The sequence below is a fragment of the Chiloscyllium punctatum genome, chromosome 19 (genome assembly GCF_047496795.1).
Source record: "Chiloscyllium punctatum isolate Juve2018m chromosome 19, sChiPun1.3, whole genome shotgun sequence".
Taxonomy (NCBI): domain Eukaryota; kingdom Metazoa; phylum Chordata; class Chondrichthyes; order Orectolobiformes; family Hemiscylliidae; genus Chiloscyllium; species Chiloscyllium punctatum.
Genome location: NC_092757.1, coordinates 18,208,252 through 18,280,340, shown reverse-complemented (window position 1 = coordinate 18,280,340; position 72,089 = coordinate 18,208,252).

Genomic DNA, 72,089 nt, shown 5'->3' with positions numbered 1-72,089 from the left:
CTCCCAACCAGTTTATTTCGAGCTCACATTCCCCTTAAATTCTTGGACCATTCTATCTGCCTAGTCAAGTTGTAAATGAAATAAGATTAGATTACTTACAGTGTGGAAACGAGCCCTTCGGCCCAAAAAGTCCACACACACCAATCCACCGAAGCGCAACCCACCCAGACCCATTCCCTTACATTTACCCCATTACCTAAGACTACGGGCAATTTATCATGGCCAATTCATTTGAATGGCACATCTTTGAACTGTGGGTGGAAACCGGAGCACTTGGAGGAAAGACATGCAGACACAGGGAAGAATATGCAAACTCCACACAGACAGTCGCCTGAGGCGGGAATTGAACGCTGGTTTCTAGCGCTAGGAGGAAGCAGTGCTAACCACTGTGCCACCCTGCGTCGCGACTGCTTCAACATTTTTCTCATCAAAATGTGCCACAGTTAAAACTGTCTTACCACAAAGCATCGGATCATTTTATTGATTTTGATGTCAACAAATACATTATCTTTCCAACTCAAATTGATTTCAGTATGTTGGGGCATAAGTTAAACGGACTGGTCGAATTTGAATTGGTTTTTGTTCCATGGCAACTCACATCACTATTAATTTCAATGTCAAATCTTACATTTTAACTTCTTTCAGACCACTTTGTGCCAGCTTCCAGTCTCTCTTAAAGGTAACATATACCTCTACACGCTCATAAGAATATCATTTATCTGCCCTGCATGGCTTTCCACAAATTTGATCAACTTAGTAAGTTCACATCATCGTCTTTTCTGTTCCAAAAAAGACCCATTTTGTCTTATTCTTCCTTTACCTAAATATGGTAAAAAAAAATGACTGCAGATGCTGGAAACCAGATTCTGGATTAGTGGTGCTGGAAGAGCACAGCAGTTCAGGCAGCATCCAAAGTGCAGCGAAATCGACGTTTCGGGCAAAAGCCCTTCATCAGGAACTGTTGAAAGGCTTTTTTCCCGAAACGTCGATTTCTATGCTCTTTGGATGCTGCCTGAACCCCATTTACATAAATACATCTTTCCAGTTATCATTCCAATTACTTACAATGTTACTGATATTCTTCGATAAAGTAATGCATTATGTGTGAGATGAAAGAATGCGATGTAATCACATTCCCATATGAAGTAGTAAACGTGCAACATTTCCAAGCTTTCTGATATCAAATGTGATGTACAAATCTCCTTTTTTCATGATTTGGGAAAGTGAGCAAGTGATTTTCATGGACTGAACAGCAGTAATTTAATGAAACTTTAATGACATTACTGAATGACCAAATATTTAGTTTTCTCCCTCGAGTTTAAATTCAACTGTTGATTTTTTTTCAATTCATTTTTATCAATATGCACTCATCATCGGTGACAAAACCAGAAATTGCTTGGAATGTTCAGTAGTTCTGGCAGTATCTGTTGTGAGAAAGCAGATTCAACATAGTGTAGAGGAATGGGTCTGGGTTGCTTCGTTTTATGCCAATAGTTGACGGTAAGATGCATTAGTTAGGGTTAAATGTGGAGTAATAGAGGTGGTGAATAGGTCAGGCCGGGTTACTCTTTGGAAGGTCAGCGTTGACGTGCTGTATGAATTGCCCTGTTGACCCACTGTAGAGATTCGACGGATGTATGATTTCTTCATAAAAAATAGCTGTAGGTGCCAGGTTCAAGAATATCTCTGAGCATGCTCAGGGCATATTGAAGTGGGAGGGTAAACAGCCAGCCGTCGTGGTCCACGTTGATACCAATGATATCGGTAAGAAGAGTGAAAGGTTGAAAGGTCCTGCAAAGAAGGTTCAGGGAATTAGGAGTAAGTTTAAAAGCAGGATCTCCAGGGTTGTAATCTTGGGATTACTTCCTGTGCCACCTGAAAGTGAGACAAAGAAGAGGAAGATAGTACAGTGGAATATGTGGCAAAGAGCTAGTTTGGGAGGATTGTTTCTGATTTTTGAATGATTCGAATTGCGTCCAGTGCACGTGGGAACAGTACAAACAGGAAAGTGTGCGCTTTAACTGGAGGGGCCCCAACATCCTGGAAGGGAGGCGTGTTCGTGCAGATTTAAGATGATGATACAGGAGGCTGGGAACCAAAGCAGCAGGTCAGAAACCGAGCAGAAAGTAAAGGTTAGTCGAATAAACAGGCAGAGCCAGTTTAATGTCCATGCTGAGGGAAGAAATCATAACAATTTAAAAACTCTGAAAGTGGTCTCATCATTAATCTGTAAACTGTAGAAAAAACTTTCCTATTTGTAAATGTATTTGGTTTTCAAATACTTCAAGATTTATTTTGCCTTCGCAAAAAATGTGATGTTGCTGCACAGGTTTGTTTTTTGATCCAGGTTTCCAGTTTCTCACGCTTCAGTTTCGCAGTCTGTTCATTGAGATAATACACTGTTATCCCATTCAACTCGTCAAGGTGCTGAAACACAGATACAATTTCCCAATTATGAAACAAAGGCCAATTTTTCGAAAGGACAAATAACAAAGAAAATTTACAGCTCAGGAACTGGCCTTTCGGCCCTCCAAGCCTAAGCCAATCCAAACGTACAATCTAAGCCTGTTGCCCAGTTCCTAAGCATCTGTATCCCTCTGCTCCCTCCTACTCATACCTCTGTCCAGACGCATCTTAAAGAATCTACCGTGCCTGCCTCTACGACCTCTGCTGGCATCATGTTCCAGACACCTACCACCCTCAGTGTGAAGCAATTGGCGTGTATATCCCCCTTAAACTTTTCAGCTCTCACCTTGAAAGGGTGACCTCTCGTTAGTGAATCCTTCACCCTGGGAAAAAAAAAGCTTATCTCCACCTATTCTGTCGATATCCTTCATGATTTTGTAAACCTCAAAAAGGTCCGCCGTCATCTCTTTTTTTTCTACTGAAAACAAACCTAACCTACTCAATCTCTCTTCGCAGCTAACACCCTCCATACCAGGCAGCATCCATGTGAACCTTCTCTGCAACCTCTCCGGTGGCTATTCCACTATCAAACTGATTTTCAGTTTTCAGAACTGCTGAATGGTGTTGTCTCTCTGAGGGAAATGGCAGACCAATCAATTTTTGGACACTTGGAATGATTCTCATGATCGGCAGTGTTTGAGACGATTTAGCAGAATTATTGCTACAGTGGACTCTTCTGTCAAGGGCATCAACAGGAGATTTTGTAGCAGTGACCATAGATTTAGGTAGGTTTGTTGCTTTCCCTGTGCGAGAATTAAGAACATCTCGAAACATTTCAAGAACATTGTTAAAGGGGAGATTGAGCAGTCAAAAGTTATAGTACATGTTTATAGGAATGATATTTTTAGGGAACAATTAAAGCAGTACAGAGAAAATTTAAGAGGTGAGGTCGAAGATTAGAAATATAAGCTTAGAAGTAGTAATTTCTGGTTTACTCCCAGTGCAAAACTGAACTGAAAGGGAGCAAAAGGTTAAAAGAGAAAAATCGATGGCTGAAGAGCTGCTGTGTTGTTGAAGAATTTAGATTTTTGGGAGATTGCAATCTATTTTAAAATAGAAAAGGCGTTATCAGAAAGGATTGGTCTTCTCTCAACTGGAAAGCAAACAATATCTTAGCAGGGAGATTTTCTCCTTCTCTGTATGGTTTTTTATATTGATAGAGAGGGCAAGGGAAATATTCAAAGTAGCAAATGTTAGGACGGATGGGGAAGTTATGAATGTGAGGAGAGCATGTCAGTTAGAAAAGAAAGACGAGACAGTGAAAAGTAAATAGTAATTTGAAGCACTAAATTTCATTTATTCTCATGCAAGGGGTCTCACAGGGAAGGCTGACGAACGCAGGGCATAATTAAGAACATGGATTTGGGACATCATATTTCTTATAGAAAGTTGGTTGAGAGATGTTCAAGTCGTGTGTCTAGTGCTGGGAAGGCAGAGCAGGTCAGACAGCATTTGAAGAGCAGGAAAATCGATGTTTCGGGCAAAAGCCCCTAATCAGGAAGGGGCTGATGAAGGACGTTTGCCTGAAACGTCAATTTTCCTGCTCCTCGGATGCTGCTTGACCAGCGGTACTTTTCCAGCACTACACTCTCGACTCTAATCTCCAGCATCTACCGTCCTCACTTTCGCGTGAGAGATGATCAAGACTGGCAATTCAACGTTCCAGGTGTAATTATCATAGAAAAGATAGAAAAAGGCATGCATTGGGCGGGGAGGAGGAGGATTGCCATATTTAATTAAAGAATAAATTATTGCTGTAACTTGGGAAGATATTTCTGAAAAATCATCCAGTTAAAGTATGTCGGTCGTATTAAACATAAGAAATTAAATATCACTTTGAAGAGATTGCACAAAATTCTCATAAGTGAAAAATTGTCCAGTGAAAATATATTTGTAGAAATTAAAAATAAGAAAGGAAATAGCACGTTGATTGTATTGTACCATACGTTCTCCAACAGTAAGAAAGAAATTGAGAAATAAACATGCAGGGAAATCTTGGATATATGTTAGCTTAATAAGGTTATAATAACAGCGGATTTTAATTTTCGAAATACTGACTGAGACTACCACAGTGTTAAAGAGTTGGATGGTGAACAATTTGTCCAATGTGTTCACGAAAATATTCTTCATCAACATGTAGATGATCCGAATAGAGAAGGAACAAAACCAGACCAACTTTTGTGCAATAGGCAGGGCAAGTGACTGAAGTAAACGTGAGGGAATATTTTGGGTATTCCAATCATAACTCTATTAGTTCCACAATGGTTATGGAAAAGAATAAGCATTTCATGATTTTCTTTTTAATTGGTGTATCATAAATTTTTATCGCATGGGACAAGGTCTTTCCAAGTTTGATTGGAATAGACCATTGACAGGTATAATGACGTCTGCCAAGTGGGAGGCGTCCAACAATATGACGACATGAGTTGAGAGGCATTATGTTCCTGTTCGTGTGAAGGGTAAGGCTGGTAAGGTTAAGGAACAATGGAAACCTACAGTTATTGAGTTATTCATTCAAGAATCAAAGAAAATAATATTTTAGATAAACACACTTCATTCAATTCAATAAAGTTAATCAATATAAAGAGTGTGGGGCATTATTTCGAGGGAAATCAGGAAAACAAAAAGGAGATATGAGATAGCATGGGCCGAAAAGTTTAAGGATAATCCAAAGAAATTGTGCAACTACATTAAGAGCAAGAGGGTAACCACGGAGGTGATAAGGCCTCTCAAATATCATGAAGGATATCGACGTGTTGAACCGAGGAGGTGGGGAATAAAATCATCCCATTCTTCGTGCATCTGACAGCAGCAAACAAACAGTATTGTCTGCACCTCTCATTCATCCAAATTGAACTCTCTCTGCTATTTATCAGCCTATTGCCCCATTTGATAAAGATCCTTTTGTAATTATAGAAAACCTTCTCCACTGTCCACTGTGCCACCAGTTTTGGTGTCATCCGCAAACTTACTAACTATGCCTTCCATATTCTCATGCAAAACATTTACACCAATGACAAACAATGAAAACCTCGAACCGACCTCTGTGGAATATTGCTGGGCACAAGCCTCCAGTCCAAAATGCAACCGCCCATTATTACTCTCTGTTTCCTGGCATTGCACCAATTGAAAGTTCTGGAGAAAAAAAAACACAGTTCTGGCAGTATCGGGGCAGAGAAAAAATGGAATTAACATTTTTTGAGTCCAATATGCCTTGTTCAGAACAGGTTCATATCAGATGCGATATGTTAAATCTGTGTCTCTGCCCAGATCCTGCGTCATCTGTTACATTTCTCCATCATTTTACATTTGCTTTTCAGAGTTCCACTATCTCTAATATCTTGCTTTATTGTTTGAATGGTCTAGATGTTGAACCCTGTTATATTTGGACAATATGCTCCATTCCTGTTCCCATTACTTGTGCCAGTGACACATGTGTTACACTGGATTCGGTTCCTTCTTTAACTTTTGAAAATAAATGCGTGGATCTTATCAAAGTTATTTTGCTTTAAAAGGCCTTTGAAATACAGCTACACTTGAAGAAAATAATTGGAATAGTGTATTAATTAGGACATTGTCTGTGCGTTTTATGACCGAAATTGTCTCCTTAGTCTCTGAACATTTTCAATACGTTTCTCTGAATAATTTCAGCAAAGATGGTTGCCATACAGCCCAACACCTCTGTATCAGCTCAGTATGAGTTGTATCCTCACTCTCAGTCTGCTGTAACTCCCTGTAACCCCACGCACTTTGTTATCTGTGTCTGTTTTTATTTCTGATTATCACATCCATTAATAAACAATATCAACATCCTGTATAAAATGTGATTAAATAGTCTATATTAAAAATATAATTCTGCTCATCACATTTAAAATTGTCATGTTCTATTCACATTGTCGTTCAGCATTCCATGTACAAAAGGGCACCTGTTCTCTTGCTCTGCATTACATTTCATTCCATTTGTCAGAAAGAAATACTCGTGACTGTGAGATATTACTGAACTTCCGTCAGGTCTCCGCAGTCACTGCCCCCAGTCCTTTCTGTTTCATAGCCATTATCATATTCAATCCGTCACTGACTCATAAATCCATGCCTTTTTTATACATATTTTTATTGAAGAAAAAAGAATTTATTAAAACATTTTTTACAAACTTACAAAAAACATAAACAAATATAATTACTAATATACCATTAAATATTAAATGCGTAATTACCAAAACACAACAAACACATCAAAAACAGAAAGAAAAATAGCACTCAACTAAGAACTAATCTCACCTACAAATAACCAAAGCATATAATAGAATATCTTAGATTACTCCAAAAAAAAAACCCCACAGGAATTAAATAATGAAGTACATGCTGAGAATGAATTAACATCAAGTCATAATAAAACCGGTATTCACAGGGGATTCCTCTCCCGGGGGGCCGCCGGACCAGCCAGATCCACTACCACACCTAGATAAAAGCCCCTGATAATATGGCCAAAATATTTATTCAGGAAGGGCTGCCATATTTATAGATTAATTCAGGTTTTTTCTGGTGCAACATATTCGTAAGGAAGTCAAGGGGAAAACAGGGCATGACTAACTTGTGCTAATTCGAAAGGCCTGGAGGGCCTTCAGCTACCCAATTTACCAAGATGTCTTTCCTTGCACAAAAGGAGAGAATGGAAATTAATTTTCTCCCCTGCACATCCAGGGAGGGCAGGTTCGAAAAGCCCAGGAAAAGCCCAGGAAAAGCGATACTAGATCTACTCCAATTTCTGCTCCCAAGATTTCTGTCAGCGCATTATAAGGTGAGGATTTTTTGTGAATTACCTTCGTCATGCCGCATTATCTTTCAAGCGTTAATTGTATGAGCGAAACGACCCATTGGCATGGCCTCCAATTTTACGAAATTGATTTTGTAACCTGAGAACGCACTGAATAAATTTAATACTTGGATCAGGTGGGGCATAGGTATCAAAGGATTATTAAGAAAAATGAGAATATCGTCTGCGTTCATGGTAATTTTATGTTTACCCGAACTAACCCTCAAAGCCATTACGTGAAAATCAGCCTGTATCGTTTCTGCTAGTGGTTCAATTATTAGCGTGAATAATAACGGTGAGAGAGGACATCCCTGACGACAGCTGCTACCCACACTGAAGCTATCCGAGCATAAACCATGAGTAATCACGGCTGCTTTGGGGTCATTGCACAATATCGAGACCCATTTGGCGAATACCTCTCTGACACCGAAATTTTCCAGTGTGTAAATCAGATATGACCAATCAACCCGATCGAATGCCTTCTCTATATCTAAAGATACTACTGTTCCCGGTATTCTTTCGTGATGACAGACTTGAATCACATTTAAAACCCTTCTAATATTATTAGATGATGTACGGCCCTTAATGAACCCTGTCTGATCCTCTATTATGATGTGTGGTAAAACCCTCTCCAGCCTTAATGCTAATGTTTTAGAAAGAATTTTAAAATCGAAATTTAGCAAAGGTATTGGTCTGTATCATGTGCAATCTTCTGGGGCTTTTCCTTTTTTTAAGGATAAGAGAAATACTTGCTTCTCTCATCGAAGACGGAAGGCAGCCCTGACTATATGAATATTTATATATGTCTATAAGTGGACCACGCAGTTCCCCTACAAAGTCTTTGTAGAATTCAGCCTAGAATCCATCTGGGCCAGGTGCTTTAACGCTCTGAAGCTGCCTGATTTCATCAAGTACTTACTAGGTTTTCAGGAGAGCATTCAAGACCGACACCCTTTTCGGGATTAAGTCCGGAAAGACCAGGTGTTTAGAAAAGGACTCCATCTTCTTAGCTCTGTCTTCACAATCCTGTGATTTATACAGATCAGAATAAAACTTTCTGAAGGCTGTCTTAATCCTTTTCCGGTCATGAGGCAAAGTAGCAGCACTTTTCCTAACGGACATGATCGCTTAAGGGGCTTTTTTTTATCATTGCAAAATATGCAAGTTATCTACCTGACTTATCGCTGTATTCTTATAGTCTTTGTTTTGCCAATAATATTTCCCTCTTTGCTGATTGGCTAAGTGCATTATTCAGAGCTGCCCTATGGCTGTAATTCTTTGTAATTTAGCAATAGAGGGCCGATCAACGTAGGTTGTCTCAGCTGCCTTCAAATGAGCCTCGAGTAGACGCTGTTGTTCTCCCGTTTTTTCTGGGTGGCCGAGTATGAAATGATGAGACCACGTGCAAAACTCTTAATGGCCTCCCACATCATCGACGTGTTACTGGCCGTGCCTGAGTTTTTTTTCCAAAAAGGTTTTGAATTCTTGAGAAATATTTGACGAATTTGCTATCCTTCATTAAGAAGGAAACCATATGCCAATGTAAGGGGATTGTCTCATAGTCCCTAGTATTAACTTCTATATATACTGCAGCATGATCAGAGATTATCATATTACCTACTTTGCAGGATAATATGGAGTTCAGAAAGGTCCAGGGATCAAGAAACATATCAATTCTAGTATGACACTTATGTGGGTCAGAGGAGAAAGTAAAGTCTCTGCCCTGTGGATGAAGGCACCTCCACACATCTACTAACCCTAGCTCCTTATTCAAATCGGCCAATTGTCTGGATCAAAGAGATATACCCGCAGTACTCTTGGGTGCCCTGTCTATCTCTGGGTCCATAGTACAACACAATTTCTTCCTATAACTGTGTGATGAGCCCCAAAAGCCAGCAATTTGGAGAATACTTCCATTATAAATTTGAACGGGTGTGCCAGGGAATAACAAGGATTCAAAATTCCATACTCCTCTCCATTTATGTGGACTCTAATCTGTATAAACTGTCCAGTTTCATCTTTTATCTGACATAAGATTTTTACAGTAAGGTTCTTCCGAATGAGAATGACCACTCCCCTACTTTTGGAAGTAAAAGATAAAAAGAAGGCCTGATCAAATACTCCTTGTTGTAATTTTAAATGCTCTTTATCCGCTAAGTGTGTCTCCTGTAAGAGAGCTATATCAACCCATTCATTTTTGTGGGTGGATAGTATTTTCTACCTTTTGATTGGTGAGTTACTCCCCTTGACCAGCGAATCAAAGGATTAACCATGATCGTCCAGGCAAGTCCGGGACCCCCGGGGAGGACCAACCGCACCCAAAACACACCAAGCTCAGACCGTAGAAAATTCTCTCAAGTAGAAATTCTTTAGCAGATTAACGACAATATAGTTAAAAGCTATTTCTAAATAAGAAAAATATAAAACACATTTAAAAGGAGATTTTCCCCCTTGTTCCCAGGGGGATCACTATCTGTGAATCACCCCACTGTATCCTCTCCCAACCAGCGCCCCGCCCTCGACCACATAATAGAGTAAATCAATTCACGTGAACCATAAAAGCAAAGTTAAAACTGAGTTCCCCACCCCCACGCCCACGAACACTTGAATACGTTTAGTACAGATAATGCAAAGTATAAACACATGAAACTATAAAGTTACAATCCCGGCAAGTAATAAATAACTAAGTATAATTCGAGAAGGAGAAAAACAATCCTGCTCTAAAAAGAAATGAGGAGTGACAGAGCAAACTCGTCCGCCCACACACCCCCACCCAGACACAGACACACACACACACGAATCAACTAAGCCACCCGGCCTGTAAAACATAAGAAAGTCACACAGTGGATAACAAATAAGCCCCCATTCAAACCCTCTGGCGGCGATATTAAACAATAAAGGGGATGAAAAGGGAAACAAAAGGTAAACCAGGTTGGTGGGGGTGGGGTTGGGGGCTGGAAATCAGCATCATTAGCCATACAGTTTAATTCTTACAGCCTATTTAAGAGAGCTCAAACATTCTTTGCCCTTCTCCGGTGATGCAAACTTATAAATGGATCCTTCACAGCTGTAGCGCAGCGTTGCTGTCTTACACAAGGAATATTGGATGTTTAAGTCTCTCAGACGCTTCTTCTCCTCATCAAATGCCCTCCTTTTGCGGACCACAGCTGGAGAAAAATCCTGAAATGGCATAATCCTAGAGCCCTTGTACACTATGGCCTGGGGATCCTTCCCCACGAGTCAGGAGGCTTCCAGGAGCACATGCTTCTCTCTCTAGCATTGGAACCAGAACAGGACCGGGCGGGGGTGCTGGTCCGACGCGGGCCTGCGGATTGCAACCCGGTGGGCCTACTCAGTCCACATCTGCCCTGGTCCAGACTCCACCTTTAATATTTCAGGGATTCATTGCTCCAAAAAAAACTGCCAGCTGACCTTACCACTTCATGTTCAGGAATGCCCAGCAACCGGATATATTTTCGATGACCCCGATTGTCGAGCTCGTCGATGTGCTCCTCCAAGGTCCAAACTCATTGTTCGAGAGACCGGACCCGGTTCACGGTCGATTCAGCCGCAGTCTCTCACGTCGCGGCCTTTAGTTCCACCCCTCCAACACGATGTTCTTGCTTTTCAATTTCTCGATCGTGCTGCAAGCGACTCCCACCTGCTCCTGGTGTCATCGATGAAGGCTTTGATCCTTTCTTGCAGCTTATTAATCACGGAGACCAGGCCCGCCTCTGTAGGTTAGTCCCCCAAGGCGGCCGTGGTCGTCTCTGCCACTGCTGCTGGAGAGGGTTAGAGAGCGAACTGCAGGCATTTTTTACCTTTAATCATTTTAAGCACAGCACCAAACTGTTCAAGCTTCGTGCAAAATGACTAAATTAGCTGGGTAAAAGTTATTTTAAATGGTTTAGTGGATGTGGTGGAGGCGTGTACCCAAGTTTGCCTGAGTCTTGGGCAGAGTACTACAGACTCACACTTGCTGGGTCGCCGCCATTTTGAATCTCTATTCATAATTTTGAATGAACAACGTTACTGTACAATGTTATGTACCAGGCCCGACCCGTCAAAACATTTTTAAGCACTTAGCCCAGACTGTAATGTTGCTATTTGTTGAAGTGGATAGTGGATATCCCCAGAGTGAATTATCTGGTCCGACTGCCTACTTTTCAACAAGCTGAATTTATTTACAAAAGTAAGGAATGAAACACAACGAACTGAAAATCCAGTACCTGAATAATTCATCCTATCTGGACGTGACAGGCTATCACAACTTAATGATGATGTTCCAAATTACGTGCAACAATCTGCATGAACAAAACCCTGAGCAGAAAGAGTAAAACTTACACACAATAAACTTTTCGGGTACGAAGTCAGAGGGCTGAAGGAGGAGGAAGGGGGTCCAGTTTCAACAATGTCCCTGACTCAACTAACACACGAACTGAACTGACCTGTGCAGCTGGAGAGCTGGCCACGTCCCCTTGATTACACCATTTTTTCCTAAAGATTTGAAAGCCTTCTTCCCGATGCACTATCTGTTAAGTAAAAACCAAAGGACCCCAATGAAGCATTCAAAAATGGGACATGTTGGAACCTTGGTTCGTTTAGAAAATCTCTGAAAACAACTCAAGGACATCATAACCTTTTCATGATCAGCTTTGTGACAGCTCCCTTGATACAAAACTGAATCATCAATATCTAAAGATGGCTTCAGTTTTCTAACCCCTCAAAAATAGTGGTTAGTACAATAAAATTCGTATGTATATTCATTTACTGTAAACATGCAAATATGCACAATAACATCTGGACTCAGTGTGTGGTTCTTCCATCACTGAGTGTCTTGATCTGTCATTTAAGTCTGTAAAATGCATTGGCAAACATTTTTTCAAGACCTGCCACGAGCACAATTTTGAAATTGAATCGCTATAACTGCAGGGTCCAGCTAAACAGTCTCGCATTTTTGTCCATAACTTTCTCCAAAAACTTCAATGGGTTATGGTCAGTGTACATTGTTGCCTCAAATGTGTTGTTGGTAAAATAAACATTGAAATGTTGTAGTGCCAACACAAAGCTCACAGTCTCTTTTTCAACTGTTGAATAATGTACGTTGAACTTCTTGGAGAAATACGCAATAGATCTTTCTGTCTTCTTGCTGTCTTGGTGCAGTAGTCCAGCACCGATACGCAGATCACTCACATTTAAAGGCACCTTGAATGGTTTTGCATAATCAGGTGTGTCTGATAGTGGGACAATGGTTTACATATATTTCATACTGTCAAATGCCTTCTAACCGTCCTCTGTCCACTGAATCTTCTTGCCTTTCATTAACAAGTGGAGCAGTCATGTTGCGAAAATGAGGCACAACCCTTCGATAAAATCCACACAATTCCACGAATTATGGTACTGTTCATTTTGTCAACATTATGGGAAATTCCCCAATTACCTTCACTTTTACATCCCATGTCACCGTTTATCGACGTCTAATAGCATGGCCCAGGAAGGTGAGTTTTGCTTTGGCAAATTGACCTTTCGCTATGTTTACCACCAAACCTGTCTTCTGAAGTAGATAGAGAAAGTCTGATATATGCTGTAAGTGTTCCTTCCATGAATGACTAAAAACCACTAGGTCATCAATGTACACCACACGTTGGATATTCTGGCAAATTATTGGTTAGTTCCTGAAACGTGGCCGGCACATGTTTCAAACAAAATTTAAGTTACTTCTCCTAAAGTTTCAACAGTCTTCCAAACGTGGAACTGGGTATACATCAATCTTTTTTTAACTGCATTGACTAATGATAGTCCACACATCACCGTTGGGTGCCATTTGGTTTTGGTACCATGACTATGGGTGAGTTCCAATCACTGTAACGCATGTTGATTATGTCATCTCAGAGCATGCATTCAATCTCTTTCTACCCCTGTGCCAACTTTAGAGGATTATGTCTGTAAGGATGTTGCTTAATCATAACAGCAACTCCTCTAGCTACATTACACACAGTTGGTTCGTACTTCCAAGTTAATGACTGCATATGTCCCCATGTGATAATAAGAACTCTTTCTGGTCATTTCAATTTTTGTCGGGAAGGTAACTGAATAATGTATCTCAATTTGAGCTAACTACCTCATTGTCCAATTTAATTTGAGGAATGTCCGATTCAGAAGCCTCTGAACTTGGTTCTTCCTTCTGTGTCACAATCATTAAAAGCTTCTCCTCTTGCTTTTGCCCCTATCAAAATATTTTTGAGTGTATTCACCTGACAAACGTCAAGACTGGAGATCTTATCAAGTAATTACCCTCACTCATTATCCTTTCTGCTTCATAAGGTCCACTTAACGTTGTTTTTCGAAGTAAGTTTTAAGACGATACGAAGATTTGTGGAGTTGTGGATAGTGAGGAGGGCTGTTGTCGGCTGCAAAGGGACTGAGATATGATGCAGATCTAGGCTGCGGAGTGGCAGATGGAGTTCAACCCTGTCAAGTGTGAGATTGTCCATTTTAGAAGGACAAATAAGAATGTGGAATACATGGTTAACAGTAGGGTTCATTGTAAGTTGGAGGAGCAGAGGGATCTTGGGGTCTATGTTCATAGCAATTTGAAACTTGCCACTCAGGTGGATCGAGCTTGTAATAAGGCCTATGGTACATTAGCGTTCATAGCAGAGGGATTGAATTCAAGAGTCATGAGGTGTTGTTGCAGCTGTACAGGACCTTGGTAAGACCACATTTGGAGTACTGCGTACAGTTCTGGTCGCCTCACTTTCGGAAAGATATGGAAAATTTGGAGAGGGTGCAGAGAAGATTGACCAGCATGTTGCCTGGAATGGAGAATAGGTCGTGCGAGGAGAGGTTGAGAGTGCTAGGCCTTTTCTCATTGGAACGGCGACGGATGAGGGGCGACCTGATAGAGGTTTATAAGATGATCAGGGGAATAGATAGAGTAGACAGTCAGAGACATTTTCCCCGGGTACAACAGAATGTTACAAGGCGACATAAATTTAAGGTGAAGGTTGGAAGGTATAGGGGGGATGTCAGGGGTACGTTCTTTACCCAGAGAGTGGTGGGGACATGGAATGTGCTGCCTGTGGGAGTAGCAGAGTCAGAATCATTGGTGACCATTAAGCGGCAATTGGATAGATACATGGATAGGTGCTTAATCTAGGACAAATGTTCAGCACAACATCGTGGGCCGAAGGGCCTGTTCTGTGCTGTATTGTTCTATGTTCTATGTCGTAAGATTCACCTATCTCTGGAAGTAACAGTAATGCCTTATCCCCGATAGCAAAATTGCAATTGTTTGATTTTCCTGCCCGCTTTCTGTTTTATTACATGCTGCAATACTTTAAACTGCTTTCTTGCCAATTCCCCAGCGCTATTTATCATTCCTTATAGTGTGACCTTTAAATGCTGATTTACTGTTTTCTCCTGAATCGATTTTAATGGTCCTCCCACTTAATGCCCATAAAGTAATGCAATTTGATCTGTTAATTTGGTGCATCCCTGATCACAAAAAAAAACACAAATGGAATTCACTGACGCTAATCATCTGGATAATCCTGGACATAAGCCCTCAACATGGTCTTTAATTTTTAATGTCACCTTTCTAGCGCTCTCTGTAATTTTGCATGGTACACAGTAGATTTGAATAGCTTCATTCCAAAGACATTATAGTGAATAATTTGAATGTGAAGTTTGAACCTTGATCTCACGGCATCTCTATTGGTAGTCCTTATCTTTTTTTTTAAATAGAGTAATTCCTCTGCAATTCTTTTAGTTGTTATATTGCATCTTGGGGTAGCCTCTGGAAATCTAGTCGATGCATCCAAAATTGTTATCAAATGCTGCTGCCCAATATTTTGGTTTGAAGTTGGAGAGCTGGCCAATCAATTAACATATTGTAAAAGGCTCCTCAAATGCAGGAATTGTTATGAAAGGTGCAGGCTTTATTTTCGCTGTGTTTTTCCAATTGCGTGACATGTATGACAAGTGTGCCAAAATTCAACTACATCATTTTGCAGTTCAGGCCAATAAAAATGTCTCTGTATTTAAGCCTGTGTTTTCCTCACTGCTAAATGCCTTCACATTACGTCCTTTCTGTATCCCATGGGCAATACGATTTGATGAACTTCTGCACAATTATGACCTTATTAATATATGATAGTCTCAATTTCCTCATTTGGACATCATTTTAAGGGTAATAACACTCAGGGATACATTCAAAATTCCGAATATATGTGCCTTTTGATATAATTGATTTAACCTTTTATCTTTCTGCTGCAACTCAATTATTATGGCTGAGCTACAAATAATTGAACTACTCCAAATTAATTGTCTCTCGAAGAGCATCGTACTTTTGCTCTCTTTTTAAAGCTCTGATCCATACATCAAAATTATTTTGTTTCATCCTTTCAAACTCAATATGTGTTTTTTCAGGATCCCTCCTTAGATTCCTGAAACGTTGTCTGTAGGATTCTGGCACAAGGTCATATGTACTTTCTTTACCTCCTCATATTCCCCAGATCTCACCTCTGATCGTGTTGTGAATACCTCACGAGCTCAACCTACAAAGTTTGGTTTGGATCAACAATACCCACATGGCCACTGGCCACTACAATTTTTTTTACCATTTTTTCAAATTAAATGAAAAAGATTTCCATATCCTATTTATCACTTTAGGCAAGTCGTGAATATACTTAAAATGTTTCTCACCAGGCTTTTGACTACCATGGGTTTGCTCATCCTCACTCTGTTCCTTACTAAGCTCACCTTCAGCCTTCATCTCCATGCTTTTAAGCTGACTTTCCATTCTAAGTGCCCATCTCTGAAGCTCAAACGCTCTTTCCTTTTTTTTCTTTCCGTGAAAGCTATTTGTTGTTTTTTTTTTCTCTTTCCTCTGCTAAACCTATTCATTCTCTTTCTTCCTCTTCTGATTCTCGTCGTAACTCAAACTGCTTCATTTCTGCCTCTAACTCAAAATGCTTCATTTGCGATTGAAGTTTAGTCATCTTCACAGATCCTGATGGAGTTTCCAGCAATTTTGAATGCTGAGCTACTGCTGCAATCATCTCATCTTTCCTCACATTAGGAGGTAGCTTCAACTCCAGTTCGTCTATTGATTCCCGCAGCTTGAACTTATGTGCATTTTGTAAAACCCCCCAAGATCAATTCATCCACCTCCAAAACATCCTTGGTGACTGCAAGAGACATTGCTATCAAAGTTCTGTTTCCCCACCAAATCAACACACGGAATAACACGCACGAATACTTTCCACTCACCGCCGAAATCCCACAAAGGGTCCCCAATCTGTTATGAAGCAGACCCGATCCCTCAAAATATTTTAAAGCAGGTATCCCTTGCCACAACTTTGCTATCTGTTGAAGGTTATTATATAGTGGATATTCCCAGAGTGAATTAACTGGTCAGAATGCCGAGTTTGGAACAAACAGCCTTTATTTAACAAGTTATAGAATGAAACATAAGGAACAGAAAATAGATAACCTGAATATGTTATCCTATCCAAACCTGAGAGGTTATCCCGTCTTAAGGATGTTGTTCCAAAATATTTGCAACAATCCCAGTAAACGATTAGCTTTGCTCAAATAATAAAACTGACAAAAAGGCTAACAGAATATAAAGTCAGAGGGCAGAAGGAGTGGGAGAGCATCCAGTTACAACGGTGACCTTGACTCAACTAACACCAGAACTGCTCCGACCTGTCCAGCTAGAGAGCTGGACACGTCCTCTTGATTTGACAAGATTCTGTTTAAAAATTTGAAAGCCTTGTGGCTGAGGCATTATCTGTTTTGTAGAAACAAAAGTACCTCAATGAATCTTTCAAATTCTGGCACGTTGGAACCTCGGGTTGTTTAGGTCCTCTTGAAGGAAAAAAACCAAGAACAACATAACGTTGTAAAAGGACCGACTTTATGACGACATGTCACGTTTGGTTTTGGACTGCAGTCAAAAAATTGAAGTCCTACTAATCTGAAGCCAATGCAATGTACTAAGGTGTTTGTCAGTTTACATAAAATAGTGCTGACTCGCATTGTATGTTGAAAATACCAAACTGTCTCATCAGAGCAATCAGAGGAATGCCCAGGTTTATCCACACTTCCTGTGTACTGGAGTGCAGATATGCCCACTCAGAATTTTGGAACAACATCCTTAAGACGGGATAACCTGTCAGGTTTGGATAGGATAACATATTCAGGTGATCTATTTTCTTGTCCTTATGTTTCATTCTATAACTTGTTAAATAAAGGCTGTTTGTTCACTCTGGGTACTTTTGTTTGTACAAAACCGATAATGCCTCAGCCACAATGCTTTCAAATTTTTAAACAGAAACTTGTCAAATCAAGAGGACGTGGCCAACTCTCCAGCTGGACAGGTCGGAGCAGTTCTGGTGTTAGTTGAGTCAAGGTCACCGTTGTAACTGGATGCTCTACCACTCCTTCTGCCTTTCTGACATTATATTCTGTTAGCCTTTTTGTCAGTTTTATTCTTTGTGCAAAGCTAATCGTTTACTGGGATTGTTGCAAGTATTTTGGAACAACATCCTTAAGACGGGATAACCTGTCAGGTTTGTTGGTAGGTACCTGTTCTCGTCGAGGAGATATCAGCACAGTAGCAACATTTAGATTGTGTTTTTTTTGTGGATGGTCACGGTGAGAGGTTTAGACGGATATAGCATTGCAAACGGACAACACTGCAGAATCATCGAGCCTGCTGTAAGAAAACATCCATCATTGTCCCTCAGAACGAACTTCAGGAGAGCAATCAGTGATGGGAGATATGACCAATAGCCAGCGATGTCAACATTCAATTCAATCCAGTTTTTATTGTGAACTGAAGGTACCATATTAAAAGGAGTTAACTGGATCTGTTTGTTTATTGAGTGTGACTGATGTCAGTCTCCCTGGATCCTAATTGTGTCACTAGACGGTTTGTCTTTTCTATTAGTAAGGGGCTTCTTGCAATGCATGATTCCAATATAGCTTCAGATGCCTCACCTCCAACACTAACAAGCATCAGCAACTGCAGAGACAGGGAGACGAGAGATCAGAATTTGAGGATAGACGGCAAGTTCCAGCAATGCATCAGAATCTGACAACAGCAGACTGGAATGTTCCACCAATGGATCAGAATCTGAGAACAGTAGAGTGGAATGCGGTAACAATGGACAGGAGTTTAGCCTGGGCTAATTTCTATCTTACCTGGTTTGGGTACATGTTATCATATCGGATATACGGTATACTGATGATTATTCAGTTGGGGTACTATCCCATGCTCGCTATTGTTGGTGTTCCTGGTAAGTCTCTCCATCTCTATCTATATATTAATCCCTTAAGCCATGGTGATCTTCATTTTATTTCTGTTATCTGTATTTGTCAAGAATGGAAACTATTGTCTTCAGATTCACATGCAAATCCATTCATTACCGCAAATTTCAGGACTAACTGCATCCCTGCCCTCACAAACATCTGAGAACAAAACTGATCACAATCCCGAAGTACCGATTTGCCCTGAATTGAATTATGTCTTGGTATTCTCTCCATCACCAAACCTACCCACGACCAGCTCCATCACATCCCCAGACCCCAGCTTGACATCATTGTGGTTGCTAAATAAACCATTATCTATGCCTCAGTCAAGCTCAGGTTCCAGAATCTGCTCTCTTCTAAGCACTATTTCTGTTACAAATGTTTCCATCACAACCTTGTTATTGTCTCGAAAGAAAATCCATGATAGGGACTGTGTGTCAGAGAAGTAATGTTGCTCGACATGTAATTCAGTGGCGCAGGTTACTACACTAAAGACACTACTTAATTCCTACCTCAGAGGATGTCAGAAATGAAATTCAAATGACAGGAATTAAAAATAAAAGTGAATTTCACCAATATCAACCATAACACCACCAGCACCTTGCCGCCAAGTTTATCTATTGTATTGTTATCCTTTGGTAAAGAAATCTAACGTTATTGCCGAGTCGGGCTTAAGACTGAATTCAGACTCACAGCAATGTGCTTGGCTCTATACAGCATGAAAGAATGACCTCACAGGAAAAGGTATTTAGTGATTTAGTGAGGTCAACAAATGCTGCCCCTGTCAGCGATGCCGACATCCCATTTAATAACAACATTAAAAGTTAAATATAACAAATAATGATGCAAGAGATCAGAATGAAATAGAACGTGAAAGTGCCAGAGAAACTGAGCAGGTTTATCAGCCTCGGATAGAGAGGAAAGCAGAATTGGCATTTCATGTCCACTGACCATACATCAGAACTGAACATGACTGGGGAATAGTGCAATTGCAGCTGATGGCAGGGATGTCTGTTGTGAAGAGGAGAAGGACTGAGTTGAATAGATCGAGAAAGAAAGAGATTTTAAAAAGGCAAACAAGGGGATCGTTGCTGATCAACTGAGATGAAAGTAAAAATCAAGATTAATCTTGTTTATTTTTCTCCTGTTCCCATATTAACTAAAGTCATGCCATCTAAGGTGCACATCAAAGCCCAGGTTTAAAGTGAGTAATGTCCCTTTTTCACTTCCCTGAGTATGATCATCTTCTGTTATCCATTAATATGATGCTGGGACAACATTTAATTTGCTTTCCTCATTGAACTTGAGAAGGCATTTGGAAGCTGCCTTCATGACCACTTCAGTCGGTGGGCTGTAAGTAGTCAGTGCTTCGTTCTGTCCAGTTCAATTTCTTTGAGACATTATGGTCTTCGAAAGAACTGAGCGGCTGGCCTGGCCATTGCAAACGGCACCTGAGACTTAAAAAACATTGCAATGAATCTAGAGTTCCATGTAAACCCGGTGAAGATGATAGATTACCTTCCCTGGAGGGCATTACGGTACCAGGTAGGGTTTTTTTTCTGACAATTGACAATGGTTTCATTGGACACTTAATTCCAAACATTTTGTGGAATTCAAATTCCACTATTTGCTGTGGTGGAATTCAAATCTAGGCTCTCGGTCATTACCTGGGTCCCTGGATTAATATTCCAGAGTTAATACAGCTCGACCATCACGTCCTCAGCATCTCCAACAATCTCCAATGGTAATAGTGGTGTTGCTGTTGGCGCGGCTGTGCTTGAAGCATCACGGTTTGTAAAGCAAAGAAATGATTTGGCAAAACATACCATCCTTCTCATTTTGCATTTATGAGAAGGTCAGATGTTGGGAAGTGCTCTAAAGAAAAGGATCTGGATGTCCTTGGTCATGAGTCACTAAACGAATTCATATGGATCAGTAAGGAATCAGCCCAGTAAATATGTGCTGTACTTCATTGCAAACTGATTAAAGCATATGAACGTTGATACCTTCGTGTAGTGGTAGTGATATTGAGAAAGTGCTTGGGGCGCTGTGAACAGATTTTCTCTCCTTTATAAGGAATGGTCTCCTTTTCACAATGAGACAGTGTAAAGGAGTTGCACTAGCCTAATCCCTGCAGTGACGGTACCATGAGGAGGGTGTGAAGAAAATGAGTATTTAATCTGTAATCTATAGAAGAATAAAAAGTGATTGCGATAAAATTTGAATGTTACGGACCAAAACAAAACATTGAAGGCATGAAATATAACGCGTTTTCCTGCAATGCATGTTTTCATATTTGAGAAAATACATGGATAAGAAACGTTGAGAAGTTTATGGGCCAGGTGCAAGGAAATGGATATAGCATGGATGGACATATTGGTCGGCATAGATCAGTCAGGCTGAATGGCCTGTCTCTGTGCTGAAGGATTCTATGAATCTATGATTGTTTACATATCTCTGTGGAACCGCTATTTGGTTGCGAGAGAGCTCCAGATTCTGAATAAAGTCCCACCATCTCAAAGTACAGTTAGGGTGAGACCCTTCACTGAGCATCGCATTGTTCTCAAACGTACCAGTAGCCACACTGAGATAGAATTGGCCATTCCCAAAAGTGTTTGTTCTCCATGCAGAACACAAGCTTGTCTTCTTGGAGATGGAACACGCCTCCTTGAGACTTGGTACAAACCATCAGCTGTGCCTCCTTACCATCTTCAAACCACGTTAATATGACACTTGTGTACCATTAGCAATGGAGCCATGAGGGAAAACATGGAGTAGTCTGTCTGTGCAGTCTCTGCTTCATTGAATTTTCGTGTTGCAGTATTAATGTCCTCCTCCTATTGCAGTATAACAGTTTGGACGGGCTGAAAGGCTTCTTCTGTTCATGTGTCAGTGTTTCGAGGGTCTGAATGTCCTCCTTCTTGTCCCAGGGAAGAGGGTCATTGTTGAGCAACCCATGTTTGCAGCTTACCAGCGTGTTGTGCTGACTGGACTCCATATCTTGCTGTGTAATAATAGACAAACAGGAGGGTGGAATAACACGGCAAACTAGGCAGCAGGTAGAGAAGTCAACATTTGAGGTATAACCGATCTTCAGGACTGTGGTGGAGGTAGGGGGAGCTGCAGATGAAAGGGACGGGAGAGGTTGGGCTGGGGGGAGTAGCAGGATGATGAGGTATGGATTGGTGGACACAAGTAGTGAATGCAAACTGCTTGGTCGATGGGAGGGATGAATCCGGTTGGTAACTGAAAGGCAGGGTCGTTAGGCGGAATAGAAGAGTGGGGACGGGCTGGAAAGGGAGCATGAGTATGGCTGGGAAGTTTAATAAAAATTGTAGAACTCAATGTTGAGTCCTCCAGGCAGTACGCTGCCCAGGCAGAAGACAAGGTGTTGTCCCTCCAATTTGCGGTCTGACTCACGGTGGCAACAGAGGAAGCCAAGGATAGTCATGTTGGAAAGGGATTGAGAAGGGGACCGAAAATGGATGATAACTGGGATATCAGTTCGGCCGCTTTGTATCCAGCTGTGATGCTCAGAGAAATGTACCCTTAGTTTATGTTTGGTCTCCCTAATGTAGAGAAGACACATTGGGATTACCTGATGCAGTAAACGAGGTTGGAGGAACGGCAGGTGAACCTCCGTTTCACCCGGAAGCACTGTTTGGGCCGCTGGATGGATGTGAGGGAGGTGGTGTGCAAGCGGGTAAAGCACCTTTTCCTATTGCAGCGGCAGTGCTAGTGGGGATTGGAGGATTTGGTGAAGAGTGTGGCACGAACCAAAGATTAGAGAAGGGAATGGTCCTTGGTAGAAGATGTGCCAAGTGATGAGATCCACCCCAGTTTACTGTATCTTGTGCTCCCGATGTAGTCTTCTCCACATCGGGGAGACCAAATGTAAACTAAGGGAATGTTTTGCTGACCATCTCAGTTGGGCCTATAAGGGCTGCCATGACCTAGCAGTCACTGCCTATTTCAATTCCCCCTCCCACGCCCTTTCCAACATGGCCATCCTTGACTTCCTCCATTGCCACAATGGAACAAACCGCAAATTGGACGAACAACACTTCATGTTTCGCCTGGGCAGCCTACAGCCCGGGGGACACAACACTGATTTCCCCAGTCTCAAATTACCGCCCCTCTAATACCCCAAATACATTCCCAGCTCCTCCTCCTCGCTCCCATTCCTCTGATCAGCCCTTCTGCCAAATACCGACTAGGTTCATTCCTCCTATTGACCAAACCGGTCATACCCTCTACCTGTGTTTACCTACCCCCACCTAACCACCCTGCCGCCTGCTCCTCCCCCACCCCGCCTATTTAAATGTAGACCACCTTACCCCTCACCCACAGTCCGGAAAAAGGCTTTTACCAAAGGCGTTGACTTCTCACCTCCTGAAGCTGTCACTCCTGTTTTGTTGTTCCGGCTTCCTGCCTGTCTACTTTGAATTCCAACCTTTGCAAATGTTTAAAAGATCTCTTCTTGTGTATGAAGCAACAGAGAGTGAACGGGCTGTTTCGATGGGCTGAATGGCTTTCTCACATTTCGGTGAAACTAGCTGAACGACCTCCTTTTTCATTACTATGGAAATGTGCAGTGTCCAGCAATGTGATCACACGAATGTTACCTACACGTTAACAGCATGAACTTGACTATTGTCCAGGTTTTGATGCTTTAGGTGATCTTCACTGAACATCTTAACATCTTATCGAATGACGGAAGGTAAGACATCCATGAATCAGCTGAAAATGTTCATGCGGAGTAAGCTACCCTGTTGATCGCCCGCAGAGATATCCAGGGACAGAGAGGATAGATGTCCAACAGGCACATTGTTTCAGAATGATCCAAATTATGGAGAGATTTCTACAGATTCCCATTATGCACCAACCTTGTTCAAACCCTTTGACACATTGCTCAGTCAAGTCTTTCAGTAATGTCAGGGCCAGTCACTCTGACGCTGTGTTAATATCATTTGTTCATATCAATAGGCCAAGGTATATGTGTGGGGAGTGTTTCCTTCTCTGAGAGGATAGTGACTGATGGGGCATCACTATCCCAGACAACTGCATCACTGAAATGTTTGGGAGGGGGTGAGGAGTGTGTCAATGGATTTTGTGAGAGTCGAGTGCTACAAATAATGTGCATGAAAGAGAAATTTCCGCAGACAGCAGATCATCCCTGACCTGACTGAAGGGAAGGGCAGGCTTGAGGAGCTAAATAACCTCCTGTTATTCCAGTACATCCCAGAGTCCAGTCAGTTTGTGGTGCTAACATTCCTCTGTTACTGCCCTTAACTAGATGAATAAACTGATTCTGTTGCTGCATAACAGGATACTGATGCTGTATGATCTTCCTCCTGCAACTATATGTCAGGCTCCAGGGGCTGAAAAGCCTTATTTTGTCCTGGCGCAACTGAAATCCATATCGACTAAATCTACCACCCGAGGAGAAAGTGAGCACTGCAAGTTCTCTAGATCAGAGTCGACAAGTGTGGCGCTGCAAAAGCATGGCAGGTCAGGCAACATCCGAGGAACAGGACAATCGATGTTTTGGACATTCGTGATAAAGGGCTTACGCCTGAAATATCGATTCTCTTGTTCCTGCCTGACCTGCTGTGCTTTTCCAGCGCCACAATTTTTCACGTCTAGCGCCTAGTCAACCTTCCAGGTCATGTCATTAAATAACTTTGAGAAATTTGTCAAGCATGATCTCCTACGCACAAAGCCATGCTCAATATTTCTAATCAGATTATGTCTTTTGAAATTAATGTACATCTTATCATTCAGAATTTTCGCAAGTAACGTACCAACCACAGATGTTAAACTTACTGATCCATAGTTCGAAGGGTTTTGCTCCCAGTCCTTCTTAAATAAGGTCACATTATTTGCTAAAATCCAGTCTTCCTGGATCTCAACTATGGTTAATGATGATCAAACTTATCAGCCAGGTCCCCCATAAATTCTTCTCTAACTGCCGACAGTGTTCTTGGATTTATCTGGTAAGGAACGTGAGATTTATCCAAACTCAAGCATTCTAGTATGTCCAGTACCTTCTCTACTGTGATATGGACTGTCCCTAAGAAATCACCTCGAACTTCGTCAAGTTCCTAAGTATTCATTTCTTTCTGCATGTTAAACACAGAAGAGAAATATTCGTTGAGGACATCTCCAATCTTTTATGGTTCCACACATACATGTCCACTTTGGTATTTCAGGGGTCCTTTTTTCTTAATATTTATTGCTTTTCCTATAATATACTTAAAATACCTTTTTTTATTCATTATAATCTTCTCAGCCAAGGTTCTTCATGCCCCCCTTTACCACCAATGATTTCTTTCTCCAGTTAATTCCTGTATCCATTATATACCTCCAGGGATTGACTTGATACCAGCTGCCTGAGACTGAGCTGCCTTTTATTCAGGTCAAAGCCTAAATATCTCTTGTCATTCAGAGATCCCCATTCCTTCCAACTTTCGCTTCATCCCCACAGTAACAAGTACACCTTGAACTCTAGTATCTCACGTTCAAAGGCCTCCCACCTGCCAGCGGTCCCTTTGCTGGCAAACAAACTTTCCGACAAAGATCTCCCAACTCCTATGTCATTCCATCCAAATTCAACTTGCCCCAATTTAGAACTTGAAGCTATGGACCAGTTTTGTCGCTCTCCCTAACTACGTGCAAATTACTAAGACTAAGGTCACTGGTTCCAAAGTCCACCCCCACTATCACCTCCATCACCTGTTCTATCATATTTCCGACGAGTAAATCGAATTTTGCTCCTTCACGATTAGGCCCCTCTATATACTACATCAGGAAATTTTCCTGGCACAGTTAATGGATTCGACCCCACCAAATCACTTTTCGGTTTGGTTGTCCCAGTTATAAATATTACAATCCCCGATTATGACAATCCTTTTGCTCCTGCATACCCCTCCTCTTTGCAGGTATATCTGTTACTCTAATTCCTTTTGATTATTTGAGGGCATATACTACAACCCTTATAATATCACAATTCGACTTCCACCTCCATTTATGAGCTCCATCCATAAATCCTCGCTGTTTGATCCTTCCGTTATTTCATCACTCATTACTGCTCTGATACTTCCCTTTATCAGAAATGCAACTCCCCCTCCCCTCCTTTCACCGTCGCTGTCCTGCTTAAAGCAGCTAAACCCTGGCACACTAAGCTGCCAGTCCTGTCCCTCCCTCAGCCAGGTTTCTGTAATGACTTTAACATCCCACTCCCGCGTTCCTATCCATGCCCTGAGTTCATTGGCTTTACCTGTCAGCCATCTTGCGTTGAAATAAATCCAGCAGGCATTCCTTGTCCCTATCGTATTCAGGCCTGACCCGTCTCTTCACTTTACTGCTTCTGATTACTGTATCTCTTTCCAGCCTCACACTTCCTTCCCTGCTCTTGAGGATCCCACACCCTGCCAATCTTGATTAAACCCTCCCTTGGAACATCAGCAAACCTGGTCTCCAAGTTATTGGTCCTTCCTCCAGTGTATGTGCCACCTATCCCTCTTGAAAAGATCAGCTCTGTCACAGAAAAGATCCCAATGATCTAAAAATCCGAGACCCTATCCCCTGTACAATTTCTTTAGTCATGTATGAATCTGCCAAATCCTCATATTCTTACTTTCATGAGCTCATGAAACAGGATGTAATCAGGAGATTACGACTTCGAAATCTTGGTTTTGAACTTTTCTCCTAGCTCTCTGTAATCACTCTGTCGGACCTTATCCATATTTCTAACTGTATCATTTATACCCATATGCACAATGACTTCTGGCTGCTCACCCTCCCCTTTGACAACGTTCTGCAGTCGCTCTGAGACTTCCTGGGCCCTGACACCTGTGAGGTAACACACCTTGCTGGATTCCCGTTTGAGGGCCCAGAATCTCCAATCCGTTCCTCCAACAATCGACTCTCCTATCTCTATGACGCTGTTGATATTTACCCTTTCCCGCTGTGCCCCAGAGTCAGTGGTATTGCCACCAAACTGCTTACTGCTGCATTCCCTTGAACGGTCTTTCCCCCCAACAGTATCTAAAATGGTTTACTTGTTTTAGAGAAGACTGGCCATATGGGATTGCTGCACTCTCTGCCTACTCCCTTTCCCATTCCAAACCTACTGTCTGCCTGGAACACGATAGGGAGCAAGGACTGGCTTTTGGATTAAATTGTGTGCAACAGGGCGGACAGGTCAGGCTGATGAACTCAGGGCGTCCATCTTCATGTGGGACTGGGCCATTACAGTCATTACAGAAACATGGCTAGGGGCGGGTCTTGGGCGTGACCACCACACTAAAGCACTTATCAATGAAGTTCGTATCATCTCCGATGATCCTGAGTGCATCCAGCTCCAACTCCCAACCATGGTCTCCCAAGAGCTGTAGACAGGTACTCTTTCCACACATGCAGTCATCAGGGACGGTGGAAATTGCCCGGAGCTCCAACGTCCCACAAGAAAAACGTGCACCTGGACTAACTGCTATCTCGACTGCTGTAATACTAAATTAACAGGACTTTATTTGAGCTTGCCTGTACTTTTTGCTGAGGTGCTGCTGTCTGAAGCCTCTCAATCCAATGAAATACTACTTACTCTCCGACCAACAGCATTTTCTCTACTCCTCCACATTTACTTTTAGTCAGGAAAGCAGGGAAACACGACAGTGATGTAATGTTTGTGGCTTACACACTCCTTGACACCAAATCCATGATAACCTGCTCTCCAGGGCAGGTCTTAATGAGGTCTTCATCCTGGTAGAGGTGATTCTGCTGATGCAAATCCTCACCCCAATAGCTAATCTGCGTTGTCACAGTCCTCTGGTCCTTTCTGTGTCTCACTCCAAAGGGAGGGAGGTTGATGTTCGAATACCGGGCTTTTGCAAAAAGCAAAAAATAGACGTAGGAGCAAAATTATGCAGTTCTCTGAGTCTGCTTTCCTGTTCAATTCGGTGACATTTATTCTGATAATGCCCCATTCTATTTTCATGCTTTTTCCCCATAACTAAACCTTGTTTAAAAATCAGTCTAACTCAGCCTTCAAGATATTTAATGATCTCGCCTCAACAGCCCTCAGGAATTTCTACAATTGTTTCCCTCTCACTGTTGGGAGACTTGGTGGTTTTAATCCCGTGCCTTATTTCTGGCACTCTTTGTGAATTGTGACGACATTAGATGTTATCGTGTCCTATCACACTTTTCTGTGGCCAGAGGCAAAAAAAATGAAAATGTCAGAGCCTGTAATCTTCTCCCTCATCTTCCACATCAGCCTAAGATGCAGCTTATTCGGATCTGGAGATTTGCCCACTGTTTACCATGATTAAACTTCCAATTCTTCCTTGGCTTCTTCATCAATTCGTTCAAGGATCACACAGTCATTCTCCCCGAATCCAGGAGCGGCTTCTTCAAACTGAAGACGGATATGAAGCCCGTGTTTAACATATTCCGCTGCTCCGTGCACAGGCTGCCTCAACTGGTCTCTAATCCTCCCCCTTCTTTCTGTTGTTATCCTCTTCTTCTTAATAAACTGATAAAATGTTTTATGCCGATCCCCCTTCTGCTCTTCAACTGACTTTTTAAGTTTAACCTTACACTTACTATATTCTTTTCGTGCATCCATTGACATGCTCACTTTCTACCCACTTTAAGTCTATCTTTCGTTTATAATTCTGTTCTGAATGTTTGTTGACATCCGAGGTTCTCTGGGCTTGTTTTCCAAATTTTCATCTTCTGTGTTACATATTGGGAGGATACTCTCATTAATTCCATTTTGATTAAGTTATCTCCCATGCCCCCCCCCCTCCCCCCCCCCCCCCACACACACACACACGATCCTTTTTTTTCATAAATTCGGTCTCCCCAATCCATTCACTTTTTATTTTCCAGATGATTTTTTTTTAATCTTTTCCGTAACAAACTTAAAATATATGTTGTCACGGTCATTCTTCCAATCCTGCCTGCGATATCCTGACTGGCTTCGTTCCCCACAATGAGGCCCAGCATTGATCCACCCGTTGTTGTACCTGCTACATGCAAAGAAGCTCTCTGGAATAAATGTCAAGGCCTCTGTCCCCTCTTGAAAAGTTATCACTGCCCGAATGAATGTTTGGAAATTAAAAGCCTGCATGTAACAATCGTATTACTGTTTTTACACACCTCATTAAATTGGTTAAATATTTTTTCCTGTATTTTCTTTTATCTCAGGGTCTATAATATATCCCCAGCAGAGCCTCTGCAATGGTTTTGATCCTGAGCTCTATCCACAAAGCTTCATTAGATCATTCCAAGATATTGTCCCTCCTTACTGATGTAACTGACTCCATAACTCATAATGCAACACCACCTCATCTTTTACCCCACTCGTGTCCTGCCTATAGGTCTTGTACCATAGCATATTGAGTTGTCAGCCCTGACCTCCCACAAATATATCTCTGTAATGGTAAAAATGTCACATTTCCGTATGTCACCTTGTTCCCTTATCACACCTGTCTATCCGATAATATTCTCAGCATTAAGGTAAAGCACATCCACCCTGGAGTATAGTACCTGGAATCCTCTGTACCTCGGAGTTCTTCAATCAATCAGTGTTCGGTAAGAAGCTGCTCAATTCATGAATCAAAACTGTAACTCTGGGACGGAATTCGTATTTGTTGAAATACAACCTAGTTTTGAATAAATGCATTATTCAAATGCAATTTTCCAGAACTGAGCAGCCTGTTCCACATAAAATGAGTTTCTGCTAATTCCCTGCAAAGTGTGGAGGTGGAATAGCCGTCATTATTCGGGAAAATGAGGACGACACATGCCAGAGATCAGAGTTGAAACGTGTGGCACTGATTATGAACAGCCCGTCAGGCAACATCTGAGGAGCAGGCGAGTCAAAGATTTGGGCTTCACCCCTTCGTCAGGAGCGCATTCGTGCCTTCCCATCTTTTTCATTCCATGGGGCAGGCATCAGATCTTGTGGTGGGAAAGCATTTTGGTGATAGTGACCACAACTGCCTCACATTCTACATCGCTATAGAGAAGGAGAGGATTAGGCAAAATTGGAGTTTATTTAATTGGGAAAAATGAAACTGTGATGCGATTAGACGTGAGTTAGGAAGCATGGATTGGGAGCAATTGTTCCATGGTAAAGGCACTATAGACATGTGGAGACTGTGTAAGGAACTGTTGTTGCAAGTGATGAATAAATATGTCCCTCTGAGACAGGCAAGACAGGGGATCTAATTGAGGTACACAAGATAATGAGAGGCATATATCGAGCCGATAGCCAGAAACTATTTCCAAGGGCAGAAATGACTAACACGAGGGGTAATAGTGTTAAGCTGGTTGGAGGAAAGTATCGAGGGGATGTCAGAGGTGGGTCCCTTACACAGAGAGTTGTGAGAGCATGGAATGTGTGGCCAGGAGCAGTTGTGGAAGCAAGGTAATTGGGGACATTTAAGAGACTACTGGACATGCATATGGTCACAGAAATTGGAGGGTGCTTACACGAGGATCAATGGTCGGTACAACGTCGTAGGCTGAAGAGCCTGTTCTGTGTTGTACTGTTCAATGTTCTATGTTCTATGTTCTATGGTTCGCAGGATATTGCGAAACATACATGCTCAGTGAAGCAGCACGATATATAGCCCTGAAATGGAAAGAAGTCAATCAGTTGGTCCGACAGTGGGTAGACAATTTCGGGTGAATTATGGACTAATTGAAGTACAATCATGAGGAGAGATAAATCCCCTGTTCCAGAGGGGAAACATCTGAGGTTGCTACAGGAAGAGAAGAAAGAGATTTCTGTCCCTTTGGCAATGATTTTTGCGTCTTCACACTCCACTGGAATAATGCCAAATGATTGAGGGTGACAAATGTTACTCCCTTGTTCAGGCAAGGGAATAAGTATAATCGAGAGAATTACAGTCCAGTCAGTCTTGCATCAGTATTGCGCAAAGTAGTGGTGAAGATTCTGAGAGATAGACTTTATGATTACTTGGAAAATCATAGTTTGTATAGAAATAGTCAGCATGGCTTTGTTAGGGGCAAGTCATCCCTCACAAACCTTATGGGATTCTTTGAGAATGGGATCAAACACATTGAAGAAGGTAGAGCAGTGGATGCGATGTGCATAGATTTTAACAAGGCATTTGATCACGTTCCCCATGGTAGGTACATTCAGAAAGTAAGGAGGTATAGGATACATGGAAACCTATCTGTCTGGATAGAGAATTGGCTGGCCCATAGAGACACAAAGTGGTGGTAAATGGGAAGTGTGGGAAGTGGGCGGCACGGTAGCACAGTGGTTAGCACTGCTGCCTCATAATACCAAAGGAGAAAATGAGGACTGCAGATGCTGGAGATCAGAACTGAAAATGTGTTGCTGGAAAAGCGCAGCAGGTCAGGCAGCATGCAAGGAACAGGAGAATCGACATTTCGGGCATATGCCCTTCTTCAGTCTGCTTGACCTGCTGCGCTCTTCCAGCAACACATTTTCAGCTCATAATACCAGAGACCCAGGTAAAGTTTCCGCCTCAGGCGACTGACTGTGTGAAGTTTCCAGGTTCTTCACGTGTCTTTTTGCTCCGGTTTCCTCCAACAGTCCAAAGATGTGCAGGTGAGATGAATTGGCCATGATAAATTGCCTGTTGTGCTGGATGGAGGGGAATGAGTCTAGGTGGGTTGCGGGTTGGTGTGGTCTTGTTGGGCTGAAGGGCCTGTTTCCTCACTGTAAGCAATTTAATCTATTCACTCTGGAGCTTGGTGGAAAGTGGTGTTCTGTCGGGTTCGGTTTTGTGAACTCTTGTTTGTGTTTTCTGTAATTGATTTGGATGAGGGAGTGCAACTGTGGGTTATTACATTTGTCGACGGAAAGTAAACGCTGGTGGAATTGTGGACAGTGTGGGGGCTGTAGTAGTTTGCACTGGGATATTGACAGGATGAAGAAGAACTGGGCTGATAAGTGAAAGGTGGATTTCAAACTGGAAAAGTGTGAAGCGATTTATTTTGGATGATTGATTTGAATTCTGAATACAGGATACAAGGTAGGTAGTGGTCGTCAGGTCTCCAACAATTCACCCTCTTCTCCAGACACCTTCCCCTGCCAACACAGGAATTGCAAGATCTGTGCCCACACCTCCCCACCCACCAAAAAAAGCCTCAAAGATCCTTCCCCATCCATCAAGGTTTCACCTGCAGTTCCACACGTCAGCTACTGTATTCATTGCTCCCAATGTGGTATTCAATACCTTGGTGAGATAGGACATCTACTCGCAGAGCACTGCAGGGAACATCTCAGGGACACTCGCAACAACCAGCCCCACTGCCCTGTGGCCGATTGATTCAACTCCCCTCCCACTCTGCTGAGGACATGCAGGTCCAGGGCTTCATCCATCGCCACTCCCTTGTCACCACATCTTCAACCTCGGGACCCTCCAATACCGAGGGTCAATGTGGATTTCACCAGTTTCCTCATTTCCCCTCCTCCGACCTGTTCACAGTTCCAAACTTCTAGCTTAGCACCGCCCTCACGACCTGTCCCATCTTTTTATTCAACGTGGGAAAGGGTACTTCATTTATATTCCCTTCAGAGTGGAAGCTGGCCCTTTGGCCCAACAAGTCCATACCAAACCACCGAAGAGTGACACATTTCCCTCTCACTAATGCACCTACAACTATGGGAAATTTTGAATGACCAATTCACCTGGCTTACATATCTGTGGAACGTGGGAGAAAACCAGAACACGAGGAGGAAACCCATGTGAAACATAGGAGAACGTGCAAACTCCACACGGAGAGTCGGCTGAGGCTGGAATCGTAACTGGTCCCTGGCACTGTGAGGTACCGTGCCCACCAGTCCATCTTCCTTCCCACCTATTCACTCCACCTCCCCTGCCTTGTATTACAATTATCCACACCTCCATCCAACTATCGCACTCTCAGTTACCTTTACCGAGTCCCACCCCCTCCCATTTATCTCTCCACACTCATGGCTCCCTGTCTTATTGCTGATGAAGGGTTTTTGCCCGAAAGTTTGCTTTGCCTACTCCTTGGATACTACCTGAGCTGCTGTGCATTTCCAGCTCTACCCTCACGTCTCTAACCTCCAGCATCTTCTGTCTTCTCTTTCACCTTGTTAACATCTCCACTCAGTGCCTGTCCAGGTTGCAGATGTTTGGAGTCTGGGAGGTAGGCGACATGTCATCCCCCGAAGTAATTTGTGTGTTAATCTTCTGACACTCCATGTCCACACATCTGCTCACTGGGGCAGGGTTTGACTGAAAATAAATTTGTCAAACATGGTTGCCAGCCAGTTATTGATGTCTAATTTGGACAGTGATCGCATGTTGGCTAGTTTTCACATGGCCCAACTTGGATTCCAGATGATTTGCTGGGAAATATTGCTTGAATATTTGCCCAGAACCACTTGCTAATGTTTCGGATACATTTAGGTCCAGGCCAGTATCTCACTAAGCGCCACAGCCAGCAATGATTTCAGTAACAGTCTGCATGAATTCAGATCCTTCTTAATCTATTTTCAACGAAGGCAATGATTGCATGGTGATGAGTTCAGTGATCTGAAAAACAATCAGATATTTGCCATGTTTCATGAATTGTGCAAAAGTGAGATTTGAAGTATGATCTTTCAACCAAACAATAATTGCATCCTCTCTTCAAGCAATTAGCTTGATGTTATATTTATGGAACTAACGCCTGTCAACATTTTATGATTCAAAAATAAAGAATGTACATTTTGTTTTATATTGAACAAAGAATATGCTATCTGACATAGACGTGATCACAATTACATATTCATTGTCGGTATTCAAACAAATACATTGTCGCATTAACATTTTAAAGTGGTTGGTGTCTGACCGATTATAGAGGCAGATTGAGAATACGATTGAACAATCATATAGAAACAGCGTTCTTATATATTTAAGTAGCAATCAGTTTAATTTCTCACTTAAGTGTACAAGCTTAAGCTATTGACCAACAATTGAGAAATGACAGTAATTCAACATGTACTGTAAATGTTAACGTAAATGAATGATTTATGATATTACATTGTAGACAACAATAATTTGAAATCTTGCAATTTTTCAAGAATGAATCGCATTTAATGCAAAATTTGGTGAGTGAATAAAAACGATGAACGTATTTCCGTATGAGTGAAAAGTCAAACATTTACAAAGTGTTTTGTGCCAGTGTAAAGAATAATTTGTTTTAATAATTGGAATACAAGATTTAAAATATTCATGTGCTGACTACTAATTAATCTTCATCATCAAGCTGACTTTGCAATTCTTGCATTTTAAATGGTTATGTTGCAGCAAATATGATCAGTTATTTGCTAGCATTTACAACAGGAAATAATCAGATACTAATGTTGATTTGCATCTGTATATGATAGAGTACAAACCTTTAATGGACAGAAGGAGGCTACTGGGGCACTGTGTATGCATCAGCCCCAGAAATGTCTCCCAAATTCCTCCCATTTGCCACCCGGTCTCTGAAGCCCTTCACTTTTATTACTTACAAATATATATCCAGTTCCTTTTTGAATTTTCATTCACAAATCTCCCAGGCAGAGCATTCTAAATGCTAACAACTCTCTCAATGAAGAAGTTTTTCCTTATCTCACTTCTAGCTCTTGTGCTAACAATCTTGAACCTACGACTGTTTGACGCTGTAATGCCAATGAACAGAAACAGAATATTCGTATTTTAACCTGTAATTTTTTCCATAATTTTGAACAACGCAATAAGTTCACAACTTGGTCCTTTCTGCTTAATGAAGAATAACCCTAATTGTTCGTAACCTACCTTTAACTAAATCGTTCATTCCAGTTGTCATTCCGATTATTTATAAGGTTACTGGTATTCTTGTACAAGGTAATGTGACGTGTTTTGTGTGTTTGTGTGTGTGTGTGTGTGTGTGTGTGTATGTGTGAGAGAGAGAGAGAGAAAAAACAATCCGCTGTAATGACAGAATTACTACCACGTGGAAAAGAGATAATGATTAGGAAGGTGTTACAGTTTAACATGTGGTTAAAGAGCTAGTACGTGGTGAGGGTTACAATTTTTGTACCATTGGGATCTGTTCCAGGACAGGTGAGAGCTTTCAAAAATGGACAGGTTGCATCTAAACTGGAGGAGCACCAAAATCCTTGTAGTGAGGTTTACAAGTGGAAATTGGATAGATTTAAACTAATAAACCAGGAGGTTGGCAACCAAAGCAGCAGGTCAGAAACTGAGCAGAAGCTAGAGGTGAATAAGATATCAATAAGATGTCAGGCATGGCCAGTCTCATGACCACGATGAAGGATGGATCATGTCAATTCAAAATGTGAGTTGGAGATTGGAATAAATGATAGGGATGAGGGGCAAAATTATCAAGGATTAACAAATAACGTTGGACAGTGTGGGGGATGCGAGCTAGGGACGTGTGTGAGATCAGGAGGCTAGTGTACAAAAAACTATTAGAATGGAAAGACAAACCAAGAAAACGCATTTAAAAACTTTGTACCTGAAAGAACACAGTATTTGGAAAAATATCGATGAGCTGAAAATAGATACAGAGACAAGTGGGTATGACCTGGTGCGGATTACAGAAACATGGTTATAGGGAAATCATGACTGGGCTGTGACATGTCCGAGGGTACTCACTATTCCAGAAGGTTAGACAAGAAGGAGCAGGAGATGAAATTGATGTACTGGTTATGGATGATATCAAGGCTGCATTAGGAAATGATATTGGCACGAGGATATTGGCATGTTCATCAGTCCAGGCGTAAATAAAAAACAAGAGAAGAAACCTCTTGGGAAGAGTAATGTTTTGCTACTGTCCCCCCTAAGTATTTCTGAGGTCGGAAATAATGACGGCTGGTGACAAGGGCACAACAGTGGGATGAACATGCATATTGACTCAATTAATCAACTTGGCAAAGGTAGCCTCGAAGAACAATTCATAGAGGGTTTGAAGGAGTGTTTCTGAGAGCAACATGTCATGGATTCAACCAGAGAACGGGTTACTTCAGATTTGATTTTATGTGACAAGGACGGATTGATAAAAAGATCTTGCAGTTTAGGATCCTCTTGTAAGCAGTAACTGCAACATGCTGTAGTTTCATCGTCAGATTGAATGAATGAGGACAGTCACATATGACATTTTAGTTTTTAGCAATGATAATTATATTGGACAATGATAATTATATTCGGCAATGATAATTGTATTGGGCAAAGGAAGGAGTTGGCTTGGGTGGACTGGCCAGGAAATAAAAAATGAAGGGCAAGACAGATTTTTAAAAAAGGCAAAGACGCAAGGAGGTATTAAATAACCTCTCAATAAAGTATATTGGTGAGAGGAAGCTGAATTGTGAAATGGAAAAAAAAGTCATCCATGATTTGACACGTAAATCAATAAGAACATGAGGGAAAAGTCTCGGGAAAATCATATTACACAGGTTAGTCACACTCTGCAGGACTAGACAAGGCACAGACTTGGTGGTGTTATCGTTCAACTGTTAAGCGAGAGACTCAGATAATGTTCTGATGACCTGGATTTGAATTCTGCCATGGTAGATTATGGAACTTGAAACCAAATGTGAAATTAAGAGACTGATAGTGATCATGAATCGATTGTAAGATAAAACTCATGTGGTTCACTAATGTCCTTTAGGGAAGGAAACTTCCATCCTTGCCATAGATTCATCACTCTCTGGCTGAAGGCGTTTCTCCTTATCTCCGGTATGCAATATCTTCCCTTAACTTTAAGACTATGTCATTGGGTCCTTTCCCTCCTAATAATGGAAGCATCTTTCTGACATACACTCTGACCAGGCATTTAATATTTTGTATGATTTAATTGGAGCCCCCTCATCCTTTGCAACTTCAGCGAGTTTGATCCCAGAGACTTCATACGTTGGCTTTTCATTTCTGAGGCCATTCCTGCATCATGGAAATTAAATCGACTTGACTCAATTATTAGCAAGAGCAAGGAAAGTGTCTTTATTAAAAATCCTGCAGCAGTTTGACTCATTACAGTAAGTCCGATGCCTCAATGCAAGGAGTACTGAAACATTATACAGACGCCTGCCTTATATCGTTCCTTATCACACTCTCAAGGGCAAAGACTGGGGAAATTCAAGTTCTTATTCTTTCATCCCCTGGTCCTAGACATAACAGTTCTTCAGCTTTCACAGAGTTCGACTATTGCAAGGTCGAGTTGAATATTTTCAGAATCCAAACAGAGATAAGCTAACTGCAAACCTTCATCAAACGATCGTTTACAATGTTCAGTGCAGCATTGATTTAAATAAACCATTCTCTTTCAAATTTCACAGTAAATGTTTTATTCATTTCACAGTAAGTGGATAATTTCCCATTACATTTTCCCCTTTTTGTCATTTTACGACAACAAGGGGACAACTACAGCAACATTAAAAAACGAGCCAGAGTAACTATACATCAGAAAATGTTGAGGAAATACCAAGCCTTTCCTCAGACACTATCTACCCGAAACACAGCTTTGTGGTGCTTTCATCACTTGCTCTGGTATTCCCCGGACACAGCCCATTTTCACACGTCACATTCGGTAAAGCCATGGTAAGGTGGGGTCCACGCAATGCCCCTTCCCTTACGAATAGTCCTACGAGGTGTTTGCTTCAAGTGAGAGCTGGAGCTTGCCCATATTCGTACGAGGCTTCCACCCATTTGGAAAACATATCAACTATTATCAGACAATACATTTTCCCTTCGCTGTGTGTTTGTTGAATAAAATTAATCTGTAAATGTTCAGAAGGTTTTTGTGGCTGGGGGTGTGCTGCCTCTTTACCATGAGCTTCACGTTGGCGCCTGAGGGGGCCAAAGACGGTGTACGGCCTGCACAACGGAACAGGATTGAACTGTCCTGGGGGCTGGCGCTTCAGTCAGTCCCAAAAATACTCGCAAACCGATCGCCTCAACCCGGAATCGTAAACAATGACCTATAAACAACGAAACAAAACAAGACACACAAAGACAAAGAACTTTACAGTACAATCGCAACGCTGCAACTACTCCCCAAGGTCCTTACAGAAGCAGTGTTCTGGGCCACAGGCTGTCTTCCTTCTTGCCCCGAGAGATCAGCCTGCAGAGCTCAAGGCATTTTCTATATCCACATCAACGGACCATTTACTGTCCGGTGGAATTTGAGCCAATATTGTATCGGATTTGGCAACATGTGGGGCGCGCGGAACAACAGCGTTATTGACAGCTTGTAGGTCCAGAACAAACCTCCATTCCTCCGGTTCACCGGGAATGTTTGCTTTTTTGACAGGAATAATGGGGGTTTTCACTGGTGAGTTTTCACAGGGAATGATCACTCCAGCCTTTAGGAGGGATTCAAAGACGGGAGTAATTCATTCTATGGCTTCAGGTTTTAACAGGTATTGTGCTCTGCAAGGACGATACTCAGACTTCTGGCTTATTCTTATGAGCTCACAGCGCCCCGTATTCGCCCCACATCATGTTTACACTTTGCTCACAACTCTGTAGGGGCCATCTTTAATCTTGGTTCTGAAATTTCCATCGGAGGGAAAGGCCAGGTGATCTCCCGAGGATTTTCAGGGCTTGTGGTGTTTCCCTGGACTGTCCTATCTGCCTGAGTTAGCCAATTTAGTTTCTTATTATATGTCCACATATCTGGATGAAACCAAACACCAAATCGTCCCTGAAGACCCAACCTTTCACTATTTGTGCCTTTAGCATCCATGCTGCCAAATCCTGGCACGTGTCAGCAGATGCCTTCGCCAGTGATGAGCGGAACATTCCACATCAAAAAGGTAGGGTCAACTTGCTGTTACAGATACCTTCGATAAGTTCACACTGACTGCACATTTGTGATCACTTCAATAAAAATCGCAAAGTAACAGCTCTAACCCATCTCCTGAACAAATCTTTCTCATATGGTTCGTCAGGGCCATCACGGTGTATGAGTGTTGTGCAGTGCATCATATATCCAGCAAGAAAATCGATGTTAATAAGATTAACATGGTTGTTTTCTTTCAGGGTGAATGAACTGCTCACTGAATTTATGGCTCTCTGGCTTAATCGCACTCATAGACATACATCAGGAGTTGTAGGTCATATTTTACAGCCTGCACTGTTAAATTTTTCCATTGAATTACCTGAAAGCCTGTCGGAGTACTGATCAAGTTCAACCCCAGTTTCACTACGAGTCGCGAGCTATCAGATTTAAAGGATAAAATTCCAATAACAAGAAGGAGAATTGGCAGGTTTCCCCGTTAGTGGGCTGCCCACCTCCACCTCAGCCTTCCCCTGTCAATCACCCTGCTGTCCAGCTTCCAGGGCCGATTGGGGCTGTCTGTGTGGGCACTGGCTCGCCCAGTGGTCCATTGCTCTGCAAAGAAATTACCCGCCAGATCTACCTTTGCCAGCGCTTCTTCCGCGAACTCTTTGTCTTCTATGACCTCCAGATCTGCCTCTCTCTGTTCCTGTAGCACCTGCCTCCAACAGTTGGGCGACCATTTGCATCATAGTAAGCTGAGCTTTATGTGCTTGCGGTTTCAACTTTATTTTCCGCTTATCCTACTCTTGGGTAAGCAATTTTTCAGCATGTATCACATGTTGTTCTATCAAATTCAGCTTTCCTGTGTCCCAGTTAATACATGTGTCTTTGACGTTTTTCGCTATTGCTTCCTCCATTCCATTGATGAAACTCTGACTCAGGTGTGCCTCATGCAGCGTGATTTCCGCTGCCGTTATCTTGTCAGGTGGTCTCCGTCCACTATGGGCACTATGGATTTCAGTGAGGTGCGTAAGATACTGGGATAGGGTCTCACATTCCCATTGTTTACACATTGTTACTTTGGCCAAGTCAATTCACACTGGGAATGCCTTCCTACATGCGGTAGCCAGCGCTGCAACAAAAGTATTTACGTCTCTGTTCTGCTCTGCTTGCGGGTTGGCTACTCTGCTATTGATATTTGCAGCTGGCAAGGTATACTTGATTTTGGTGATATCGACAACTAGATTTCGTCCCAGGAAACGGCTGACGTGGAACTTCCACCAGGCTGATCTCTTGGATGTCTGCAGGTCTCTGAGAGCCGTCATCTAGGTCAGGAACTGAAACAGACATAAGACAATGTACAGTTTCGTTAGGTTATTTGCCAGACGCGTCCGCATGTGTGCTGGTGTTTGTATGTGTATTTGGTCTATCCTTTACTTGAGATTTCCTTTCACTGATATCAGCCTCAACCTTCCACATGTGAAAAGCACTCCATTTCATAAGTTCTATTTTCCCCATCCTTTTCTCCTTCTCTCTCTCTTCCTATCTCGAGCTCACCATTTCCAGTTGTCTTTTCCTAAAACTTCCTCCCTCTTGAAAACCACATTCCTTGATCCACAATTCTAACTACTTTAAACATTCTGGGCAGTAATTATTTAGCATGTATTGTATTTTTGGTTGACCATTCGAAGTCCTGTGTGGACTCTCCCTTTGTTTGCTCTTGCTGGAGCCCATTTTAGTGTAACTGGATACGTGTTCAGTTCTCTCTCTCTCCCTCTCTCTCTCCCACATGTCAAAACCAGCATTAACCTTGCTGTCTCCTGAACACTGTAGAGACCGTAATCCACTTCGCTTGGGGTTTTACTCGAATACAACGCGAGAGTTCACAGAAACCTTTTTCTGCTGTATTTATTCTCTTAGAATGAGTCTCGATGTCTGATTACTTACGCCACGGCTCTTACCCCGAGCCTATTCGATTCGAACCCCCAGCCCTGGGGTGATCCACCGATTCCCAGTCTTCGCACGCAAAGTGAACGACCTTCAAGGCGCTAGTGCCTACACCTCCTGGGAATCTTCAGAATTTCACCCAGTCGTGGGATCCCGGACAAGCCCCCAAGTTTACTGTTGTGGAAATTAAATCGACTTGACTCAATTATTCACTAGAGCACAGAAAGGGTCTTTGTAAAAAAAACTCCTGCAGGATTCTGCCTCATTACATTCAGTCAGATGCCTCAATGCAAGGTGTAATGAAACATTATACAGACGCCTGCCTTATAGTGTTCGTTATCCCACTCTCAAGGGCAAAGACTGGGGTAATTCAAGTTGTTATCCTCTCATCCCCTGGTCCTAGACATAACAGTTTTTCAGCTTTCCCAGAGTTGACTATCGCAAGGTCGAGTTTAATGTTTACAGAATTCAAACAGCGTTAAACTAACTGCAAACCTTCATCACAGCATTGTTTACAAAGGTCAGTACGGCATTGATTTAAAGAAAAACATTCTCTATCAAACTTCACAGTAAATGGAGAATTTTCCATTATACTTGTGAACTGCCTCTGAACATGTTCCAGGGGTGGTATATCCTTCTTGAGATATGGGGCCCAAAACATCAAACAATAATCCAAATGTGGTCTGATTAGAACCTTATAGAACCTCAGAAGTACATCCATGCTTTTCTATTCAAGTCCTCTCAAAATAAACGTTATCATGGTATTTGCCTTTGTGACTAGTCGAATCACCTGATATAATGAGCTTATGATGGATAATAAAAATTATCATGGAGTTACAAAAAATGAACAACGATTAAAGCATGCTGGGAAATGGATCCCAGCCTTGACTAAAGTCTCTGTGCTAATCCACATGCTGCAGAATGCAGACAGGCTCCCCACAGACGGTTTGTAAACAAACTTGAGAGCTACAGACTCTGCAATACAAACCTGGAGTTTAACTTGAATGGGACAATGGAATGTCGCCCTTGGGCCATCAATGTGTCAACCCCTGTTTGGGTCTGTTTGCTCAGGGTAATCCAACACTCCCAAAAGAGGGTGAAGAATCGGAAGAATGAGAATCACGGCAAAACGCTACTTAGCGCAGGAAATCGAAAATAACCACCAAAAGAGAAGATACCTCCAAGTCCATCGTAAGAAGAAGAAATCAGCACGTAGAGGCCGGCAACGTTCTATAGGCGTGGTATACGATCATACAGAGTTAATTGAAAGCACAAGATAGCTTGCAGTGTGTTTCGTTACTTAAGAGTAAAATTTATGGTTCTAATATTAATTGTGTTCAATAAACAAATATTGTTGTTTAGAAGTCGACTCACATTTCTTTTGGTGAATATAAGATATTAAAACATACTGTCTCATGGTACAAAACTTTCCTAAATATTGGTTCAACTGCAAGTTTACCTTGAGACCATCTTGGTCTAGAACTCCCAAGTCTCTATGCACTTCAGACTGAGTAATTTTCCTGCATTTAGAAAAAAGTCCATGCCTGTATTCTTCTTACCAAAGTGCATGACCGCACACTTGCCCCCATTGTATACCATTTGCCACTTCTTTGCCCACTCTCTTAAAGTGTCTAAACCCTTCTGCAGCCTCTCCACTTCCGCAATGCTACCTGTCTCTCTACCTGTCTTTATATCATCTGAAAAGTTAACCAGAATGCCCTTAGAACAATCTTCTAGATCATTCATTTACAAAGTAAAGAGCCGTGATCCCAACACTGAGGCTTGTGTAACATCACATGTCACTAGCTACCATGCTGACAAGACCATTTTTTATTCTCACTCGCAGTTTTCTGCCTTTGTAACTATTGTTGTTTCTAAATTCCACCCAGACAGATCCTTCACCATCTGTCCATACTTCAGATGTGATGGGAACTGAGTGAAGGGACTGCAAAACACTTTAGCATTGTCGCTATTTTATAGCTTAGACAGGGACTAAAAATATGTCATTGGCCATTCCATTGAATTGTGGCGACAATCTATGTCTTTGCCGAAATATTGTGTTTGCATTATGGAAGAATACAAACATGTGAACCTGCTTGAGAGGACACAGACAATTTCAAATGTTTGTATTCTTCTATAATACAGACAGAATATTGGTCAATGACACAAACTGTCACCAAATTCCAGTGGAAATGACAATGTAGTATTTTTACTTTTTTTGTTTTTATTTGTAGATAAAGAAGACACGAGTTTATAAACAGATATAAGTGTGTCAAATGAACCATAAATATTGGTATATGGAGCACAGAATGGAATATGTGTCTGCGTTCAAATATGTTGGCAATTTAATGGAAACGCAGAAGTAATTTCAATGGAGAGATTGGTTTGAGGCACAGAGGAAACAGGCACCTGGATCACACACACAAAAAAATGCGTACATCAAACTTTTAGAGAGGCCAGACAAATGTTGAAACTTTTTTGAAACATAATTCATTCAGATGTCGGAAAGATTTTCTACAGTTTTACTGTGTACTGGAGAGACCACATCGAAAAAGTTAGGGCAATAATGATATGCAAAACAGTCCAGAGAAGATACACACAGTGGGTCCTCGTGGTGCAGGAACACTAACATTTTTATTTCAGGGAACGTTACAGGATTCTGAACAAGTGACAGTGAAGGGACAATGGGTTCGATGCAAGTCAGGATGCAATGTGACCGAGGAAATAATATTCTTCACCAATTGATGTTCACAAGCCATGGAAATGGTGAGACTATTTTCTGTTTTCAAGAATTAAAATGATAGAGTCTTATGGCAAACAAACAGGCCATTCAGCGCAACCTGTCTACACCAACAAGAAAACACCAAACTACATGAATGAAAATTAACTCAATGTGCATAGCCCACTCTGCTCTGGTATTTTGTGCTCATTCAGCTGCTGATGAAATGCTGCAATAACATGCGTTATTCGTGACCTGGGCTGTCAGATGACCTTTTATTTCAATGTATTCACGAAATGATTTCTGCAAATGCATCGCACTACTTCAAAGTCCGCAAAAACCTCATCAGATCAATAAACATGGTTACATTGTTCAATTATTATGAGGAAATCGGATTTTTCAAAACTTCATTTGGGATTTTAATGGAGCTAGTCCAACATTAATTGCCGTTGAGAAGTTCCACTCCAGTTGGTGTTGGCCTATCCAAGTGGCTGTTGGGAGGGAGTGCCAGCTGTGCATCTCATGTGCCAGCATAGCTGGGAGTGCGTATTACTGGTGGTGAACGCAGTATTAAATAAGCCACTATACTATGATGAACAGTTGGCAGAAAAACGCAGAACATCTGACTCTTTGTCAAAGTGAATGTGTGGCAAGGAATTTATTATTCTGCCGATAAATAACAACCTTACAACGAGAAGTCAATTTATTAATGAAGGAAAGTTAGTTTCTATGTTTTTGCTTTCCTTAAAATAATGATGTCAAATAGCCAGAATAATGTTGGTGGGCTTATTGAACGAAACTCACACTGAGCATATGAATTATCTTGGATATTTTCAGGGAGGTCCGGGTTGTCCTCGGTTTAGTGAGTACTGATGGTCCATGGGATGATGCTGATTTGTAATCTCCGCACTTACTGAGCACGGTTCGATGGAACAAACCAACAATTACCATTGGGTGATGCTTCATGGAATCGTGTAATAAAGAAGATGCCTATCAAATCTGGCATCATCAAGCGCTGATACAAGTGCTTTGCCGAGTTTGTACGGTTTCCTTCCTCAACCACCCCCACAGGCAATGCATTTCAGAAGCATATCATCCTCTGGGTTCAAAACAGATTTCACATATCCTCACTCAATCACTTGTCTTTCACTTCAAAGTGTATCCCCTTGTACTTAACCTTTTGATTAAGGGGAAGAGCTGCTGCCTGTTCACTTTGTCTATACCTCTCATGCTGTTTTCCATCTCTGTCAGGTTCACCCCATAACCTTCTCTGCTCCAAAGTAAAGCAAAAACAAATCTAGCCTATCTTCATGTTTTGAGTACTCTCTTGTACTGTTATTCTTTCAAAGTGCAGCATCTGACATATTGCAGTATTAAGTTTTTTGGTCATTGTTCTGGCCATCTGAACACCTCTGTAACCTAACGCTTTCTTCCTCACTTTGAACCACCAAAATAATCATTGCGACATCCACAACATTGTTTATTATGCTCTCATCCCCTCCTCCACCTCCCACATTGTTATCATCAACGTGTATGAATATCAGAAACAAAACTTGATTTTCTACCCGTTCAACAGTCGTTGTTGCAGAGGAAGAATTGATAATTCTAGTCTTTAGTTTTTCCTCATTTGGTGAATTTGCAGCATGATGCAGGAGAGGGCTTTTATTAGAGAGCCACAAACACTATTTTGGACATGGAACTGAATTCTGCTTTTATACTCCGGCTCTCTGCATACATTATTCATAATTTACATATGAATAATGATAATGCATCATTATTCATGGACTCGCTTTTGGCACTGTGCACTGCCACATTTCGATTTTATGTGGGCCTGCAGCTCATTCTTCATAACATTCGCTGCTATCCCATCAGAGCACAGGGACCTTTTTTTAAACCTGCAGGATGGACGCAGGCTCATTCCTGAAGTTTGTTTGAATGAACTAAGATGATGAGGATAAAGTTTCAATTAAATTCTGCATTATAAGCATGCAGTAGAAGATCAAATCACATTCTCATTTCTACATTGAATTGAAAGCAAAATCTTTGAAAAAAACACCGACCGTTCTGAATATTGTTTAGTTACATAAAGTGACATAATGTTGAGATAATGAATTGGAGAGAAAAGAAAATGTCTGCCCTTGATGGAGATACAGAAATGTTGAGTGGGGATGTACAATATGAACAACAATCCTGTTAATAAAAGAAGTATGAGAAATATTTTCCTAATATTCAAAAGAAACCAGATCCCAATTTTCCTTAACAGTGGTGTTTGATTATCCATCAATCTCAGTTTTCCAACTGCATCGTATTGCCTGCCACAGATGGTCCTTCTGACAGACTACCTCCTCCCCTTCCTACTCTTTCCTTACCCACGTATTACCCTTGCATTGCCCCGTCTGCTGTGACATACCCTTCCACTGAACACCTCCCTTCACACTTCTCGCACTGTGTATCACACCAGTTCACTATCACTGCCACTTTCCCTAAATCTCCCTTTCGCTTTTTGCTCTCACACGAAATGCTGGAAATTGCTGACTTCTGTGCTATTACATGTCATCAATGAATGGTGCGTTTGAAATGATCACTGCCCAACAGCAACTGAAAACAACATGTTTGCCAATGTCTGATGCCCCGTGAACAGGATGGCTTTGTTAACTATTGGTACAGAGTGGAGTTTCTTCTTGTCCGTCTATCACAAGATTTAAACAAACAGCCTCATTACCAACAGGACAAACATCTTTTGGACAGAATTGGAAGTCCATGTATCAATTTTCTTTTGTATATTGTGAAGGTATTGTTCAAACAAAGAGTATTCTTGTCTTTTGCTCCTTGTTCTTTTCACTGATCTTCCAATATAATTTGAGGTGAGATCAGAGAGACCTCCCATTCAATCGAAGCAGGAATTGACTGAGCGTGGAATCCAGGACCCTGAGCAAAACTGCGATTAATGGGAATTAGAGAACACCCTGTTCTGGTAATGGGAACAATGGGAAAACGATCTCTACAAGTTATCTTCCATGTTACATGCCAACCTGACGAGGAACTAACCAGTTGGTAAGACATATTGGAATGTGCCTACAAGCAGCTCTGTGTGTATGTGCATCACTTGGACACAAGAGATTCACGGAGGCTGCACTATTTCACCTTTTCCAGAGTGATGGTGTTTGACACGTAAAATCTGCCCATGCTCGTTCCTTCCAAAAGCCGTGGATGACTGTGCCCTGTACCAATGTATCTTATGTTTCCACAGTTTAATCTAAAGTTTCAGAAATTTAAGACTTTGCTGAATGAGTATGACCGTCGTGAAACCTGGGGCATGATATGACGTTGTGGTAATGATTGGGATCCTTAATTCAATTGGATACTTCCAGAGGATTGATCATGTGATTCATGGCCACTGAATTCAACATTTTCATGGTGATTTATGACACGGAAAATGTTATTAACATATAGGGCTCTGTCAAATAAAAAACTTCTAATTTTTCATTCAAGGAACATAACCAAACTCATGAGAGTTAACTGAAATGGCAGCTTCACTGTTCCCTTTCATATCAGAAAAATGTCCAAACTCCAAACGAAAAGGGAAGTTGGAAGTGGTGGAAAACTGTAACAAGTCCAACAGCATCTGAGCAGAAAGAGAATTAACGTTCTGAGACCAATATGACTTTTTCAGAACAGACTCATGTTCGTCTCAATATGTTAACTCTCTTTCAGTCTCAAGATACTGACTCATGAGCTGTGTTTCACCAAAATTTTCCAATTGTATTTGAGATTTCCAAGTTCCCTCGTATACGCTAGCACAGTGACATATTTGGATGGGTGGCACGGTTGCTCAGTGTTTAGCACAGCTGTCTGGAAGCACCTGGGTACCGGCGCTCAATTCCACCCTTGGGTCACGGTCTGTAATGAGCTTTCTTATTCTTCCTGTATCTGCAAGTGTTTTGTTCAGGTGTTTCTGATTCCTCCCAATTGACCATGAAAAATTGTTCATCTGTGTCTACTTGCTTAAACTATGGGTGATCGAGGAATCGTGTAGGAGGTGTATCTGTGTCCAATATTCTTCAGAGGATCAGCGTAAACTCGATGGACCGAATGTTTTATTTTAACACTTTAGAATTGTACATCATTATTATAACAAAGTCGTTGGTTACTGGGGCAAACATCTCTGTATCAGCACGTAATGAGCTATATTTCCATGGCATCGAAGAGCCAAGAGTGGACATGAGAAGACGTTGGCAGATTGTGTCAAGGAAAGCCTGAAGACTTTCGATAACTATATCAGGAATAAAACAATGTCTAAGTAAGATCTGGGCCTATCGTGCGTAGGAGTGTTAAGTTGTGCTTGGAGTCAGAGGAGATAGGGAAAGCGCGAAGTGAATTTTCTCATCAGCATTCACACGAGAAAATAGCTAATGTTATCGAGGAGACTCCTGAGATACAGGTCAGTAGATTAGACAGGATAAAGGTTCACAACGAAGAGGTTTCAGCAAGTCTGGAAAGTATAAAGAAAAAGTCCTCTGTGCCGGATGGGATTTATCCGAGGATTCTCTGGGAAGCCAGTGAGGAGATTGCAGAGCCTTTGGCTTTGATCTTTAGGTTTTCATTGTCTACAGGAAGAGTGCAGAAAGCTGGAGGATAGCAAATGTTGTTATCTTATTCAAGAAGGGGATTAGAGTCTAATTATAGACTAATGAGCGTTACTTTGGATGGGAGTAAAATGCTGAAATTGTGAAAGAGATAGGGTTCAAACTCATCTAGAAAGGAATAATGGGATGAGGTATTGTCGAAAAAGTTTGGTAAAGGGTAGGTCGTGCCTCACAAACCTCATTGAATTTTTTGAGGAGGTGAACAAACAGTTGGATGCAGGTAAAACGATTGATGTAATGAATATGACATTCAGTAAAGCGTTTGGTAAGGTTCCCCACGGTAGACTATTGCAAAGAAAATACGGAGGCATGGGATTGAGGGTAATTTAGCGGTTTGGATAAGGAATTGGCTAGCTGAAAGAAGACAGTGTGTGGTCGCTGTTGGAAAATGTTCATCCTGGAGTTCATTTCCTAGTGGTGTACCACAAGGAGCTGGTTTTCGCCCACTGCTGTTTGTCATTTTTATAAAGGATCTGGATGATGGCACTAAGGTTGCTAGAGTTGTGGATAGTGCCAAAGGCTGTTGTGGTTTACAGCAGGACACAGATAATTTGGAGGCTGGGCTGTGAGGTGGCAAACAGAATGCAATGCGGAACAATGTCAGATGATTCACTTTGGATGGAGCAACAGGAATGCAGAGTATTAGGCTCTTGTTAAGACTCATGGTAGTGTAAATGAGTAGAGATTCCTCAGTGTCCATGCACATAGATCCCTGAAAGTTGCGACCCAGTTTGATAGTGTTCATGAGAGGGCATATGGTGTGTTTGCTTTTATTACTAGAGGGATTTTGTTTCGGAACGCTGAGGTCATGCAGACGCTTTACAAAACCCTGGTGCAGCCGCACACGGACTCTTGAATACAGTTCTGGTCATCTCATTCGTGGAAGAATGTGGAATCATTGGAAAGGGTTCAGAGGAGCTTTACTCGGTTGTTGCCTGTTGTGGAGGTAAGATCTTATGAGGAAAGGCTGAGGGACTTGAGGCTGCCTTCGTTTGAGAGAATGTAGAGAGATGACTTAATTCAGACATTTAATATAATCAGAGTTCAGATTGGTTGCATTGGGAGACCCTGTTTGTTTGGATGATAATGGTTAGCACGAGGATACGTAGCTTTAACTTGAGTTTTAATGGATATTAGACAGATGTCGGAGGTCGTATCTTTACTCAAAGAGTATCAGGATGTGGAAAAAAAAGTCTACAACAGTCGTAGACTCACCAGCTTTAAGGCCATTTAAGTGATCTTTGGATAGACATATGCATGTAAAATGGAGTAGTGTATTTTCGATGGGCTTCAGTTTAGATTCATAGGTTGGCGCAACATCGAGGGTCGAAGAGTGTTTTATGTTCTATATGTGCACAACCCTATCGAACGGTACATGCAGTGATTTAAATACTTATGTAGCATACTATTCTTTCCATTTGAAATTGCCCTGTCCAGATTCATTGAATGCATGCAGTGTGGAAACAGGTCCTAAAAGAACAATCTGACCAGGCCCATTCTACTATCCACCCCCCACCCCTCCCCATATTGACCCCTCACTTTTGTGCCCAACCTTCACATCAGTGAATACAATGAGAAGATTAGCTTGGCCAATTCACCTAATCTGCATATCTTTGAACTGTGGGATGAAACACGTGCAGACGTGGGGAGAATATGTAAACTCCACACAGGGATTCGCCTGAGGTTGGAATTGAACCAGGCCCTAACACTGTGAAAATGTAGTCCTCAATCCTTGACCCACAGAGCCAATTCAGCAGCCAGCATTCTGTTGCCCAAATGTAATAAGTTTCGTTGCTTTGTTTTGAATTTCATTCTGTCTGCCAGAAAGCGTGATGGTGACTGGGGAAATATCGTTGTATTCCCCTCAAATCTCCACAACCACTGCTGACATTGCTTTCTGTCTCCGAACTAATGTTATTTTCATTCTGTCCCTGGCTCATTAATCCAAGGTTTTAACGAACAAGGTCTTTGTACATACCATATTTTTGTCCACTCTGTCTCTCTTCCTTGAGTGTGGTCATCTTCTTAATTCATTAATGTGACATTGGTGTAACTGGCTAAGCCAGTATATATTTCCCTTTCTGGGTTGCCCATGAAAAGGTGTTGGTGAGCTGCCTTCTTAAACCATAGCAGTCCATGCTGTAGGCTGCCAGTTCTTAGATCTGTCTAGCTTCATTTCTTTGAGACCTTGTAGTGAGAAAACTGAATGGCTGGCTTGGCCATTTCAGAAGGGCAGTTGAGAGTAAATCACAATTCTTTGGGTCTGGTTTCACATGTAGGCCTCATCACGTGAAGATTACAGATTTATTTCCACGGAGGACACAAGTGGTCTCCGTGTTTGATTTTATTTAACAATTAACAATCTTTCATTAGATTCTTAACCCAAGTACTCCAATGAATTCAAATTCCACAATCTGATGAGGCGGGATTCAAGTCCAGTTTTGAGTCATTAGCTGGGATCCTGGATTAATAGTCTGGAGATAATAGCACTGGACCATTGCATTCCGAGCATCTACACTGGTAATGGTAGTGTTCCTGTTATTGTGACTGAGGTACAGAAAGTTTTTCAGATACATTTTCAACTACGTCCATGGAGAACAGAACCATTAGTATTTCAGCTCACGGGGACTGTGCAGAGCTGCAATGTTTTTTTTTCAGCCAGGAGTAGAAACTGAGGAGCGAAAGCCATTTCTTAACGCTGAGTGGGTGTGACATGTGTACAGATATTTGACTTGGACACGTCACTGGAAAGTGAGAGGAGGTTCTCTGGATTGTTTTCTTGGGTTTGAGTTATCAGCTACAACAATGACATGGGAAATCTGAGGGGCTGGTGACCCCACTTTGGACACTACATTTTGGAGAGAGTCTGGGTCTGCAGAGACTGCATAGGGCAGAGCAGGACACTACACTATCCTTTCTGAGATTTCCACAAATAGTTCGCAATGTTGAATGGTTTCCATGTCCAAAGCGTGAGGCCAGTTAATTTCAACAATGAGGAGGTCACAGAGCTGTTAAACCTCCTTCAGCATACCCTGTAGTCTCACACCAGGGAGAGGACTGTACTCAAAATACCCACCAATTGTTTTGATTCTGGACCTTTCCAGGCAGGAGTGGGTGAAGCATCCATTTTGCCAGAGTGCAATCGTATCTTGTACTCACAAGGTGACAGAGGTCATTTACGTCTGGTGAGGTGAATATGTTTGTTCTGTCTCCACAAAGGAACGAAGATAAAATCTCCCAGAAATGTTAGGGAACATAGTGACTGGCGAAAATGTTGAACGGCAAGAAGTTAGAAGTATTAAAGAGGAAGTACTGGGAAAAAAAGAAAGCTAATTTTCTTGAATGCTGGTACGTTGCTGGATTAAATGAGTTCTGAAGTGAGAGGGTTGCGGAGTTAGGGCTGGAGAGTTGTGCTTGCCGGGTAGCTCTTTCGGGAGCAGGTACAGAATGGCCTGAGTATGTACAGTTAGTTCCTTAACTCTTTGAGTGAGGCCAAAGTTTGTCAAAGGTTTTTGTGTTATGGAAAGGATACTGCAGACTTGGAAGTAGCTACTGCGATCAAAAATACTTCAAACAGGAGAGAGAGGGAAATCAGAATACCAACTGATGAATAAATCGATCTCGGATGTGAGGGAAAATATTACATTTTTTTTAGGAATTCGTAATGACTAGATTTTTGGAGAATAATGATATGATTTGTGGAGTCAGCCAAGATTTTAGAAAGGGAAATCATTTTTGATAAATCACTTGGATTTTGTGGAGGATGTTGATTGTGACATCAATAAATGAGAACCAATGGGAACAGTGTATTTGAATTTTCAGGAGACTTTTGACAGGTAAGTGAAGAACGTTCAAGTCCTTGTGTAAGGGGTGAACATAATACATGGATTGAGAATTGTATAATAGGGAGAATACAGAGAGTAAGATTCTGCTCTGGACTAAATGTCATTGCTCATCGGGTAGCCCATGTATCAGTGCTTGGAGCACAGCTGCTCACAAGGCAAAGCAATGAATTGAATGTGAGCAACAAATACAGTCATTTTCATTTTGAATTTATTAGAAGATGAGAGATTGGGAACTGCAGTTATACAATTCACACTAGTCAGCAAGTAATCAGAACAGTAAATGGTATGTTGTCCTTCATGACAAAATGATTCAAGTGTTGAAGTAAATTCATCTTCCTGCAGTTGTAGCGTGTTGATTGGATAGTAGTTCGGGCACTGAGTACAGATTATCTATCACTTATAAGGAATTATTTCATTGTGACTGAGATAGTGCAAAATAGTTTCACCAGACTTATTCCTGGGATGATGGTACAGTGAGGAAAGTGTGAGGAAAATGAGTGTTTAATCTGTGGCTCTGAGAGTGAATAACAGGCATTTTCATTTTAACTTGAAGATTAAGTACTGGCACTCATATTCCCAAGAAAAAGACAGTGGTCAGGTGAAACATTACATTTTTCCGTGATATTTGATTCCCAATCGTTCACATATCTGTGCGGAGCCGCCATGTTGGTTGAGAGGCATCTGCAGGCTTGGAATGAACTCTCACTGTCTCAATATGCAGTTGGTGTATGAACCTGCATTGTTCACAAATCTGTCAGAAGCCATAATACTTTATTCCTGAAAGAGTTAGGCATTCCGACCAGTTTCTAACCTTCATCAAAACACCAGTCTGCCTTCTCGGAGACAGAAGCTATTTCATTGAGACGTGGCACGAACCATCCACTTTCCCTTCTCACATTCTGTAAAGCAAGTGTACCACGTTAAATGAATCCAGGGGGAACAACATAGAGCGGTTTATGTCTGTAGTCTCTGCTTCACTGTTTGTCATGTCGGGGCATCAATGACATCTTACTATTTCTGGAAAATTGACTTGACAGGCTGAATGCCCTCTTCCTGGTGACAAGGAAGAGACTCAAAGACCTGATTTGGAAACTCCTGGTTCCTGTTTAACACCTCGACGTGCTGACGGCACTCCTTCCCTCCTTGTGTAATAGGCAGGAGGGACTGAATTGGCTGTGCCTGTTCTTGCCAAATATTTTCAGTGTGTTGATTACATTCCGTTGCAACCAGCTTGAAATGCTAAATGAGCTCCTCTTATTTAACTGTGGGAAAGAGAAATTTCTAGTTGGACTGTTACAAGAATGTCATCTTCAATTTAGCAACACAGTTTAGTTGCTATTCAGGTCTTGCTGCACATGGACACGGATTGCTTCAGCAGTGGCCAGGTGACAAATTATTTTTATCAATCTTCAGTGAACATCTCCCACTTCTTACCGTATGATGTGGGAAAGACGTTGAAGCAGCTGAAGAAAGCTACCTTGAGGATGCGCCCTGACATGTCCTGTGACAGAGATGATTGATCCTCACCAACCACGAATACCTTCCCTTGTCCTCTGAATGCATCCAACCACGACTCATTCCTATTGCATTCAGTTTTGTTCGGGTTCCTTGAAATCCTGCCTTGATATCGGGGCCAGCCACCCTTAACGTGTGTACATATATTTATTCTTGTGAATAGGTCACAATATCTTTGTGAGCAGCGTTTCGTTCTCAGAGAGGGTAGTGACTGTCGGGACTTCTGTATTCCAGAGAGGTAGGTGAGGCAGATCACTAAGATGTTTAGAAGGGGGCACAATGGATATATGAGGCATCAGAATGTTGAGGGCTGCAGTGATTGAGCATAAAAAAACAGTTGAGGATTTTGCAGATGAGCTATGATCATATTGAAGGGAAAGACAGGCCAGAAGGGCTGAATGACCGATTCGTGTATCTGACGTTCTCTGATTTTGTTATTGGGAAGTTACTTTCCTGAAAATTCTGTGATTGGATATTGCAGTCAGGGAGAACAGACGATTTTGTGGGCCATCTCTGGGTGAGGTGTGGGCGCGGTATTTATAGTGAATCTGAATCGGCAACATGACCAAGAAATGAAGACAGTTCTGTAAAGAACGTGGATTGAGATGTTTCATACCATCACCTACACTTTCTTTTCACAAGAATATTTTCCAACATCATGTCAAAAAGTGTGTGACAGTCTTCATCTGCTGAATGGTTTCCGCGTTTCTGTGCACCACGTTACTGGGGTATATGGCCTCCGACTGTTCCTGTCCAGCAGGTTTGAGAGGTTCAGTCGAACATAGGAACTCGGGACTGAGGAGAAGGGCTGATCATTAGACACTTGGAGCCTTCTTCACCAGGCAATAAGATTGTGGCTGATCAGGTTGTAGTTTCCTTTCAGTAGTTCATTGTCCTTTAGCATCCAATATCGAAGTAGCATGGCTTTCAATAAATGCAAACACACACAAGCACCACAAACGTCTGGGGAAGACCGTTTCCACTCAAACAGCCCTTTTAGAATTTCTCCTAATCCCTGTTCAGACTGGGGCTAGAGAGATCACTGTTTCATTTTCTAGTCCCTCTCTTCCATTGGTTATACCACATTTTAAAAGTGACTAGGTTGGTGATATAATCAATTATGTAGTTCTCAGACTAGGTCAGGTTCTTTGTTCGGGACAAGTCAGGTAGATAGCTTAAATTTGGAAAAGTAATTTACCAAAGTAAACTTACTTAACCGAATGGAAAGACACATGACAAGCAGTGTGGACAAATATGCACATTAATATTTATCTTTCAATGAATACTGAGACGCAGTTTGGATACACAGAAACATACATATACGCAGACACATACACTGAGACACTCAGTGTCACACACACAAGTGCACACAGACACACACATGCACATGCATGTAGACAAACAGAAAAAATCTCTGCAGAATATCAGCTTGAAAGAGATTTTCGTAGCAAAAGTTAAATTCAAGACAAAAGGAAATATTAAATTGTATTCTGCATCTGAGGTAACTCTGTTCACACAAGCTGCTGTCAATCGGTTTCTTCCTGGAACATTTGGATTTGGCTGAATTCCCTTTGTTTATGGCAATATGGAGATTCCAATGAATCCTCAACAAGAATCCTTCACGAATGCTAAAAATGCCTGATGACTTTTCCCTTCTCATACTTTGCTGTGAGAAGGAACAAGGAATCAAAAGAAACAATAAGCCATGACATCTCTAGCAGGTTGCATCTTCTCCAACTTTTAAATGAAATATGCAATAATTTTATCTGATCACCTAATTGGACCAAATGAAGCCTCCTTGAATATGCTGTGGATTATATGACTCCGTCCCTGTTCCCTGATCCATGTAGGAGCAATTTATAAGCTATAATTTGAAGATGCGTTTGGATGTGTCCTCATAATGTTGTCCAATAAATTCATGTCTTTGGGCTATCTGTGTTAAAATGAATACATTGTTCTCTTAAATTTGTATCTTTAGTTCTAGTTTCCCACACCAGAGCAAATGTCCATCAACCAAGTACCTGTTACGCTCTCCTCAAGATCTTATATGGTTCAGTATGAAAATATCTCATTCTTAAACCTGAAGTGAGCTGGCCGGGTAGAGGTTTATGAAATTTTGAGGGGTATGGAAATGGTGAATACCCAAGGACATATTCTGAGGCTGAGGGAGTCCAAAACTAGAGCACCTGGTTTGAAGGTAAGGGAGAAATATTTAAAAGAAATAAAAGTGGTAATCTTTTCTCAGAGTGTATGGAATGAACTGCCGAAGGAAGTGTTGGTGGCTGGGAAAATTGCAACATTTAAAAGCCATTTGAATGGGTACTTGAAGAGGAAGGGTTATGGGCCAAGTGCTGGCAAATGGGACGGGATTAATTGAGGACATCAGGTCGTCAGGGACAAGGTGAACCGAAAGGTCTGTTTCTGTACTGTATGACAGAATAAGGCCTTCTTTCCAGGAACACGCACATCTTTACAAAGCCTCAGAATCAATTTAGTATATTTATTTTTCAGTTTAAGGAATCATCACTACACGCAATACATCAGATATGGCCTCAGAAATCCCCTGTACAGATGCAGTAAAATATCATGATAACCTTTGCATGGAATTGAATAATTCCATATATTTTCTTAACCACTTACCACATCTGCATAATAACTTTGTGTGGTGCATATAACAGGACGCACAAATCCCTTTGTTCCACTGAGTTTTGTGATCTCTCTCCTTTTAAGTAGTTTACTATTATTTTACCCTTTTGTCACAGCATAAACTTCACTCACACAGGTTATACTGTTTCTGCTGATGGTTTTCACACTAAGCTCCCCTGTCTCTACCCCATTACAACCTCTCTATCTCCACTCGACATCTTATTGAATTTATATCTTGGTGGCTGAGCTAATTGAGGTCCAATCCAATCAGTTCCCACATCCGAATCATTGACAGTTTCGAAATAGTTGTTGATCTTGCACTGATCTCTAAGGAACTCCGCCACTTTAAAGCTGTCAAAACTGAAAAAAAAACATCAATCCCTACTGTCGATTTCCTGATAGTTACCCAGGGTTCCCTGTTTCCGTGTAGCTGCTTAGAAAGGTTGGATGGCCTCCTCATGTGCTGTGTAATGTACTCAAATGGCTGAATGACTATCATCTGCCTTTGTAAATCCTCAGAGTTCAAAAAGGTCTCCTCATGTCTCTTTGCTGATGGGCTGAATTGGATCTTCCTCTCCCTCTGGAACAGAATCGAGGGTTTGAGTGAGAGAAGAAGACATGGTTTCGGAATGGCAGGAGGCCATTCAGCCCTTCGCGCCTGCTGCTCCATTTAGAATGTGCATTGTTGATGTGATTGTAACTAAACATCCCTTTCCTGCGGTTCCCAATAAACATAGATTCTTTTGTTCATTAATGATCTATGGAACTCAATTTTGAATGTTTTTTATTAACCCTGTCTTCACTGCTGCTTGGTCGTGGGAACACGACAGATCATACAACCCTAAAGAGAAAGGAACATCCCAGTCTAAGTCAGAAATGGAAATGCACTTATTCTTAAAATGTGTCCCCCTCAAGCCAATCACAACTATTTTGACAGAGGGACACAACAAGTAGAAACAGATATAGGCCATTCAAAACTCAAACCTGTCCATATTTCCTTTAACAACTGACAAACAAATACTTAACAAATTTAGCCTCAACTGAGGTTAGATGAACTCCAGATACCAATATCTCACAAGAGTGTAGGAAATTGGAACATAGAACAGTGCAGCACAGCACACTCCTTCAGCCTTCATGTTGTGTCAACCTTTTATCCGAGTCTAAGACTAAACGAAACTTCATACTCTTCATTTTATTATCATCATCCATGTGTCTATCCAAGAGTTGCTTGAATGTCCCTAATTTATCTGATTCTACTACCACCGCTGGTTGTGCATCACCTATCACAATCTGTAGAAAGAAAATACTGTCTCTGGTATCTTCTCTCAGCCTTCCTCCAATCACTTTAAAATTATGCTCCCTGCGTGATAGCCATTTCCACACCTGTAAAAAGTCTACAGTTGTCCACTCCATCTATGCTTCATCATCTTGCACACCTGTATTATGTAGCTCTCATCCTTGCTCACTCCAATGAGAAAACACTAGCTCCCTTAGAAATTCTGCATAAGACATGCCCTCCTGCACAGGCAAAATGCTGGTAAATCCTGTCTGCACCCTCTGGAAAGTTTCCAATTTCTTTCCGTAATGGTGCGACCAGAACTTAACACAATACTTCATGTGTGGTCGAACCAGGGCTTTATAGAGCTCCAGCATAATCTCGCGGCTCTTAAACTCAATTTCTATTTTCACGAAAACCAACTCACCATACTTCTCTTAACACGCCTATCAACTTGAATGGCAACTTGTAGGTATCTAAGGACGTGGAGCCTAAGATCCGTCTGTTCCTCCACACGGCAAGACTGCTATCTTTGACCCTGTAATCTGCATTTGAACTCGATCATCCAAAGTGAATCACTTCAGAAAATAGGAAATTAGAGCAGAATTAAGCCATTTAGCTAATCGGATCTGCTGTGCCGTTTGAATACGGGTGAAACATTTCTCAGCCGCATTCTTCTGCCTTCGCCAACTGATCAAATGGTTCCCTTATTAATGAATAACGTACTTATCTCTATCTTAAATAAATTACTTTTTCTGTGTGCATGTCTTAGTGTGTAAGTGTTGATACCTGTATCTATTTGTGTTGTGTGTTTAATGTGCCGAAATATGTTTGTGTGTATCCCTGTCTGCATCTCTGTTAAACATGGTCTTTGAAGGTTTTGGGGAACGTCCACTGAAATTGACACCAACACCCTCCCCTTCCTCCATCTCTACTCTTTGTCAATGTTCAGTGTAGAGCCGTAAAATGCCACCCTTTGCTGTCCTACCCTGGCTAAATGTCAGATTTTATTCTCTCTCAGATGACATCAAATTCTGTAAATCTCTCAGATTGCACGGCCTCTTGGGTTTTCAAATAACGCCTTTTTAAGCACAGAGCACTTTCGTCTGATACCTAGTGATATTGTTCTTGAGATATTACCAACATCACTGGGTCAGTTTCAGGACTTTTCAATCCTTTCTCACTTATAATTTGTAAGAGTGCATAACAAAAGATTTACAGTTAAAGAACGTGTAATAAGTGCATTACATCAATTTACACACGTTTCAGTCGACCTTCACTGGATGCAGTTACAGTGGAAATACTCTTTATTGTGTAAACTCCATGTCACGAATAATCTTCAAAAACAAATCTCTTCTAAGTTGTAGAAGGAGCGCAGACATTACTCTACATGAGCATTCTCCACTGTTCGGGTCCTCAGTACAATTATGATACTCCGTAAACCTGCCTATATGTGTATGTGCGTGTGTGTGTGGTGACGGTGCTGTCAGTTTGGATGGTGTTGTGAGCTGGCTCTCTCTCAGACTAAAAATCTGATGTGAGAAAGTGAGGTCTGCAGATGCTGGAGATCACAGTGCTGGAAAAGCACAGCAGGTCAGGCAGCTTTCGAGGAGCAGGAAAATTAACGTTTTGGGCTAGAGCACTTCATCAGGAATTCCGTTGATGTCGTAGAGTATGAAGGCCAACCGAGGGGGCATTGCTTCACTTTGAACATCACAGAGGCTGACATATCCGCTATGCACATGGATACACACAGAGACACGCAAGTACACACAGAGACGAATGCAGACACGCAGACACACATTATTGCTTATGGATACACACAAAAAAACTGACATAGTAACACAGATACTAATACAGACGTACAGAGACACATATTGATACACTGATACGCATGCACACACAGATACATTGTCATCAATACAGACATATTATTCATACACTGACACACTGATGTTGATAAGTCTCCAGGACCTGATGGCCTGCATCCCAGGGTACTGAAGGAGGTGGCTCGTGAAATCGTGGATGCGCTGGTGATTATTTTCCAGAGTTCAATAGAATCGGGGTCGGTTCCTGAGGATTGGAGGGCGGCTAATGTTGTGCCACGTTTTAAGAAGGGTGGGCGGGAGAAAGCAGGAAATTATAGAACAGTTAGTCTGACCTCAGTGGTGGGAAAGATGCTGGAGTCTATTATAAAGGATGAAATTACGGCACATCTGGATAATAGTAACAGGATACGATATTGAATGGCGGTGCAGGCTCGAAGGGCAGAATGGCCTACTCCTGCATCTATTGTCTATTGTCTATTGTCTATTGTCTATTGTCTATTGATACAGACATCGAGAGTCTGCCAGTATTTACTTTTCGCGTGGTGACATTCCCAAAATTTCACTTCTTCTGTGTGGCGAGTGTCAATATTTCTGTTGCACTGCAGGATATCCTCTGCACCCTCTCTATAGCTTCCAAATTTTTCTATGACAAGGCGACCAGAACTGAATACAATGTTCCACGTGTAGTGTTACCTCACGGTGATGAACCCTTCCACCAATTAAAGCAAACAGCGAAAAAAGCTCAACTCGCAACGTAAGTTGTTAAAGTACGAGTGACAAATCTAAAACTTCTCTCTTTAAGTATAAATAGTTTCAATTTATTCCTTAACTCTAAAAGTGAACATTGAACAACAGCTATTCACAACGCGAAGCCCCTCTTTCTCTGAACTGGTTGGTGTTTGCCTTCAACTTTATAACAACATAATGTTCCAGAAAGAAAAACTCACATTAAAATTGCATCAACATAATTTCAAAACCACACAGCATCTGTCATCTCCAGTGTCATCTTTCTTTCAGCTGAAGATCTTCCTGGGTTGTCTTCTGAATTTTAGTGCAAGGATATTTCACACAAATGCGGTATCTTTGTCAGAGAGAGTTTTGCATGGCCGTCTCTCTCTAGATGGCAGTTGCTCTCAGCCCAACTAACGAACTGCATGCCTCTTTTATGCCACTCAATATTTGGTCGTCTCCTTGGTTAGATGTTGGCAAAACAATAAATTCAAAATCGATTGACTTTTGTATCCTGGTGCAGAATTTAATGTGAATGGTTAAATTCGAATTGTTTTCAATCAGCAACCAAAACTCAAGATATCTGTTTCACAGCCAAACGTTGCATGCTTTACATTTTCCAGTATACTTTGGGATCTGCTAGCTGGTCATACGAAGGTGCTTGCAAGCTAATAGTGGAGAACAACATTCACTGTCTCTTAAAAGGTACGATAAACGCCTTCAACTTCATGACAGTGGTTTAGTCCGAGCTTTATAGAGCTTTAGCATAATCTCATAACTCTGAAACTCAGTTCTGTAGTTTGTGAAAGCCAACACAATATACAGATTTTTTAACAATCACATCAAACTGGATCAAGATTAGGGTGGTGTTGGAAAAGCACAGCAAGTCAGGCAGCAAGCGAGGAGCGGGGAAATTGATGTTTCGGGCACAAGCCCTTCATCAGATGATGAAGAGCTCCTGCTTCAAACGTCGATTTTCCTGCTCCTCGGATGCTGCGTGACCTGCTATGCTTTCCAGCACTACCCTAATCTTGACTCTGATATCCAGCATCTACCATCCTCGCTTTTGCCGATTTACCATCAACCTGGGTGGTAACTGTGAGGGATCTCTGGCCATGGACCCCAAGATCCCTCTGTTCATCCGCACTGCCAAGAAAACTGCCTTTATCCCAATATTCTACATTCAAATTCGACCCTCCAAAGTGAATGACTTCACATTTTTCCAGGTTTAACTTGATTTGCTTCTCATCAGCTCAGTTCTGAATCCTGCCAATCTTCCGTTGCAACTTACAACATACCTCAACATTATCCAGAACTCCATCAAGCTTTGTGTTTTCGGCAGACGTACTAATCCGCACTTCCACATCCTCATCCAAGCCATTAGTAAAAGTCCCAAAGAGCAGTAGTCCTAAAACTGATTTTGTGGGACATCGTTAATCACAGAGCTCCAGACTGAATGCTTTCTATCTGCTCCAACCTCAGTCTTCTATGGGCCAGGAATTGTGTATCTAGACAACCAGATTTCCCTGCATCCCATGCCTACTTACTTTCTGAATGAGCCTGCTGTGGGTAACTTTATCAAATGTCTTGCTAAAATCTATATACACCACATCCATTGAACTACCTTCATAAATGTGTTTTGTCGCATCCTCAAATGACTCAAAAAGATTCGTGAGGCAAGATCAGCCCCTCACAAAGGCATACTGACTATCTCTATCAAACAATGTTTTTTTTTCCCACGTAATCATAAATCATGTATCTCAGAATCCTCTCCAATATTTTGCCCACCACTGTCGTAAGACTGATTAGTCTATTATTCCCAAGATTATCCCTATTCCATTGCTTGAACAAGGGAATAACATTTGCCAACCTCTTTTCATCTGGCCTGAGTCCAGTGGACAGGAAAGATGCGAGGATCATTGCCAAACGCACAGCAATCCCTTCTCTCGTTTATTGTAGAATGTTTACTTATATTCTGTTTGGCCAAGGAGAATTATCTATCTTTGTGTTTCACAAATATTTCGTCACACCCTCATGTTCTGGCATATCAGCCTGTTTCATGCTCTCCCCATAAATTTCAATGCCCTTCTCAGAAGTGAATACTGAAGCAAAGCATTCATTAAGGATCTCCCCTACCTCTTCCAACTCATGATGCAAATTGCCTCCACAATCTGTGATGAGCCCTACCCTCACTCTGGCCGTCCTCTTGTACCTGACATACGTGTAGAACATCTTCGCTTTTACCCACCAAGGCTTTTTCATGTCCGCTTCTTGCTCTCCTGAGTTCATTCTTCAGTTCCTTCCTGGCTAAATTGCAACCTTCTAGAGCCCTGTCTGATCCTTGCATCCGCAACCTTAAGAAAACTTCCTCCTTCCTTTTGATGAGATGTTCTACATCCCTTGGCACAATGGAAGTATGAAGCTGTAAATGGAGGGGAGATTCATATCCTGTCACTTCCAGCATGGGCTGCATGTTTCCCTACATTGGGCAGTGATCTAACACAACGTTACTGAACAATGTTCTAGGGTGATGGACACAGCACGACATACTGGGAGGGTGACTACTCCTGGTTTTCAAATCAATGCACTGGGTCAATGCACAAAGTCCTACATGCTGGGAGAGTAACTGCGCCTGGTTTACAGTTCAATGCACTGGGATGGTGTACACAGCTCTGCATGCTGGGAGGGTAACTGCTCCTGGTTTACAGATCAATGCACTGGGATGGTGTACACGGCTCTGCATGCTGGGAGGGTAACTGCTCCTGGTTAACAGATCAATGCACTGGGATGGTGTACACAGCTCGACATGCTGGGAGGGTAACTGCTACTGGTTTGCAGATCAATGCACTGGGATGGTGTACACAGCTCGATATGCTGGGATCGTAACTCCTCCAGGTTTAGAAATAAATTCACTGGGTTGGTGTACACAGCACTACATGCTGGGAGGGTAACTGCTCCTGGTTGACAGATAAATGCACTGGGGGGGGGGGGGGTGTACGCAGCTGTACATGCTGCGAGGGTTCATGCTCCAGCTTTTCAGAGCAATTCACTGTTATACACCGCACAGCTCCCCACGGGCTGGTGTGGTTTGCACTGTCTGTATAGAGTACTGGGTTGTATTGAGCAGTTCTCCAGCCATGTCTGCACTGTGATCCCTGCTAAACGGATATCTCCTCTGTATTATGGTGTCTGATTCTGTGTGGTGGATTGGGCATCTGATATGATTGACCATTTGATCTTATCTCTCAGCATATTCATTCCATGTTCTTATCCTTGTTATTGGACGCCGTCCCCAAGGTCTGATATCTCCAGCTAGTCCCATTTTCCTGAGAAGAGCCAAGTTTATTCGATTTGTCAGTGAAGTAATCATTCAATGAATACATGAATATCCGTCCTTCTGTACCTTAACCTAGCAGTTGGTGCTCATATCCCTGGATTCCCATGGACATCATCATCAAGCTCAGAAACAATTGCAAGATGTATGGCTTGAGCTCTCCTGTATGTTACGGCTGGGGGTCCCAATTTGGTCCTTAGTTTATCGAGAGCTGGCCTTGTGAAACCGTGTTTTTGTTCAGACTTCTTCCTCCCATTGGGCATCTCGGACACCAGACACAATGCTTGTGGTTACACAAAGGCCCTGATCAAAATAGCCAAAATGTCCGCGCCTACATTGTTCAAAAAAGACCGCAACGTCCTATGGAAAAGTTCCATTTTCTGGTGCATGATAATTGTAAGGAAGACCAGGGGGATGTACTTCATAACTAACCTACACAAGCCCGAGATCCCTGGGGATTGTCTGACACCCACCTCATCAGAATGTTCTTTCTAGCACAAAATGTAAACAATTTCTTCCCAAAGATGGGTGAACTGGTAAACCCAAGAGGCGGGACATCAGATTTCCATTGACCTCGGTTCCCAAGACCCCTTCCAAAACACTCGCTATAGGGCCCGAATAGCTATGAGGTTAGTGGCATGGCCATAAACAATGAGTATGCGTACCCACATCTGTTTTACATTTGGGAACGCTGGGGGCGCTCCTTTCTTAAATTTGGCAAGCCACTCCGATGCCAAATAAACCCTGTGGAGGACCTTCAGTTGCATAGCTTGCGTCCTGTTGCAAATCGAAATCTTCCAAACATTCTTCCAAATATCTGCCCATTTCTCTGTTGAAGATTCCACGCCCAATTGCTGAACCCAAATTCCACACAGCTGCTCGATGTCCTTTGAGACGCTACCTCCTATTAAATGCTAGAGAGTGCTGACCGAGAGAGTGCACATGGACTGAAGCACTTTCACCTCCATATTCGACTTATGGGGACCAACTATTAATGTCGTATTTTTTTCTGTATAAAATCCCTAATCTCATAGATAGTTCATATTTCTGGCTCAGCTGCTCAAAAGACGTCATGCCCACCCTGTCAATTAAGTCTCCCAAACAAACAAAAGTCCTTCGGACTCCCAGTGCCAAAAGCTAGAATCCATCAATCATACAATGGGAGTAAAAGGGGAACTGATTTTTTCTTTTGTAAATTGCCCTCGCTTTGTTGGATAATTTTCCATGCTTTAACTGTGTTAAGGACAGTTGGATTTCTGCAATAGTCCATAACAGTCCGTAGCTTGTCCATGAACAACAAATTAATGAGGGGACATTTTGCCTGGGAGGCATCGATGTCCAACCACATTGACCGTGGGTCTTGGCAAATCAAATCAGCCAAATAGGCTAGAAGGGAACTCAATTGGTATTTGTTAAAGTGTGTAAAATCCACATCCCTCATCTCCCGCGGAAACTGCAATTGGTTGAGCTCCATAAGAGGCCTTCTATGATGTCAAATAAAACATCCAAGCGGACTGGAAAGCTCTGTATAGGCTGACTGGGCAGTATCAAAAGGTACATTTGCCTGGGATATAATAAACGGGGGAACACGTTCATTTTGACCGGAGATATTCTTCCCAACTAGGATATAGAAAGATGCTCCCAACGCTGAAAGTCCTGCCTTATGTTCTGGAGCAGCTGCAGGAAGATAGCTTTATCTAATAAATTGAAGGCTGGAGTGATAAAAATGCCTAAATACAGGAAACCTCCCTCTGACCATCTGAAAGGGAATCGAATTCCACTTCCAAGATCGAGTGTTCTAATAAGACCCAGACAGGCATGGTCTAAAATTTCATAAAGTTGGTTTTATACCCCAAGAAAGATCCAAATATATTAATCACTTGGGGCACAGATATCATCGAGTTTGTTAGAAAGAGAAGAACGTCATCTGCATAAAGTGTGATCTTATGCCATCCTGATCCTACCTCCAGGGCAGTTACATTGCGGTCCCTCCGGATGGGCTCTGCCAACGGCTCAGTCAACAATGTAAATAGTAACGGTGAAAGAGGACACACTTGACGGCTGCCTCTGCCATTGCTAAAATTGTCAGACCTTATACCATGAGTGACTAGATAATACTGTCACTGAACTGGCATAAGCTATTCAAGTCCAAACTATTCCAGGACATAATAGAGGTACGGCCACTCCACCCGGTCAAATGTTTTCTCTGCATCCACTACCAAGCCTGGAAACGACCCTAGCTGGCACAACTGAATCATATTAGCACTCTCCTGTTATTATTAGACGACCTGTGACCCGTAATAAAACCTGTCTGGTCCTCTTTCACAATGAAGGGCAAGACCTTCTCCAGCTTCAACGCCACCATTTTCACCAAAATATTAAAGTCCACGTTTAATAAGGATACAAGCCTTAATGAAGTTCAGTGCTCGGGAGAATAAGATAAATATTTCCTTCTCTCGGAGAAAATGTGAGGCAGGCCTGACTGTATGAAGAATTGTACATATCCAACATTGGCCCAGTCAGCATGTCTACGAACTCCTTTTAAAACTCACTCTAAAATCCATCTGGGCCCGGTGCTTTACCACTCTGGAGCTAACTCACCGCCTCCTGTATCTTTTGGCTTGTCAGAGGGGCATTCAAAAGAGACGCCTGCTCTGAAGTTACACCTGGGAGGTCCGGGGTACCTAAAAAGGGCTTCATTGTCATCAATCTGTCCTTACAGCCCTCGGACTGGAAGAGCCCAGAAAAGAATTTCATGAATGCTGTATTAATCTTTCTGGGATCGCAGGTGATTTTAACAGCACGCGCAATAATGGATGTGATAGACTGGGGGCAATCTTCTTTCTGGCCAAGTATGCCAGATATCTACCCGAGTTATCACATTACTCGACTGGCCTCTTTTTCGGAAATGAAATCGCTATTTTTGCTGTGTGGGTGACAGCAGCGTTCAGAGCAGCCCGGAGCATTGTAATCTGCTTCACCTTAGTTACAGACAGTCTGTCCAAATATGCTCTGTCAACTGCTGCTCTCCCTTCTACCGCTTCCTAGTTGCCGAGTAAGAAATATTCAAACCCCTTGCAGAGGCCTTGACAGTCTCCCAAAGCACCATCGGATTACTAGCCGTCCAAATTGATGTACAAAAATTTTTATATGCCATGAAAAAGTTTCAACAACAAAACAAATCTTAGCAGGACTTATACACTTAATGGCAAGGTGCAAGGGAGTGTTGCTGGACAAAGAGACCTTGGATTGCATGTTCATAGCTCCTTGAAAGTGGAGTCGCAGATAGATACGATCGTGAGAACGGCGTTTGATATGCTTTCCTTTATTGTTCAGAGTATTGAGTACTGTCGTTGGGAGGTCATGTTGCGGCTGTACAGGATATTGGTTCGGCCACTGTTAGAATATTATGTGTAATTCTGGCCTCCTTCCTATCGGAAAGATGTTGTGAATCTTGAAAGGGTTCAGAAAACGTTTACAAGGATGTTGCCAGGGTTGGAGGATTTCAACTACAGGGAGAGATTGAACAGTCTGGGGCTTTTTTCCCTGCAGCGTCATAGCCTGAGGGGTGACCTTATAGAGGTTTACAAAATTATGAGGAGCATAGATAGGAGAAATAGATAAAGTCTTTTCCCTGGGGTCGGGGAGTCCAGAACTAGAGAGCATAGGTTTATGTTGAGAGGGACAAGATATAAAAGAGACCCAAGGGTCAACTGTTTCACGCAGAGGGTGGTCCACATATGTAATGATCTGCCAGAGGATGTGGTGGAGGCTGGCATAATTACAACATTTAAGAGGCATTTGGATGGATATATGAATCGCAAGCGTTTGGAGGGATATGTGCGGGGTGCTGGCAGGTAGGACTAGATTGGGTTGGGATATCTGGTCGTCATTTATGGGTTTGACCGAAGGGTCTGTTTCCATGCTGTGCATCTCTACGACTCTATGACTAACTATCCTTCAGGAGGAAAGTATCCATGCACTACTGCCTGTCCCATCGCCACCATCCTAAACCTCCATGTACAATGTCCCATGTCAGAAATGGCTATATTCCCAATTCTACAGGACAGCACTGAAGCCAAAAAGGACAATGGGGCAAAAACATGTCAATCCTATTTTGGCACTTATTTGGGTTAGGTAAAAAAGGTGAAGTTAGGTAAGGATGAACACTCTCCACACATCCACCAAGCCCAGTTCCCTGTTTAGATCCACCAGCTGCCGAGATTGCTGGGAAATATCGTCGAGAACCCGTAAGACCCTATCCACCTTGGGATCCATATATCAGTTAACGTTTCCACCTAAAATTGTATGACGTCACCCAAGGGCCATCAACCTGGAGAGTGCATTCGTTAATTTGAAGGGTGTGCCAGGGTCAAGGTGGAGGATGGGAAACCTTTATGTCTGTAAGAGCTGCTCCTTTTTTTGAGGTAGTTTAGATGCTGGAGGTGATTTCCACGAATTCCAGGAGCACCACTTACTGTTTCATATGCGGTTGCATTGTCTTGCAATTTTGGGGAAAAAATGTCTAAAGAACAGCAGTTTCAAAAGCGGGAACAACAGACAAAAGAAGCACATGGTGAGGACAGTGCAGGGGAAAGAGAGAGAGAGAAGGAGAGAGACAGAGAGAACCTGTACAATTCCTTTCTTTGCTTTTTTTGAATTCATGTATCGCTGGACATCGGAGTGCGTCTGCAAAAACTAACAAACAGTGAGTTTCACGACTAATCTTGTAGAGACCTGGTTGGGAGAAGTTCACAACACAGAATCAGATCAGTGAGTCGTTGTCTTAATTCTGTACAATAGAAAGGCTGCAGTAGTGAGTACAGTGGCATCTTTCTTGATTATATGTTATTGTAGATAAGTCTCTTGATTAAACTTAAAATAAAAGCCATAGCTATTAATTTAACCTGGTGCAGTGTTTTGTAGAGGAATAAGACGGTGTTATTTCCTGGGTCTGTAAATTGTGAAGGAGCAAAACGGGACTTTGCAGTGATATGTACTTCTTCTCAGATGTGGGAGTTTAAAGAGAGTTTAAGGGTTACGACGGATTATATCTGCCATAAATGCTGTTGGATGCGAGTCTTACCAGATCAAATGGATCTTTTGGATATAAATTTCGAAGCGATGAGGAATTTACAACAGCAACAGTATGTGATGAATGGCAGTTATAGGAAGGGGGAATGTCTCAGATACAGTCACATAGATGGGTTAACCCCAAGAAGGGTAAGAGAGGTAGGCACCTAGGGCAGAAGGCTTTTGTGGATGTACCCATTTCAGACAGGTATGCGGTTTTGGAAAATGTAGGGAGTGATAGATTCTCAAAGAACATAGCACGAACAGTCAATTTTCTGGTATTGAGACTGGGTCTAACGCAACGAGTGGTACTTCAGCTTCCAAGAGATCAATTGTGTTCGGAGATTCTGTAGTCCGAGTTATAGACAGACGTTTCTGTGGACAGTAGAGGAAAAGCGGAATAGAGTGTTGTTTCCCTTGTGCCAGAATCAAGGATGTCTCAGAGAGGGTACAGATTATTCTCACGGGGGAAGAGGGTTAAGCGAGAGGTCATTGTCCACATTGGACCAACGATATTGGAAGGGAAAAGGTTGAGATTCTGAAGTAAAATGAGAGAGAGTTCGGCAGAAATTTAAAAAGAAGTCCTTAAGGGTCGTAATATCTGGATTACTCCCAGCGCTACGAGTGAGCGAGGGCAGGAATAGGAGGAGTGAGCAGATGAATGCATGGCTGAGGAGCTGGTGCATGAGAGAAGGACTCACATTTTTGAATCATTGGAATCTCTTTTGGGGTAGAAGTGACCTGTACAAGAATGACAGATTGCACCTAAATTGGAAGTGGAGTAACATACTGACAGGGAAATTTGCTGGAACTGCTCGGGAAGATTTAAACTCGTAAGGTGGTGGTGGTGGGGGTAAACATGGGGATACTGAGGAAAGAGATCAATATGAGACTGGTACGGTTGAGAACAGAAGCCAATCAAACAGTCAGCGCAGGCAGGGACAATGTAAGACTGATAAATTAATCTGCATGTGTTCAATGCACGGTGCCTAACAGGGAAGGCAGATGAACTCAGGGCATGGTTAGGAACATGGGACTGGGATATCATAGCAATTACAGAAACATGGCTCAGGGTTGGGCAGGACTGGCAGCTTAATGTTCCAGGAAGTATAGAAAAGGACGGAAGAGAGGAGGGGAGTGGCATTTTTGATAAGGGACCGCATTACAACTGTGCTGAGGGTGGATATTCCCAGAAATATATCCAGGGACGTTATTTGGGTGGAACTGCGAAATAAGGAAGAGATTATCACCTTTTTGGGATTGTATTATAGACCCCCCAATAGTCAGATGGAAATTGAAAAACAAACTTGTCAGGATATCTCAGCTATGCGTAAACATAATAGGGTAGGTATAGTAGAGGATGTTTAACTTTCCAAACATAGACTGGGACTTCCAATGTGTTAAAGGTTTAGAAGGAGAGGAATTTCTTAAGTGCGTACAAGATAATTTTCAGATTCAATATGTGGATGTACCTACTAGAGAAGGTGCAAAACTTGACCTACTCTTGGGAAATATGGCAGAGTAGGTGACTGAGTTGTCATTGGGGGAGAGATTTGGGGCCAGCGACCACAATTCTATTCGTTTTAAAATAGTGATGGAAAAGGATAGACCAGATCTAAAAGTTGAATTTCTAAATTGGAGAAAGGCCAATTTTGACGGTATTAGGCAAGAACTTTCGAAAGCTGATTGCAGGCAGTTTTTCGCAGGTGAAGGGGTGGCTGGAAAATGGGAAGCCTTCAGAAATGAGGTAACAAGAATCCAGAGAAAGTATATTCCTGTCAGGGTGAAATGAAAGGCTGGTAGGTACAGGGAATGCTGCATAACTAAGGAAATTGAGGGTTTGGTTAAGAAAAAGAAGGAAGCATATATCAGGTATAAACAGGATAGGTCGAGTTAATCCTTAGAAGAGTACAAGGGAAGTAGGAGCATACTTAAGGGGGAAATCAGGAAGGCAAAAAGGCGACATGAGATAGCTTTTGCAAATATAATTAAGGAGAATGCAAAGAGTTTTTGCAAATATATGAAGGACAAAAAGGTAACTAGGGAGAGAATAGGGCCCCTCAAACATCAACAAGTCGGCCTTTGTGTGGAGCCGCAGAAAATGGGGGAGATACCAAATGAATATTTTGCATCAGTATTTACTGTGGAAAAGGATATGGAAGATATAGACTGTAGGTAAATAGATGGTGACATCTTGCAAAATGTCCAGATACAGAGGAGCTGGATGTCTTGAAACGTGAAAAGGTGGATAAATCCCCAGGTCCTGATCAGGTGTACCCGAGAACTCGGTGGGAAGCTAGAGAAGAAATTGCTGGGCCCCTTACTGAGGTATTTGTATCATCGATAGTCGCACGTGAGGTGCCGGAAGACTGGAGGTTGGTAAACGTCGTGCCACTGTTTAAGAAGGGCGGTAAAGACAAACCAGTGAACTATCGATCGGTGAGCCTGACATCGGTGGTGGGCAACTTGCTGGAGGGAATCCTGAGGGATATGCTGTACATGTATTTGGAAGGGCAAGGACTGATTAGGGATAGCCATCATGGCTTTGTGCATCGGAAATTATATCTCACAAACTGGATTGAGTTTTTTGAAGAAGTAACATAAAGGATTGATGAGGGCAGAGCAGTGGATGTGAACTATTTGGACTTCAGTAAGGCGTTCGACAAGGTTCCCCATGGGAGACTCATTCGCAAGATTAGATCACATGGAATACAGGGGAACTAGCCATTTGGATACAGAACTGGCTCAACGGTAGAAGAGAGAGAGGGTGGTGGTGGAGGGTTGTTTTCAGAATGGAGGCCTGTGACCAGTGGAGTGTCACGAGGATCTGTGCTGGGTCCACTGCTTTTTGGCATTTACATAAATGATTTGGATGCGAGTATAAGAGGTACAGTTAGGAAGTTTGCAGATGACACCAACATTGCGGGTGTAGTGGACTGCGAAGAGGGTCTCCTCAGATTACAACAGGATCTGGACCAATTAAACAATGGACTGAGAACTGGCAGATGGAGTGTAATGCTGATAAATGCGAGATGCTACATTTTGGGAAAGCAAGTCTTAGCAGAACTTATAAACTTAATGGAAAGGCCCTAGGGAGTGTTGCTGAACAAAGAGACCTTGGCGTGGAGGTTCATTGCTCCTTGAAATTGGAGTCGCAGGTAGATAAGATAGTGAATAAGGCGTTTGGTGTGCTTTCTTTTATTGTTCAGTGTATTGAGCACAGGAGTAGGGAGGTCATGTTGCAGCTGTACAGGGCGTTGTCTAGACCACTGTTGGAATATTGCGTGTAATTCTGATATCCTTCCTATTGGAAAGATATTGTGAAACCTGAAAGGGTTCAGAAAAGTTTTTGAGAATTTCAGCTATAGGGAGAGGCTGAACAGGCTGGGGCTGTTTTCTCTGGAGCGTCGGAGGCTGAGGGGAGATCTTAGAGAGGTAGGGTGAGAAGTTAAAGATATAAAAGAGACCTGAAAAGCAACTTTTCAAGGGTGGTACGTGTATGAAATGAGCTACCAGAGGAAGTGGTGGAGGGTGTTACAATGCAACATATAAGAGACATTTGGATGGGTATATGAATAAGAAGGATTTCTAGTGATATGAGCTGGGTGCTGGCAGGTGAGACTATATTGGGTTGGGATATCTTGTCGGCATGGATGGGTTGGACCTCAGGGTCTGTTTCCATGCTGTACATCTCTATGACTCTATGACTCTCTCCCATGTTCCTCTCGATGTATTAATGCTTTATGGATTAGAAAAAGCTGACATTCGTCCTTAATTGGGACAAAAAACTGATATAGAAAGTTCTTCTAAATGGGAAAATCTACTCCTCTACATTTTCAATTAAAGGATGAAAATAACACCCAGGCAAACACTCTCTTCTGTAACATTAAATGTTCCCTATCGGTTAGATGTCTTTTTTCTGTCACCAAGGATACATTGACCCTTTCCTTTCTAAGGCCTGAAAGCATCAATTGGTGAATGACGCCCGTTTAATGATCCAGGTGCACGATTTAAATGAGCGGTTAGCCACAGCCATCCGAAACAGCCCCTGATCCCCATGTGAGGAAGGATCCCTCTTATTGTGCATGGCGAGAGAGTGGTAAACAGTTCATATAAACTTGAAAACACAACTGCAAAAACTACCAAC